Source organism: Phodopus roborovskii, unplaced genomic scaffold (genome assembly GCF_943737965.1).
Source record: "Phodopus roborovskii unplaced genomic scaffold, PHOROB, whole genome shotgun sequence".
Taxonomy (NCBI): domain Eukaryota; kingdom Metazoa; phylum Chordata; class Mammalia; order Rodentia; family Cricetidae; genus Phodopus; species Phodopus roborovskii.
In genome coordinates, this window is record NW_026125059.1 from 172,853 (window position 1) to 241,681 (window position 68,829).

A 68,829-nucleotide genomic window follows, 5' to 3' on the forward strand; every position below is an offset into this window, starting at 1 on the left:
TGAAAAGGCTTTCCCGCATTGACTACATTCATAAGGATTCACTACAGGATGGGTTGTTTTATAACTTAAATGTTTACTATGATATCCAAAGGCTTTCTCACATTGAATAGAATCATAGGGATTCTATAAAGGGAGGGTTATTTTATAACTTAAAAAGATTACTATGATAGGCATAGGTTTTCTCACATTGAATACATTCATAAATTTTCTATACAGGGTGGGTTATTTTATAACATAAAAAGATTATTATTAGATGCCAAGGCTTTACCACATAGATTACTTTCATCAGGCTTCACTCTAGTATTTTTTCTATTATGATTTAGGAGACTACTGTCCTGTGAAAAGGTTTTACCACATTGATTAAATATTTAGAGTTTGTCCCTGGAGTGGGTTCTTGTATGAATTTGGAGATGATTGTTCTAGAAACACTTTACCACACTATTTACATTCATAGGGTTTCTCTCTAATAAGAGTTTGGATATCAAGGCTCTGTATAAAGTTTTACCACATTGATTACATTCATGGGGCTTCAATCTACTATCGTTCTTATATGAATGTGGAGAACACTTGCAAATGGTTTTACAACGTAGATTTCGTTCATAGGGTTTCTCTCCAGCATGGGTTAGTTCTTCTACTGAAGAGTTGTATGCATAAGCTTTACCACACTGATTCCATTCATAGGATTTCCTCTCAGTTCGGGATATTTTATGAACTGGGAGAATTGTCTGCATAGGCTATACTAAAATGATTATACTCACAAGGTTTCTCTCCACCGAGGGCTTTTTTTTTTTTTTTTTTTTTTTTTTTTTTTTTTTTTGCATTAGAAGAATTACGTGATATGCATAAGATTTTAACAATAACAAAATTCACAAGACTTGCTCTAGTATGGGTTCTTTTATGGAATAGGTTGATTCTTGTGAAAAGGCTTTCCCACACTGATTATACCCATGGGAATTCTCTCCAGTGTGGGCTATTTTATGAATTTGGAGGTCAGTGTGATGGGCAATGGCTTTCTCACAATGATTTCATACATAGCGTTTCTTTCCAGTGGAGATTATTTTATAACATACAAAGATTACTATGATATGCAAAGGCTCTACCACTTTGATTCCATACATTAGGCTTCTTTCTACTGTGTGTTCTATTATGTTTTAGGAGCGGACTGTCCTGTGAAAACATTTTACCACATTGATTAGATTCTTAGGGTTGTTCCCTGGGGTGGGTTCTTGTGTAAATGTGGATATGAGTGTTGTGAAAACACTTTACCACATCATTACATTCATGGGGTTTCTTGCTAGTATGTGTTTGCAGAGCACTGCTATGTACCAAGTCGTTACTGCAATCACGACATTCATAGAGGTTCGGCCTAGAATGGGTTCTTTAGGAGTTTAGAGGATTCTTCTAAAATGGTTATCTCATGAAGATTTCATTCATATATTTTCTCTCCACTGTGGGCTATTTTAGAAATTGGGACATCAGTGTGTTCGAAATACCTGTGTCGCATTGAATACATTGACTGTGTTTCTCTGCAGTGTGGGTTATTTTGTACCTTCAAAGAATATTACGATATGCAAAGGCTTTCTCATATTGACAAATTCATTGGCTTGCTTTAAAGGGAGAATTATTTTATAACTTAAAAAAGATTACTGTGATAGGCAAAGGCTTAACAGCAGTGATTACATTCATAAGACGTCTCTCTAGTATTTGTTCTATTATGTTGTAGGACACTACTATCCTGTAAAACGTTTTTTTACCACATTGAGTCATTTTATAGCTTTTCTCTGGTGTGGTTTCTAAAATGAATTTTGAAAAGCCTATTCTGAAAGCACTTACTACACTGATTACATTCATTGGATATCTCTCTATTATGTGTTTGTTCACCACTGCTCTGTACACAGACTTTACCATATTGACTACATTCCTATGGCTTCTCTCTATGATGAGTTCTTTTAGGAGTTAGGAAAACCCTTGTAAAAAGATTTTCCCATTTAGATTCCATCCCTAGGATTTTTCTCCACCATGGGTTATTTTTGCACTGGAGACTTATATGCCTAGGCATTACCACATTGATTACATTCATAGGGTTCTCTTCAGTATGGCTTATTGTATGCACTGGTAGACTTGTATGCCTAGGCTATACCTCATGATTATACTCATAGGGTTTATCTACAATGTGAGTTATGTTAGGGATTAGAAGACTTGCATTAAATGCATAGGCACCATTCCAATGACAAAATTCATTAAACTCATACTTAGTTTGTTTTTTTTTTCTTTTTTTTATGGAACTGGTTGAGTCTTTTGACAAGGACACTGATTATATTAATAGGGTTTCTCTCCAGTGTTGGCTATTTAAATGAACTTGGAGAACAGTGTGTTGGTACATGGCTTTAAAAGTGATTACATCCATAGGGTTTCTCTCTACTATGAGTTTGGATAACACTTCTCTGTATAAAGTTTTACAACATTGATTACATTCATGAGGCTTCAATCTAGTATCATTCTTATATGTATTTGGAGGACTCTTGCTAAATGGTTTTACAACGTAGATTTCGTTCATAGGGTTTCTCTCCAGAATGGGTTACTTTTGCACTGAAGAGTTGTATGCATAGGCTTTACCACACTGATTCCATTCATAGGATTTGCTCTCAGTTTGGGATATTTTAAAAACTGGTAGACTTGTATGCATAGGCTATTCCACAATGATTATACCAATACGGTTTCTCTCCACTGAGTGTTTTTTTTTTTTTCTTTGCATAAGAAGAATTACATGATATGCATAAGTTTTCCTACAATAACAAAATTCACAAGACTTCGCTCTAGTATGGGTTCTTTTATGAAATAGGTTGATTCTTGTGAAAAGGCTTTCACATACTGATTATACCCATGGGATTTCTCTCCAGTGTGGGCTATTTTATGAATTTGGAGATCAGTGTGTTGGGTAATGGCTTTCTCACAAGGATTACATACATAGCATTTCTTTCCAGTGTGGGTTATTTTATAACATAAAAAGATTACTATGATATGCAAAGGCTCTACCACTTTGATTCCATACATTAGGCTTCTTTCTACTCTGTGTTCTATTATGTTTTAGGAGCGGACTGTCCTGTGAGAAGATTTTACCACATTGATTAGATTCTTAGGGTTGTTCCCTGGGGTGGGTTCTTGTGTAAATGTGGATATGAGTGTTGTGAAAACACTTTACCACATCATTACATTCATGGGGTTTCTTGCTAGTATGTGTTTGCAGAGCACTGCTATGTATGAAGTCGTTACTGCAATCACGACATTCATAGAGGTTCTGCCTAGTATGGGTTCTTTTAGGAGTTTAGAGGGGTCTTGTAAAACGGTTGTCTCAGGAAGGTTTCATTCATAGGTTTTCTCACCACGTTGACCTATTTTAGAAATTGGGAGATCAGTGTGTTCGAAATAGCTGTCTCGCATTGAATACATTGACTGTTTTTCTCTGCAGTGTGGGTTATTTTGTACCTTATTAGAATACTACCACATGCAAAGGCTTTCTCATATTGACACATCCATTGGCTTGCTCTAAAGGGAGAATTATTTTATAACTTAAAAAGATTACTGTGATAGGCAAAGGCTTAACAGCAGTGATTACATTCATAAGACTTCTCTCTAGTATTTGTTCTGTTATGTTTTAGGACACTACTATCCTGTAAAACGTTTTTTACCACATTGAGTTATTTTATAGCTTTTCTCTGGTGTGGTTTCTAAAATGAATTTTGAAAAGCCTATTCTGAAAGCACTTTACTACACTGATTACATCCATTGGATATCTCTCTATTATGTGTTTGTTCACCACTGCTCTGTACACAGACTTTACCATATTGACTACATTCCTATGGCTTCTCTCTATGATGAGTTCTTTTAGGAGTTAGGAAAACCCTTGTAAAAAGATTTTCCCATTTAGATTTCATCCCTAGGTTTTCTCTCCACCATGGGTTATTTTTGCACTGGAAGACCTATATGCCTAGGCATTACCACATTGATTACATTCATAGGGCTCTCTTCAGTATGGCTTATTGTATGCACTGCTAGACTTGTATGCCTAGGCAATACCTCATGATTATACTCATAGGGTTGATCTACAGTGTGAGTTATTTTAGGGATTAGAAGACTTGCATTAAATGCATAGGCACCATTCCAATGACAAAATTCATTAAACTTATCCTTAATTTGTTTTTTTTTTTTAATGGAACTGGTTGATTCTTTTGACAAGGACACTGATTATATTCATAGGGTTTCTCTCCAGTGTTGGCTTTTTAAATGAACTAGGAGAACAGTGTGTTGGTACATGGCTTTCAAACTGATTACACTCATAGGGTTTCTCTCCAATGTGGGTTATTTTATACTTTAGGAGATTACTACATTGTGCAAAGGCCTTCTCAAATTATTTACATTAATAGGGTTTCTATATAGCGTGGGTAATTTTATAACTTATTAAATTACTATGATATGCTAACGCTATACTGTAAGGCGTATGGTTTTTCCTCCCGCCGCCTGGTATTGTCCTGCCGTCTCTGTCATTTCTAGCGTTTATACTATCCTTCTGTGGTCTTTGAGGGACTTGAAGACAAAGAGTTATGGTTATAGTTTTCCTTAGTTAGGTTTAAAGATAAATTACATATAGGACTTTAACTCACAAAGATAAAATAGATGATGATATATTTTCTTCAAATCTTGCTAAATGTTAATGAACTAAATATTGTTAACTGTAATTCTTATTGGATAAATGTTATGTGATATATTTTACTATGTTAAGGTTAATACCCTTCTTTTTAGACAGAAAAGAGGAGATGATGGGAGATGTCATTCTGTATATGTTTCTCATACTGGTTAATAATAAAGCACTGTTGGCCAATAGGAAAGGAAGATAGGAGGGACTAGGAGACAAGGAGAAAAAAGAAAGTAGGAAGGAGGAGTCAAGATGGAGAGTCTGAAGAAAGCAGTATGCCGCCGGCTCCCTGGTAAAAGAAATACATAGATCAACAGAAATGGGTTAATAATTAAAACAGAGCTAGCCAATAAAAAACAAGTAACCGGGCCAACAGTATTGTATCAAATACAGAGTCTCTGTGTATTATTCGGCGGCATGGCGGCGAGACAAGACCGGGAGGCGGCAGGCGGAAAAACCCATACACGTTACACTATACCTCATTAATTACATTCATAATGATTCCCTCTACTATGTGTTCTATTATGTTTTAGGAGACTACTGTCCTGTGGAAAGGTTTTTCCACATTGTTTACATTTTGAGGGGGTTTGTCCTGTATGATTTTGGAGGTGACTGTTGTGAACACACTTTACCACACTGCTTACATTCATAGCATTTCTTGGTAGTACGTGCTTGCAGAGCATGGCTATGTATACAGTATTTTCTGCAATGTATCCGTTCATAAGGATTCTGCCTAGAGTAGGTTCTATTATGAATTTGGAAGACTCATGTAAAACAGTATTGCCACGTAGACGTCTTTCATAGGGTTTCTCTCGGGCATGGGTTATGGTTTTCACTGAAGACTTATATGCATAGGCTTTACCACATTGATTACATTCAAAGGATTTGTCTTCAGTACGGTTCTTTTATGCACTGGGAGTCTTGTATGCCTACGCATTACCACTATGATTATACTCACATGTTTTCTCTCCCGTGTGGGTTATTTTATGCCTAAGAACTAATATATTACTTGCATAGGCTTTATTACTATGATAAAATTCACAAGATTTCACTCCACCATGGGTTCTTTTGCAAAATAGGTTGTTTCTTGTGAAAAAGTATTCTAACACTGATTATACTCATAGGATTTCTCTCCAGTGCAGGCTACTTTATGAATTTGGAGATCAGTGTCTTGGGGAATGGCTATCTCACACTGATTACATTCATAGGTTTTTCTCTCCAGGGTGGCTTATTTTATTCCATAGGAGAGTACTACGCTGTGCAAAGGCTTTCTCACATTGATAACATCCATAGGGTTTGTCTAAAGGGTGGGTTATTATATGAATTAAAAAGATTATTATGATATGCAAAGGCTTTCCCACATTCACTATATTCATAGGGTTTCTCTACAGGGTGGGTTATTTTATAACTTAAATGTTTACTATGATATGCAAAGGCTTTCCCACATTCAATAGATTCATAGGGATTCTCTAAAGAGAGGGTTATTTTATAACTTAAAAAGATTACTAAGATAGCCATAGGCTTTCTCCCATTGAATACATTCATAAGGTTTCTATACAGGGTGGGTTATTTTATAACATAAAAAGATTATTATTAGATGCCAAGGCTTTACCTCATAGATTACATTCATAAGGCTTCACTCTAGTATTTTTTCTATTATGATTTAGGAGACTCCTGTCCTGTGAAAAGGTTTTACCACATTGATTAAATATTTATGGTTTGTCCCTGGAGTGGGTTCTTGTATGAATTTGGAGATGATTGTTCTAAAAAGACTTTACCACATGGATTACATCCATAGGGTTTCTAATATGAGTTTGGATAACACTGCTATGTATAAAGTTTTACAACATTGATTACATTCATGAGGCTTCAATCTAGTATCATTCTTATATGAATGTGGAGAACACTTGCAAAATGGTTTTACAAGGTAGATTTCATTCATAGGGTCTCTCTCCAGAACGGTTTAGTGTTTGTACTGAAGAGTTGTATGCATAAGCTTTACCACACTGATTCCATTTATAGGATTTGCTTTCACTATGGGTTATTTTATGAACTGGTACACTTGTATGCATAGGCTATTCCACAATGATTATACTCATAAGGTTTCTCTCCACCGAGCGTTTTTTTTTTTTTTTCTTTTTTGCTTAAGAAGAATTACATGATATGCATAAGTTTTCCTACAATAACAAAATTCACAAGACTTCGCTCTAGTATGGGTTCTTTTATGAAATAGGTTGATTCTTGTGAAAAGGCTTTCCCACACTGATTATACCCATAGGATTTCTCTCCAGTGTGGGCTATTTTATGAATTTGGAGATCAGTGTGTTGGGTAATGGCTTTCTCACAATGATTACATACATCGCATTTCTTTGCAGTGTGGGTTATTTTATAACATAAGAAGATTACCATCATATGAAAAGGCTATAACACACTGATTACATACAGAAGGCTGCTCTCTTCTGTGTGTTCTATTATGTTTTTGGAGAGGACTATCCTGTGAAAAGGTTTTACCCCATTGATTAGATTCTTAGGGTTGTTCCCTGGGGTGGGTTCATGTTTGAATTTGGAGATGAGTGTTGTGAAAACACTTTAACACATGATTACCTTCAAAGGCTTTCTGGCTACTATGTATTTGCAGAGCACTGCTATGTATGAAGTCGTTACTGCCATCACGACATTCATAGGGGTTCTGCCAAGAATGGCTTCTTTTATGAATTTAGAGGAGTCTTTCAAAACCGTTTAATCATGAAAATTTCATTCATAGGTTTTCTCACCACGTTGACCTATTTTAGAATTTGGGAGATCATTGTGTGCGAAATAGCTGTCTCACATTGAATACATTGATTGTGTTTCTCTCCAGTGTGGGTCATTTTATTCCTTAGGAGAGTACTACGATGTGCCAAAGCTTTCTCACATTGAAAATATTCATTGGGTTTCTCTAAAGGGAGGGTTATATTATAACTTAAATGATTACAATGATATGCAAAGGCTTTACCACGTTGATTACATTTATATAGCTTCCCTCTACTATGTGTTCTATTATAGGTTAGGAGACTGCTTTGAGAAGGTTTTACCATGTTGTTACATTGATATGGTACCTCTTCAGCATGGGATTTTTTTTGCACTGGAAGAAATACCTTATATGCATATAAGTTTTTACAATGATGATTTTGAAACAAATTCGCTCTAGTATGGGTTCCTCTGGGAAATATGTTGATTCTTGTGAAAAGGCTTTCCACACTGATTATACTAAGAGGATTTCTCTGCAGTGTAGTCTATGTTATGAATTTGGAGATCAGTGTGTTGGGTAATGGCTTTTCCACCCTGAGTACGTTAATAACCTTTCCCTCCAATGTGGGTTATTTTATACCTTAGAAAATTACTACAATATGCAAAGGATTTCCCACATTAACTACATTCATAGGGTTTCTCTACAGGATGGGTTGTTTTATAACTTTGAATAGGGTTTCTCTAAAGGGATGGTTATTTTGTAACTTAAAAAGATTACTATGATAGACATAGGCTTTCTCCAATTGACTACATTCATAAGGTTTCTATACAGGGTGGGTTATTTTATAACATAAAATGGTTATTATTATATGCCAAGGCTTTACTGCATAGTTTACATTCATAAGGCTTCACGCTAGTATTTCTTCTATTATGTTTTAGGAGACTACGGTCCTGTGAGAAGGTTTTACCACATTGATTAAATATTTAGGGTTTGTCCCAGGACTCGGTTATTGTATGAATTTGGAGATGATTGTTCTAGAAACACTTTACCACACTATTTACATTCATAGTGTTTCCCTCCAGTGTTGGCTATTTAATTGAGCTTGGAGAACAGTGTATTGCTACAAGGCTTTAAAACTTATTACACTTATTAAGCTTCTCTCCATTGTGGGTTATTTTAAACCTTAGGAGATTACTACGATGTGCAAAGGTTTTCTCAAATTAGTTACGTTCATAGGGTTTCTCTAAAGGGTGGGTTGATTTACAACTCATAATGATTACTATGATATGCTAAGGCCTTACATCTTTAATTCCATTCATAATGCTTCCCTCTACTATGTGTTCTATTATGTTTTGTGAGACTACGTTCCTGTGGAAAGGTTTTACCACACTGATTACATTTTGAGGGGGTTTGTCCTGTATGATTTTGGAGGTGACTGTTGTGAAAACACTTTATCACACTGATTACATTCATAGCGTTTCTCTCCACCCTGGGTTATTTTATACATTGGAGTCTTATATGCATCGGCTTTACCACGTTGACTATTCTCAAATGGTTTTTAAACTCTGTGGATTATTTTATGCATTAGAAGACTGCCATTACATGCATAGGCTTTTACAATGTTTAAATTCATAAGTCTTCTCTCTGCAAAGGGTTCTTTTATGAAACTGGTCGATTCCAGTGAAAAGTCTTTCCCACATTGGTTATGTTCAAGGGATTTCTATCCTTTGGGGGCTATTTTATGAATTTGAGGAGCAGTGTCTTGGGAAATAGCTTTCTCACACTGAATACATTCGTAGGGTTTCTCTCCTGTGTGGGTTATTTTTTACCTTAGAAGATGACTAAGATATGCACACACTTTCTCACATGGATTACATTCATAAGGTTTCTCTCCATTGTGGGTTATTTATAATTTAAATAGATTACTATGATTCGCAAATGCTTTACCACATTGATTACACTCATAAGGCTACTCCTTAGAATGTGTTGTGTTATGGCTTAGGTGACTACAGTACTGTTAAAAGGTTTTAGCAAATTGATTACATTGATAGGGTTTCTCTCCAATAAGTCTTAAACTTTACACTGGAAGAATTATATGCATAGGCTTTACCACATTGACTATATTTTTAGGATTTCTCTCTGATGTAAGTTCCAAAATGAATTTGGAGATGAGTGTTGTGAAAACACTTTGCCATACTGATTACATTCACAGGGTTTCTCTCCCGTATGTGTTTGGACACCACTGTTCTGTATAAAGTCCTTACCACATTGATTCCCTTCATAGGGTTTCTCTCCAGTTTGGATTCTTTCATGCCTGTAATGATAATTTGCACAGCTAAAACTTTTAACACATTGCTGCCTATCTGCGCAGGACCACCAGTAATTTCCACCTGCCCGGTCTCTGACCCCCACTGCTGGTCCTCTACTGGAGCACCGGGCCCCTCCCAGAGATATGCCTATCCCAGCAGGGCCACTCTGAGTTCTTGTAGGCTGGATCCTTGACCTCCAGCACAGGGCCTCTGCTAAAGTGGCCTCAGCTAAAGAGTGCAAGGCCCAAGCTAGATCTGCCTATTGGTGTGGAAACATGCTGAGTACCAGCCCAGTCTTTGACCCCCAACTGTCTTTGACCCCCCCATTGCCATGTCTTGGCTAGAGGTGAGTCTGGGACCAATTCAGGTGGAATCTCCCCTACACTCTTCCCCAGGAACTCCCTGGGTTAGCCCCAGATCTCACTGCCTCTGTGTCCTGTCCCTATGGAGAGTGCTCTTGGAGCTCTGATACACACCACCCCACCACACCCCATCCCCACCAAGACCCTGCCCCTCCCCCTACCCTGTATTCCACCCTGCCCACTGTCCCACAGCTCTGGTTGAGCACTGGGAAAGAGGGTGGAGCCAACAATCCAGCCACCATTGGGGAACTTTCTGGAGCTGCTCTGAGCACACTAGGCCTGCCTACCCATGCAGGACCACCCCTAATTTCCACCTGCCTGGTCTCTGATCCCCATCTCCGGCCCTCTACTGGAGTACTGGGCCCCTCCCAGAGATTCGCCTATCGCCACAGGGCCATTCTGAGTTCTGAAGGCTGGATCCTTGACCCCCATTGCAGGGCCTCTGCCAAAGAGGCCTCAGCTGGAGATGCAAGGCCCAGGCTAGCTCTGCCTATCAGCGTAAGGAACATCCTGAGTCCCAGCGTTCGAGATCTTTGACTCCTATGGCCACTCTTCTGCTGGAGCCTGATCTTTGACCCCCATCACCAGGACCCTGCCTGTGCAGAGACCTCCTAAAGTGCTTGGATCACCCAGAGCTACAGACATCCAACCTCTGACCCACCCAAGCCCACCTGGAAAGCACCATAGAGAGAGGGAGAGACCCCCCACCAACACTTACTGGAAGAAGCTATGGGAAGATGGCAATACAGGAAAACACCTAACAACAGAAAGACAAGCATGACGCCACCAGAATCTAGGGAATCTATATCAACTACACTGGAACACAACAAAGCAGATGAAGCAGAAGAGAATGACTTAAAAATTATCATTATAAACATGATAGAGGCCCTCAAAGAAGATGTGAGAAAATACCTTAAAGAAATGGAAGAAAAGCCAAACAAAAAGTTTAGGAGAAATGAACAAATTTCTTAAAGGAAGTACAGAAAGCCAAGAAAAAAACAATTAAACAGGTGAAGGAAATGGTACAAGACTTGAAAACTGAAATAGAGACAATAAAGAAAACAGAAACAGAAGAATGCTGGAAATAGAAAAACTGGGCAAACAATCGGGAAATACAGATGCAAGCATAACCAACAGAATTCAAGAGACGGAAGAAAGAATCTCAGCCGCAAAAGATAAACTAGAGGAAATAGATTCATCCACCAAAGAAAATTGTAAATCCAACACATCCCTAACACCAACCATACAGGAAAATATGGCACACCGTGAAAATGCCAAACCTAAGAATAATAGGCATAGAGGAAGGTGAGGAAGCCCAGCTCAAAAATGCCGAAAACACATTCAACAAAATCATTGAGGAGAACTTTCCCAATCTGAAGAAGGACATGCCCATGAAAGTACAAGAAGCACACAGAACACCAAATAGACTGGACCAAAGAAAAAAAGACCCATCAACACATAATAATCAAAACACATGACATACAGAATAAAGAAAGAATATTAAGAGCAGAGAAGGAAAAAGGATAGGTAACACATAAAGGCAGACCTACTAAAATTACACCTGACTTCTCCATGGAAACCCTCAAGGCCAGAAGGTCCTGGATGGAGGATGTTCTGCATGTACTAAGAGTCCACGGATGCCAGCCCAGGCTACTATACACAGCAAAACTCTCAATCATTATAGACGGGGAAAACAAGATATTTAATGACAAAGCCAGATTTTCCCGATACGTATCTACAAATCCAGCCCTACGGAAAGTTTTGGAAGGAAAACTCCAACCCAAGGAAGTTAACTATGCTCACAAAGATGTAGGCAACAGATAATCACACTTCACCAGAAACCAAGGGTAAAGCAGGACAAATATATTCACAATACCACTGCCAACAACAAATCAAAAAAAAAAAAAAAAAAAAAAAAAACAAGTATTAATAATCAGTGGTCCTTACTCTCCCTCAACATTAATGGTCTTAACTCACCTATAAAAAGACACAGGCTAACAGAATGGATACGAAGACAGAATCCATCCTTCTGCTGCATACAAGAAACACATCTAAGCTTCAAAAATAGATATTACCTCAGGGTAAAAGGCTGGGGAAAGATCTTCCAATCAAATGGGCCCAAAAAGCAAGCAGGTGTGGCTATCCTAATACCTAACAAGCTAGACTTCAAACCAAAATTAATCTGAACATCTATGCCCCAAATGCAAAGGCACCCACATCCCTAAAAGAAATGCTACTAAAGCTCAAACCTCACACACTTATAGCGGGAGACTTCAACATGCCACTCTCACCACTAGACAGGACCATCAGTCAGAACCTTAACAAAGAAACAAAAGAACTGACAGAAGTTATGTCTCAATTGGGTTTAACAGACATCTATAGAACATTCCATCCTAAAACAAAAGAATATACTTTCTTCGTTGCTCCACATAGAACCTTCTCTAAAATCGAACACATACTAGGTGGCATATCAAACCTCACCAGATACAAAAGAATTGGAATAGTTCCCTATATCTTATCAGACCACCATGCTTTAAAATTGGAATTCAGCAACAACACAAATTGCAGAAAACCTCATGGAAACTGAACAATGCGCAACTGCACCATACCTGGGTCAAAGAAGAAATAAAGAAATTAAAGACTTCCTAAAATTCAACGAGAATGAGAAAACAACATACCCGAACTTGTGGGACAGCTTGAAAGCAGTGTCACGAGGATAGTCATATTAGAGAATTAATAGCACAACTGAAAGCCTTAGAACGAAAAGAAGCAAACTCACCCCGGAGGAGTAGACGCCAGTAAGTAATCAATTTGAGGGCTGAAATCAATAAAATAGAAACCAGGAAAACAAAACAAACCAAAACAAAACAAAACAAAATCAATGCAACACAGAGTTGGTTTTTCAAGATAATCAACAAGATAGACAAAACTTTATTGGATAACGAAAAAGCAGAGAGAGAGACAGAGCAGGCAAAATAACAAAATCAGAAACAAAAACTGGAACATAACAATGGACACAGAGGAAATCCAGACAAATTTCAGGTCATACTTTGAAAACCTGTACTCCATAACATTTGAAAATTCAAAGGAAATGGAAAAATTTCTGGATAACTATCCCTTACCAAAATTAAATCAAGAACAGAAAACAAATTAAATGGACCTAAAAATAGACCTAACCTGCAATGAAATAGAAGCAGTCATTGAAAGATTGCCAACCAAAAAAGCCCAGGGCCAGATAGCTTCAGTACAGAATTCTAACAGAAATTCAAGGGAAGCGCTAATGCCCATACTCCTCAAATTGTTCCACACAAGAGAAACAGAAGGTTCATTACCAAACTCTTTTTACGAGGCCACAATCACCTCGGAACCCAAGACACACAAAGACACAACTAAGAAAGAAAACTACAGGCCAATATACCTGATGAACATTGATGCAAAAATACTCAATAAAATATTGGCAAGCCGAATCCAAGAATATATCAGGACAATCATCCACCATGTCCAAGTAGGCTTCATCCCTGGGTTGCAGGCATGGTTTAACATATGAAAACCTATCCACATGGTCTACCATATAAACAAACTGAAAAAGAAAAATCATGTGATCATCTCCCTAGATGCTGAAAAAATCCTTTGACAAAATTCAACACCCTTTCCTGATAAAGGTCTTGGAGAGATCAGGAATAACAGGAACATACCTAAACATAATAAAAGCAATATACCGTAAACCAACAGGCAACAGCCAACGGAATGGAGAGAAGCTGAAGACGATTCCCTCGAAAAATCAGGAACAAGACAAGGCTGCTCTCTCCCTCCATATATCTCTTCAATCTTGTACTTGAAGTTCTAGCTAAAGCCATAAGACAACAAAGGGAGATCAAGGGGATACAATTGGAAAGGAAGAAGTCAAACTGTCTCTATTTGCAGAGGATATGGTAGTTTACATAAGCAACACAATAAATTCTACCAAGGAACATAAAAGATGGAGTCATTATTGGTTTGAAGAGAAAACTGAACCTAAAGAAATGTCTAGAGACCTACAAGATTTACTCCAACTAACAATTTGAGCAACAGTTGGGAAAGCTACCATAAATGCCTTTCCCTCATAATGAGATCAACAGCTAACTTATCCACCATCATGGAGCCCTCACCTAGTACCTGTTGGAAACAGAAGCAAACACTCATAACTAAACACTGAGTCAAACTAGAATCCAGATGCAGAGAGAGGATGAGACCTCGTGGCAGAAACACATAGAGACAGCTGACCCAAACAAGGAGGACCTAACGAGACCCCAGACTGATAACTGAGAATCCAGCATGGGACTGACTCAGACCCCCTGAACATGGGTCTCAGCTAGAAGGACTCGGGATACTAAGGGACCTCAGACATTGGAACCAGCATGTATTCCTGATGCACAAAAGGACCTTGCGAACACATCCACCATGGAGGGGTATTCCCTTAACATAGAGATAGAAGACAAGTCCTACTCCCTACTTCAAATGACTTGACAGATTTACATGACCCCACCTGGATGGCATAGCCCTACATGTGGAGTAGGGGGCTGGGGGTGTGAGGGTACATGTGAGAAGGGACAGAGGGTAAGTAGGGCAGAGGGAAGAAGGGAAGGAAGGAGAGAAAGGGAACTGGGATCGACATGTAAAATGAAAAAAAAGTTAATTAACTAAAAAATTTTTAACGCATCCACAACACCATTGAATATATCTGTATGAATTAATTTTACAATTTGGTCTAATTGTAAAGAAGAATCAGATCTTAAGATTTTTATCACTATTTACTCTCATATTGTTTCCCTTCACTATGGGTGGTTTTGGATATATGAATACAACTGTGATGATTAACATTTATAGCATCTGTTTCTCTATATGAGATTTTTCTCACATTTGTAGAGAACTAGAAAAACTCATGAATTTTTCTATAGTCTGAGTCATATAATACGTTTTTAAATTGAACCAGGACAAACAGAAGTACTATACATTTCAGGTATGCATAAGACTTTTCTGAAGTGTGAATTGGTTGCTGGAAAAGCAATTACTGGTAAACTTGCATCACATTCAACAAATCTATTCAAAGTGGGTGCTGTTTCACATATTCTAATTGTTCTGAGAGATGGAGGGGTATGTTGCTTCTTTTGATACCCTTATGTTCATATGGCTTATATCAAGAGTGATATATGATATACCTAATAAAGGAAGAATAACAGATAAAAGGTATCCACATTGCATAACCATGATTTAACTTTCTGTTCCTCGTAGACATATGACAAAGAGAATAAAGTTTCTTGACAACAGTTGCCCTTTGCTCTTGACGCTAACTACCCCCTCCTCTTACTAAACTTAGCAAAGACACAAGTATATGAATAACACAAGCTTTACTATAGATTACATGCTTATTAGAAAGTTTTGAACAGGTAATATAAGTGGTATAAACTAAATGGATTACCAGATCTGCAGCAGAGCTATCATGGTGCTGTGATTGAAATGGTGATATCTCTTAAGGCATTGTTTCCTTGTCTACTCTCTTAAAATAATGCCTTGCAAACAAAATTCACCTAATTGACACTGAGGTATATGGTTTTGTGAGAATTTATTAATCATCAATGCACTTTAAGCACTTTAATTACATCCTGGCTGCCTTTAAAACTTACAGACACCTTAAAATTTATTGAGGCATATTTGGATTAGCATGCACATCAAAATTACCTTCTGTGTGGCTTAAAACATAGTACCAGAAAATGTCTGATACATGATTGGAAATTGTGCACAATTTAAGTTATTATCTTCAGTGAACCTTAGAACCATGCCTGATTTATTCGCATCATCCTTCCTCAGTTTCAGATGTAATCACAGAGGAGCATTAATAACCAAGAAACAGTTGCCCCCTTATTTTAAATTGTGAAGAAAAATTCAGTCTTACCTTTAGCAGTGAGACTCGTAGTCTCCAGCATCACACCTTATAGAGATTCTCCTGGGAAGGATCCAGCAGAGCCTACTCTTACACAGTTAAGTCAACATGCACATCTTCATAGACCACTACATTCTAAAATGTAACATAAATAGATGAAAATAGAAGTGATACGAACAACACTGTAATGTATACTTCCTTAAAAATGTAATTATCATGCTTCCCACATTAAATGACATAAAAGTTCTAATGTAAGCACCAAGTCACTTAAGAAGAAAACTGAATAGGAGGGTCACCTCTGTCATTTCTGAAATGCCTATTAACAAACATACAAAGAGAAGCAAACAGATCAATGGTACTCAGTGCATATCAGAGACATCACATGAACAATTATTAACTACAAGAAAGATGAGCAAACTGGGTATAGTAGCTCATGTCTTTAACTGGTTCAGAAAACAGGGAAAAAATCTGGTATCTGATGATTCAAGAATTTACAGTTGGCAACAGGAAATAATCAAACTCCAGGCTGAAGTCAGCAAAATGCAAACGAAGAACAGTAACAAGAATCAGTGATATCAACAAGCTATCCAAGCCAAATAAAAGGCAGAGAGAATTTCTAAGTTATCAAAATCAGAAATAAAAAGGGGAACCTAACAATAGACACTGAGGAAATTCAGGCAACCTTTAGGTCATACTTCAAAAAAACCTATACTCTACAAAATTAGAGAATATAGAAGAAATGGACAATTATCTTGGTCGGTAACATACACCGAAATTAAATCAAGACCAGATAAACAATTTAAATAGACCTATAATCCCTAAGGAAATAGAAGTCAATAAAACTCTCCCAAACAAGAAAAGCCTAGAACCAAATGGTTTCAGTGTGGATTCTACCAGAATTTCAAAGAAGAGCTAGTACCAATGATCCTCAGATTGTCACACAGAACAGAACAGGAACAGAAGGAACATTGCCAAATTCTTCTTTTGGGGCTGAAGTTACCTCGATGCCCAAACCACACAAAGACTCAATTGAGAAAGAGAATTACAAACCAATCTCCCTATGAACATTGATGAAAAAATACTCAATAAAAAATCTAGCAAGCCAGCTAGGCAGTGGTGTCGTGTGCCTTTAATCCCAGCACTCGAGAGGCACAGGCAGGAGGATCTCTGAGTTTGAGACCACCCTGGTCTACAAGAGCTAGTTCCAGGACAGCCTCCAAAACCACAGAGAAAACCTATCTCAAAAAAGAAAAAAAAGAAAAAAAAATTGGCAATCCAAATCCAAAAACACATGAAAAATAAAAATTATCCAACAAGCAGGGTTCATCCCAGAGACACAGAGACACAGAGACACAGGAATGGTACAACAAAGGCAAATCCGTCAATGCAATCCACCATATAAACAAACTGAAAGAGAAAACACATGGTCATCTCATTAGATGTTAAAAAAAAACAGCTTTTAGACGTGTAAAAACAGCTCCGTCATGAACCCTACTAAACCCAAAGCTGTATCTGATAACCAGAACTCAGGGATACCACTCAAGACATAAAACCAGACACGGTCCTAGAACAGTATCACATCCACTGGACAGTACATAAACAGAGACCAAAAACAATGTTCTACTCTTGACATATGAAGAGACATGACCTTGATCAGCCCTGGGTATATTATCTCCCACAGGATCATGATCCCAGAATCAGAAACCTCTGTTAGAGAATGGACCTGATCATCAGCTAAGATACATTGCACAATTGAGCAGCCCTGATAGGACTACAATTGGGAATTCAGAGTTTGAATGTTCTGTGATGACCCTTGGCATACTAAAATGCTTTACAATGAATATCTACCTTCTTGCTCACAAACGTTAGGATCACTTTCCTATACCTGATTATTGCCTTAAATCTACATCATGATAAGGAAAGGAAAACTTTTCCAAACCAGGTGCAAAGAACAGATTCTTAAAGAAATAATGTTTGATTTCTATCATACACCTAACACAACTTGTTTTGCTATGATTGATTTATGAGTCAAAAAAATTGAAACTAAGTTTATCCCTGTTTTGTTTGGGTTTTTTTGTTTTGTTTTGTTTTGATTTTGTGTGTGTGTGTGTGTGTGTGTGTGTGTGTGTGTGTGTGTATGTGTGTGTGTGTGTATTTATGTGTACATTTAAGAGAATGTCTCCCATTTGTGTATAAGTGACACACCAGAAAAAAGAGCCGATCAGATCCACTGAAACTGGAGAAGCAGGTAGTTCTGAGCCTCCTAATTTGGATGCTGGGATCTCTAATCAAGTCATCACAAAGAAGAGTATGTGCTGAGCGACCTGCCAAGCCCAATAATACTTTTTATTAAATAATCTAAATGTCTAGCACAGATTAAAAACAATCCACATGTGAACAAATAATAAATATAAATGATCCCAGGGAACATGATACATCAATAGGCAAAGACAATGCCCAACAATTTAATTTATAAGAAGAAACTTGATTGCAAAATTTCATTCAAAGTGGAAGCACTCAGAATGAACAATGCAATTATGAAAGAAAAAAGTATACTCATTGATACAGTATGATTTCTATATTTACCATGAAAGCTACAATAATGAAGAATGTGTACAATATTTGTAAAATAGAGCATGGAAAGAAAAAAGCCAAGAACAAAAGCAGGAAAATAAACTTTTAACCAAAAGCCCAAAGGAAACTCAGCCAAACACAGCTACCTATGATTCCATGTGTACTGAAAGGAAAGAAACACAGATTTCAAAACTCAAAATAATAATAATAATAATAATAATAATAATAATAATAATAATAACTAAAAGTGACTTTAAACTGTTAATTTTCTGACCCTCCAGCAACAGATGTTTCTTGCAGAGAGGTGCCATACTCTAGAACCTGCCCAGCAAATGTAAGTCATCTCCTGCAGAGCCTACTATGGCTCTAAAGTCCGTCGTGCCCCTTGTAGTTTCAGGCAAACCCAGCCAAAGTCCAACCGAAAAAAAAATGTGAAGAACAATATAATGTCTGCTTCCTGCCACAATGATTATGTCACAAGTTGTGGCATCTTCCATATTCACCTGCAAAATACTTTGCTAACCTGAAGTACCTCTACAGCTCAGAAACTCCTTTTGTGGCCTGGAACTGAACTCCACTGAATCACCTGATGGTGGCTGTCAGAAGCAGAAAGTTGGAAAGCTTTCTAATAATGTATTGCTGAAGCATGATGCCCATCACCTCCTTTCTATGTAAAGTATCTATAACATTTGAAAGAAAAAGCTCAAAGTGGAATGTAATGTTCTGAACTTGTGGAACAAGACTTTCAGTTTTCCAATCTGTCTTCTCATTGCACAACAAAAGCAATGCAAGCAATGCCTGTGTGTGCACACTGGACAGTGATAGTACAAGCCCACAGACTCGCATGCCAGGATGGCAGAGCCTCCCCTACCCCAGGGAATCCACACTCAACAAAGCTCGGAGGCCAAGGGCCACTGCACAGGTCAACACGGGAGCCAACAGAACCTCAATCTGGCTCACGGTCCATCCCAGCCCAAGCAGTTCAGATTCTGAGAGCTCAGCCAACATGTTCTTTCTGGTCTGGGGACATTGGCCCCAAACTCAACATGGCACGGCTTATGGTCTTTCTTATAGCTTCCCACAGCAGAACAGGAGGAGACTCCGGAACGAATCTGTAAGCTACCTCCCACTGGTGCTCCTAATGACTCATCTTTCCCAAAGCCATCATTGCTGGTCTTCGGGACATCAGCAATTACCCTACTGGGTGAGCAGAGATCAAATGACTCAGCCCACACAGGCTCTCCCAGCTTTGTCCATCTACACTAAAGCCAGACAGGGTCCTAATCTGGGGAAATTCACAGTTTAGTAAAATCCTCCAATCTCACAGAGCATTTCCTGTTTCTCTTCCAAGGCACAGGGTCCTCCTATGTGTGCACATTCAATTACACACTCAATGTACAGCACAGCCTTCCCTTTGCTTCACACCTGGAAGGTCCTGTAACCAAACGGAAGGTCAAATCCAAACAGTCTCTGTTGTTAAATGAAGAGAACACAAGGAAGGGCCTATGGGAGGCCTTAGGGCCTGAAAGAGACAGTGGAAATAATGTAATTATAATTATAAACGTTATGTTAAAAAGTTGAAACAGGCTTTATGGTCATGTGCTCCAGAGACTAGGAATTTGTATTAGAGCATAAGAAATACTACTCACACTATTTCTCTCAGGGCTACCATCTTAAGCCTGGAAAAAACAGTCATGTTAGGGCATAGCAACACCATTTCATCCAGTCCTCCTGTATATGTAGAAATGGTGTAACTACAGTAATTTTGTTTCATGGTAAGGTCTCTTCTTTATCTAGATTCTTGATTGCCTGATCCGCTCATCTAAGAAATAGCCAGTCAGGACATTTATGGAACATCTAAAATTGATTACCTGACTCCACGTGGCTAATGTGAAGCAGTGTCACGGCAGCAAAGCTTTCTTACTTCTTCTTGCCCCTCACTTTCTGTGCTGTGTCTACACCTGCTTTACAGTTGGTGGATGAAATTCTTACAGGTTCCCACTTCATTTGAAAATTCACAATAAAAATCTAGAAAACTTGGAGGATATTTGTTTACTGGTTAGTTTTTCCTTCCCAGAGACTAGTCAAGGCCCAGCCTGGACAGCAGAAGCAGAATCAGGTATTAAAAGCAATTCTCAATTACATAGTTCTTAAACCAGGAAACAATGGAAAACAGAGACAAAGGGATGACGGCAGTGATGCATTGAAAGAAAATGAAATTTTAAAATTGATATCAATAACTGATTTTTTAAAGGAGACAAAAATAACTGAAAGAACACTTAGCTACACTGACATTGAAACAGAGTAGACACTTCCTGGTAGGAAGAATACCAATAATAAAACACTGTGAGAAATGTTAGCTTCTGAGTGCTGAAAGCTGACACATGGTATTGCGTTACAGCCAATGGCCTGTGTCTCAAACCTCTGCGCTGACTTAACTGTGTAAACCAAGATTGCACATATCAGCATAGGACAGTTGGCGAATTGGAAAATGAATATTTAGTAGTTTAAGCTATCCTCCCTAAACTCTTCACCCACCAATTCTGTCTGTCTTCATACCCATAGAAGGAATTAATTCATGCAGGAAAATTACAGTCACCAACCCTACCCCATCAGGCCCTTCTTTATGATGGAGACCCCTCTGCAGCTCACTGCCTTAGACTTCTTCACTCTGTGATCTACCCATTGTCTACTGTTTCCTCCTGCAGTGTACACAGGACACTGTATTGTCTACTCTGTTTCCCCTGCAGTGTACCCAGTACACTGTTCCTCCCTCTTATGGTCTGAAGAGAGAAGCCATGCTCCACACACAAATCCTTTTCCGGTTAGTGCAATAGACAGCCCACTATGTGACTCCAAACTGGAAGCTGTAGAACTCTGCGGTGCTGCAGACCTGTAATGCAAGAATTTAGGGTGTTTAGTCAGGAGGAAAACAAAGGCAATGCACTGTGGGACTACAGACAGGGTTCAAGTCCACCTCAATTAATATAGGAGACTTTTCTCAAAACCACATTTCAAAAAGACGGGAGAAGCCACTGTTCTAGAATTAATATAACTTTAGGGCACACCGGGACTTAATGTTGGTTGTCACCCTGCAATGTTCCCTTGAGCAGCACATTAGAGGCCTTTGATGGGGAGGTAGAACTTATGGGTGTTTGTAAATCCGGGTTGTCTCTTTTGTTATGGTAATGTAAAGGCAGATTAATCCTGGTGAACAAACATTTACATCCTGTCACAGTTATCATTGCTTATCATTGGGGAATTGGCCTCGAACTCACAGAGATCCACGAGCTTCTGCCTCCCAAGGGTTGGGATTGAAGGTGTGCAACACCACACCTTTATCTTCAGATAAACTACTTCCTAGCTCCACACTGTGATCTTCAGACAACTTTTATTTTTGTTTTTGCTATGTTCTTGGTAGTTTGAATTTTTTGTGACAGGGCTTTTTCTCTGTGTAGCTTTGGAGCCTGACCTAGACCTGGATCCAAGTCACAGAGATCCACCCGCCTCTGCCTCTCAAGTGCTGTGATTAAAGGCATGTGCCACCTTTAAAGCACAAAATACCACCACACTTGGATATTTCTAAACACAGCCCTGAGGAGTGAAGTTCTTCAGAGGCTACCAACCTGGCCTATGGAGTTGCTCTCATCACACAGAACCAAGCTGGACAAGGCTGGACCAGGCAGGTGAACTCTGTCTGGCCATTGGCTCCCACTCAGCCAAGGGAGAACTAAACACACTGGCTTCTGAGCCTCAGCCGGACACTCCACCTAGTCTGGGAACAGCGCCCTCCCTCACCATGACCAGCCACTCGCCCCCAAATGGGGAGTGCAGCCCCATGGTCAGTGTGACAGGACACACCGCCAAGCATGGAGACAGCAGTCCTCACCCATCGCCAGCCACACTCCCCCGAATGGGGCAGCGCCACTCAGACACCTCGGCCCACAGCTCCTTTCCTGTGAAGAGAGGCCTAGGCCCACAGCTCCTCCCTCTGTCTTCTTTCCCACAGCTCCTCCTCCTCTGTGAAGAGCAGCCTCAGCCCACCGCACCTCTGCCTCTGTGTGGAGAGGCCTCGGGCCACAGCTCCCTCTCCCCTGTGAAGAGAGGCCACAGCCCACCGCTGCTCCTCCTCCTCCTCTGTGAAGAGCCCTCCGCTGCTCTCCAGTAAAGAGTGGTCCCTCGCTCACCTTGTCCCACTGCTCCTCCCGGTCTGTGAAGGGCAGGCCCTCGCTCAGCATGGTGAGAGCACTGGAAGCAAAGGCACAACTGACTTCCTCAGGTGAAGAGTTGAGGTGAAAGCCTGGCTCCAGGAAGAACCCTCCCATCTGACTGGCAGGTCAGAGAGGGGCTCTGATTGGCTAGTGAAGCATGAGAGACAGGACCAGGTGAAAAGAAGGGGCGGGCCCCCTCCCCTGGATTCACCTCAATCCAGACTCCACCCTTAAAAAGCCCGCCACTTAAGGCTCCGCCCCCAGGGGCGCTAAATCCCTGCTTCTGACATGCCTTCTGTTCCCTAATTTCCTGTTCTCATTGGGACACCCGGAATGCTTTACTCAGATTAAATATGGATTTGTTAATTCAGTCTAATTAAATTGCTGCATCACCAACCATGGGTTTCCATTATCCTTTCCACTAACTGGTATTTTTAAACATAATAGGGAGACTTTGCTGTTGGTTTTCTACAGCCACTTTCGGCACCTGCTCATCATCTCCGTGGCTATGGTACCGAGAGGACATGAACAGGGCCAGGACAAGCAAGGGCCTGGAAAAAAGGAAAAGGACATATGGCACCTCGCGGCTCTCACGAACCCACACACACCCGCACTGGCTGCGGCTGCACAGGCCCACAAGGTGCTGCAACCCCAGCCCTGGTCCTGCACACGGGGAGCGAGTACCATCTGGCAAATATAAAGCCAGATTTATCTTTATATTTGAAAAACCCAAAATAAATAAATTCATAAAATAAATGGAAGACAGCCCATGGTTTTACAAAGTACTGAATACTAGGTAGTCCAATACAATAAGTGCTGAAACAAGGAAACCAGTACAGAAACCCTCCATTGTTCAAGGCCTGAAATTAAGCATGTTTTGAGCTACTTGGAGGGGGAGTGTCTATACGCAGACCTAATGATACAAGATTTGTGTTGGAGAGTTCTCACTTATTTATCGCTTGTTACAACACCTTGCGATGGGGGACTTGATCTCACTATTTAGCTGAATTCCTCATCCTTCTGCCTCCACCTCCAAAGTTTTGGAACTGCAATTGTGTACCAGCTATCCCAGCATATAATCAAATTCAAATTTCATTTCTTAGTACAAATAAAATTTGAAAGTTTTTATAGCACAAAAAACTGAGTCTTTCACCATAATAGAAACATGACAATCATGTTACCTATTGACACAAACGCACTTTAAAGGACCTTGTCTCAAAACAACAACAAACACAAATAAAACACATACTTAAAAAAAAAAAACCACACCAGTTTTGAAGAAGATTTTAATGGACATGTTAATAATGCCTAATCCATTTTTCTCTTCTTAGATACTCTGAATTTACCTGAAGGAACCAGTTGGGTGAATTTCAATATGGAATCACATGGCTACTACCTTGTTAATTACTCAGGATAAGGATGGGGCCAGTCCATAGGACAGCTAAACCAGAACCACTTATAATACCTAAGACAGAATAGCTCTGATTCATGAAACCTTCCAGCTGACATTGCAAAGTGTCATCTGTTGTCATAAGAAACTCCTATCTCATAATATGCTAGACTCCAAAATCAAATTTTCTACTTGGATCTTTCTTGTAAAGGCAAATCCTACTTACTTAACCATGACATATTTTTAGCAAACATACTGTTTATATAGACTTAACATTTTCAAATTTGTAACCCAATATGTAAACCATAAGTTCTGGAGTATATCAAAAACAACTACATTGGACAACTCTTGGTGTTTATTCTCACCGCCCAACACAGACAAACATGTACTCGGCTAGCAGCCCTTCAGGCCAGGCCTGCAGCCTCCTAGTCACAGAAGTCACACTGCACAATGACCTGTCTCACTCACCTTGTAGTCATCTGACTTTGACCGAAACTTGAAGGAAAAAAAAATTGAATAAAATCATGCTAGCAACCTTTGTATCAAATAACCATCCAATCTGAGAGGAAAAAGATACAGTACTGTCATTTCTGAGTTTAAATAAGGTGTTTGCTTAGAGCATAAACCATTTGTTGCTTTAGTTAGAGTGGTAGAAAGTGGAGCAAGAACTGGTTGCTCGTATTTATTACTCTTCAGATTTTCTGGGAAAGAAAATGTTTTCTTCCATTTTTGCTTATCATGAATAGAATAATATATGGAATAAATCAGGTTTTAATGGGGGGAAAATTGAAGCTGTAGTTGCACATCGAACACTATAAATGTTTCCATCTGAGAAGTACTGTAATGTACTCATTTTATTCAGAGTGTTGCTTTGTTTCCTTTTAATGCTTATTTAGATCAAACGGAAAGAAGCTGGTAGGACATCTTTCAACTGACGTTACTCAGTGCAATAGGATTTCTTAGACAGAAATGAGAGAGGAGTGAATCTTCAGTTCCACAGGTCTCAAAACATTATGGTGTCACATGGAGCCTGGGATAAGGAACAAAAACCATCTTACTTAACAGCAAATGGTTTGGTCAGCTGAGTGGGTAATCGGCTTGGTAGATTTAAATATTAAAACTTGGAAAAAAGGGAAGAATATTGATAACTCTATCAATGGAATCCAATTCCTGAAACAGTAGGAACGTTCCTTCTGTATTTTTATTTTAAAAGTATGTACAGTCTAAAATTATCAGAAAGAAGATTATAGTTTTGAATGTTTTGTGAACAAATAGTCTGTCCTTTATGAGGCAAATAGATTAAAATAATAAAAGTTTGGGATTAAAACAGAGTTGAATGCACTACCTTTTCTCTTATTGACTGAGCTTGGGAAAGTTATTGAACTATTTCATCTAAAAATCCAGTAATAATAATGCCTATCTGATAAAGTTGCTTGAAAGACAGCAAAGTGTTAGATAAAAGGGAACTTTTCTCTAACCTGTCCCATAAACATCAGATGATATTCTTATATGCATTAACTAATACAGAGTGTTGGAAGCATCATGTGCTGAAGAGAGTGGTAACAACATAGGAACGTTCACTGTAGGTATTCAACTCCAATTAAATTCTGTTTGATATAGAAATAGATCCCAGACCACACAATGTCATGTCATTTCTGCATTGAACTGGTAAAATCTTAAGGTGTTGTCAAGAAGAGAGAATGGAAGCCAGAAAGAAGTAAGAGAAAAACATACTAAGTTGTATTGTGGCCTTACTGTTAAGATAAAGCATGAGGGGAACCTTGGCAGATTCCATGGCAAGCAAGGATGACTGGGGAGGGAGGGGCAAACATCCCAGCCAGAGAGAGCTTAAGTGAGTTTCTGGAGGGAAGGGGAAGGAAAGACAAAGAGGTAAAGAACACAGAGACACAGAGAGAGGACAGAAGAGAACTGGGAGACAGAAAAAGCCCTGTCTGCCCAGAAGGAACAGCGTGGTGTGTTGGGGACCATCCCAATTCTCACTACCTCAGGCCTCTGAGATAGAAAATTATTGCCTCTTAAGAAGTAAGCAAGCAGAATGTTTAACAGAGCATTCCTAGATACAGCTTGCAGTTTTACAACCAGTTAAAGAATAGCTTAGGATAGTCTTCTTGTTGCAGCTTTCCAGCCAGTTAAAGAATAGCTCAGGATATTTCTCCTGCTGCAGTTTTATAGCCAGTTAAAGATGAGTTCAGGGCATTTCTTCTACTGACCCTTTCACCCTGCCCACTTGCAAACCCCCATTCACATCCTGCCCATGGTCCTATATAAGCCTCCCCTGAGAAAATAAAGTTTGACAGCTTGATCAGAAGATGGACTTTCTGTTGTTCTTCTCATCCCTTAAGGCTCCATTCCCCTAGGTGTCTCCCAGTTACTCTTTACTGCCCCGCAGGTTGGGGCAGAAATGGCGCCCAATGACAGATGGCAGAGGACATCTAGGAGAATATGACCCTCACAGAAAAGAGAAGAATCCTTCCAGAGTGTCCCACAGGGGGATGGCCTCACTTTCTTTTTAGGTGACCCGCCCACAAAGAAACATCAATCACCATATTGGTGAGCAATGGCACAGATCTCAAGGCAAAGTAACTGATGGGGGAAGCAATATCTCAGAAACCTTTGTTTCCTTCCTGGCTTAAGGAAGCCCTGCAATTGAGAAGAATTCGGGTAAAAAAAAAAAAAAAAAGACCTTCCAAACTTCGTTGATTTTATGGTTATTGTAAGGCCCTGTTTTCCAGAAGAAGGAACTATTGATGAAAGGACCTGACACAGGGTCAGAGAATGATTTCAGGACTATTATAGGGGTTTTCACCAGAAAAGATCCCTGCTACTGCCTTCAGCTATTGGAGTCTAATGCATGATGTCCTTAAGACAACCTCACAAAGGCCAGACCTCTAGAAATTGGTCTCTGAAGGAGGATGATCCCCTTCTGTGGCTGAAAGGAAGCCTTCCCTCAAAGAGGGGCCTCTTCAGTACAGCCTTGATCAAAGAAAAAAAAAACAAAAAAAAAAATAAATAAATAAATAAATAAAAGGAAGAAGGAAGGAAAGGAAAAGAGAGACCCAAGCACCAGGCAACCTCTGCAGGGAAAGAGGCTGACCATGAGGAAGAGGTGGCCAAATATGAGCAGGACACTTATTATGACTCCCCTAACATTGCTCATTCCTCTTCTGGGCAAATGTAGCAGGTCATCCTGCCTGAGCAGCAGCTCCTCAAGGAGAATTCCCAACCTCACAAATCCACTGCCCTACTGCCCTCCCCCCATGCTGCTCCAGGGTATAGGGAAGCAAAGATTAGGCCCTGCATAGGCACTAGGTCAGCAGGACTTGTGGGTGCCAATGGTGGTTATTTTCTTTTCAAGCAGCTAAAGTCACAGGTAAACTGCAGGGGCAAGCCCAAGCCCAGAGAGCAAAGGCAGGACAGGACCTAGAGGCCCTAAGTCTTAGGAGCTCCTGCTGTGGCTAATGCCCAGTCAAGTGTATGGAAAAAAAGTATGCAGCCTGTCAGAATGTCAAAAACTGTTTTAAGACCTTATTTTAAAAAAAAAGTGACATAGATGAATTTATTGGGATTTGTTCAGATTTTAGATGCTCATAATTTAAGGGTTAACAGCCGCAAGAGATTTCAATTAAGGATGTTTCATTTCAACAAACTAATCTTGGCCTAGAAAAAAAGGAGGGCCAAAAGATGTATGTGTATGTATGTATGCTCTGTATTATGGTGTGGCCACACAAATGCATATATAAAGTGTTATTATGAATGTGTGAATCCTAAAAAAATATTCTATTTGGATTGCTCGAGATATGGTAAAAAGCTACATCAAATTCACAGTGGTCCACAGGAAATGGCCACAGTCAACATGGCCTGAGAGCCATAGGAGCTTCAATGGATGGATCAATAGAGTTGAGCAAAGGAGAAAAAACAGAAATTCTCTTATTTTTGTGGTTAAAAAATAAATTTAAGGAATGGAGGTTAATGTAAGATTTGAGAAAAACTATTGAGAAAAAGCCTCAGAAAACAGCAGCCCTGTTTGCCCCTGCCTAGATAGGTATTAGTAAAAATTAAAATGAGACCATGTCACCTAAGGAAGACTTTACAGGTCAAATTAGAAAAAAGAATTTTCAGATAGCACTCAGTCATATTTTGAGTTTTCTGTGGATTTCATTTCAGTAACTATTTACATTGATGTTATGAATTGTAATTTGAGCGGTATTTTGTCTTTCTAGGTTTATATGAAAATGCATTGACATCCTAAAAAATTTAGGCCTCAAATATTAAAACTTAAAATGGCTTGTGATCATTAAATGATTTTTAGAAATCATTGAAAAATATTCAGTGGCTATGTCCTTTAAAAAAAAAAAAAAAAAAACCATCTACTGGCAATATAAAACCTTTAAACAATCTCCTTAAAGGAGATAGTGATCCCAGTTCACCTCAACAGTGACCTAAAGAGGATAGACAAGTTCTTCTACAATTGGAGGATATCATCCAACATCAACAGATCAAGCATAATACATGTTCCCTATACAAATACTAAGTTAATGGTTATTTCAAAACCTCTACAACCAGCAACTTACAGGCAAAGGAATGTTTACTTAGATGGTGAGAGGTTACCTCCCCTTTTCTGAGAGTGGGCTCAGGCGCCAGCCATGGCACTCCTGACTTAAGGAGTTAATTTTCTTTTATCATTAGAAGTTTCCTTTCTCTGTATAGATTTAGGGCCCAAGTTTTCAAGCTTTTATTAATTAGAATTTTTGGTCCATCAGCTTTTGCTCAGTTTTTCGAAAAAATTGATAATCGGTTTATACACATTACAATTTGTACTAATACATCCTTTTGTATTCCCCAAAATTGTAAGGGGTGATCCTATAAAAGATGCTGTTACTTTCTCCTGATGGTTCTTCTAATGTAAAAGCAGCTTATGTTATTGATGGAAAAGCATTTGCAATATAGACAGATTCATCTTCAGCTCAGATAGTTAAGTTACAAGCTGTTGCAATAGTTTTTCAGCTTCTAATAAATGATTCATTTAACTTATATACTGATAGTCATTATGTTTTCAGAGCTCTTCAAGTTTTAGAGATAGTTCCATACATTGGAGCTAGTAATAATCAGGTTAAAATGCTGTTTGAGCAAATTCAGAGAGACATTCATTATAAAGAGAGTCACTGTGCTCTGTGGGTCATATAAGAGCACATTCATACTTTCCCGGCCCTGCAGTGTGGGTTATTTTAAACCTTAGAGGACTACTATGATATGCAAAGGCTTTCTCTCATTGATAACATTCATAGGGTTTCTCCAAAGGGTGGGTTATTTTATAACTTAAAAGTATTACTATACTATGCAAAGGCTTTGCAAAATTTATTATATTCATAAGGCTTCCCCTATTATGTTTTGGAACTACAGTTCTGTGAAAAGGTTTTGCCACATTGATTACATGTTTAGGGTTTGTCTTTGGGGTGGGTTCTTGTATGAATGTGGAGATGACTGTTGTGAAAACACTTTACCACACTGAACCTTCATATGGTTTCTTGCCATTATTTGTTTGGAGAGCACTGCTATTCATAAAGTCTTTACTGCAATGAGCACATTCATAGGAGTTCTGCCTAGTGCAGGTTCCTTTATGAATTTGGAGGAGTCTTGTAAAACCGTTTACCCATGAAGATTTAATTCATAGGGTTTTTCTCCAGCATGGATTATTTTTTTGCACTGATATACATAGGCTTTACCACGTTGGTTACATTCATAGGATTTGTCTTCGGTATGCATGTATTATTAACTGGAATGCTTGTATGGATAGGCTATACCACAATGATTATACTCAAATGGTTTCTCTCCAGTGTGGGTAATTTTTTGCACAGGAAGAAATGCCTTCTATGCATAGGCTTTTTTACAATGACAAATTTCAAACGAATTCGCTCTCGTAGGGTTCCTCTATGAAATATGTTGATTCTTGGGAAAAGGCTTTCCACACTGATTATACTAAGAGGGTTTCTCTCCAGTGTAGTCTATGTTATGAATTTGGAGATCCGTGTGTTGGGTAATGGCTTTTTCACCCTAAGTACATTAATAACCTTTCCCTCCAGTGTGGGTTATTTTATAGCTTAGAAAATTACTATGATATGTAAAGGCTTTCCCACATTGACTACATTCATATAGTTTCTCTATAGGATGGGTTATTTTATAACTTAAATGTTTACTATGATATGCAAAGGCTTTCTCACATTGAATAGATTCATAGGTTTTCTCTAAAAGGAGGGTTATTTTATAACTTAAAAAGATTACTATGATAGGCATAGGCTTTCTCACATTGAATACATTCATAAGGTTTCTACACAGGGTGGGTTATTTTATAACATAAAACGATTATTATTATATGCCAAGGCTTTACCGCATAGTTTACATTCATAAGGCTTCACTCTAGTATTTGTTCTATTATGTTTTTAGGGAGACTACTGTCCTGTGAAAAGGTTTTACCACATTGAGTAAATATTTAAGGTTTGTCCCAGGACTCGGTTATTGTATGAATTTGGAGATGATAGTTCTAGAAACACTTTACCACACTATTTACATTCATAGTGTTTCCCTCCAGTGTTGGCTACTTAAATGAGCTTGGAGTGTGCTACATGGCTTACATGGATTACACTTATTGGGCTTCTCTCCATTGTGGTTTATTTTAAACCTTAGGAGATTACTACAATGTGCAAAGGTTTTCTCAAATTAGTTACGTTGATAGGGTTTCTCTAAAGGGTGGGTTAATTTACAACTCATAAAGTTACTATGATATGCTAAGGCCTTACATCTTTAATTACATTCATAATGCTTCCCTCTATTATGTGTTCTATTATGTTTTAGGAGACTACTTTCCTGTGGAAAGGTTTCACCACATTGATTACATTTTGAGAGGTTTGTCCTGTATGATTTTGGAGGTGACTGTTGTGAACACACTTTACCACATTGATTACATTCATAGTGTTTCTTGCTAGTATGTGCCTGGAGAGCACTGCTATGTATAATTTTTACTGCAATGACTCCATTCATAACGATTCTGCCTACAATGGGTTCTATTATGAATTTGGAAGACTCATGTAAAACAGTATTCCCACGTAGACTTCTTTCATAGGGTTTCTCTCGGGCATGGGTTATGGTTTTTACTGGGAACTTATATGCATAGGCTTTACCACATTGATTACATTCATAGGATTTGTCTTCAGTATGGTTATTTTATGCAATGGGAGACTTGTATGCGTAGGGCGTTACCACTATGATTATAGTCATGTTTTCTCTCCAGTGTGGGTTATTTTATGCATAAGAATTAATATATTACACACATAGGCTTTATTACTGTGATAAAATTCACAAGATTTCTCTCTACTATGGGTTCTTTTGCGAAAAAGATTGTTTCTTGTGAAAAGTCTTTCTCACACTGATTATATTCATAGGATTTCCCTCCAGTGTGGGCTACTCTATGAATTTGGAGATCAGTGTCTTTGGGAATGGCTTTCTCACGCTGATTACATTCATAGGTTTTCTCTCCAGCGTGGGTTATTTTATTCCTTAGGAGGGTACTACGATGTGTAAAGGCTTTCTCACATTGATAATATTCATAGGGGTTCTCTAAAGGGTGGGTTATTATATAACTTAAAATGATTATTATGATATGCAAAGGTTTTACCACATTATTTACATTTATACAAGTTCTCTCTGATATGAGTTCTAAAATGAATTTGGAAATGAGTGTTGTCAAACACTTTACAACGCCGATTACATTCATAGGGCATCTATGTAGTATGTGTTTGGAGAACAGTGCTATGTATAAATTGTTTAACACAGTGACTACATGAATAGGAGTTCTGCCTAGAATGGCTTCTTTAATGATTTTGGAGGACTCTGTTAAAAAAGGTTTTCCCACATAGATTTCATTCATAAGGTTTCTGTCCATTATGGGTTGTTTTATGTATTAAGAGACTAAATTATGTGCATAGGTTTACTACATTGATTAAATTCTTAGGACTTCTGTTTAGTATGTGTTCTTTTAGGAAATTGGTTGTTTGTTCTGAAAAAGGCATTCCCACATTGATTACATCCATAGTGTTTCTCTGCAGTGTGGGTTATTTTATACCTTAGAAGAAGGTATCTATGATATGCAAAGGCAAGACATTTGGGAAGATTTATGAACTTGTATCCTGTTGGAAATGTGATATACCAATAGACCAATTAACACCCTTTCTTGAGCCATTATTTTTTCCAGATTATTTGTCCCTTTTCTTCAGATGTCTCAATTGTCCAGTGGTCTCCTGATTCCTTAGATGGATATCTTTATTCTCCTGAAAAGACAAAAATAAAACCCTTCCCCAGTCCTAAATTTTTGGGGAGGTTCTCCTTTGGCAAGTTATATCTGATCAAATGAAAAACATTTGTTAATTTTATGGATTACTTTAGATTAAATGCCATATTGCTTGATGAACTATCATCTCTTTCTAATTAAGAGGTATCTTGTTCAAATCAAATTTCTATCAATTTTGATGGTATCCATAACTTTTCTTCACCTGTGGAAGCAAAAGCAAAATGTCTTCCCCAATATAACATATATCCTGATTTCCATTCGGAGGTCAAGACATTTTAAAAGTATATCGGCTGGTTTAATTCTGTAGTTTTTCTATTATCCAATGTCTCTCTGCAGCTGTTGTTCCTTTCTCATTAGCATTCAGAAAATTCAAATTTAATAAAGCATTATCTAATCTATTTTTTAGGTTCTTTATCATCTCTTTCTGTTTATTTAGCATTTCCTTTGGAGTTCAATTTTCTCTACAGTCATAATGCAAATGGTTCTTTTACAGTCCCAGTCTAATCAAAGATTAAAGCTAGCTTTGGAGTGTGGCTCTCTCCAAGCAAGCTTGTTAAAGAAAAATAAAAAACCTATCTCATGTCAGGAGAGCCACCTGATATGGAACAGAAGTAAAATAAGTTTAAGGACTACTGTATTGCCACTGGAATATCTCGAGGGACCTATCAAAAGCCCTTATGCCAAAACCGGTTTATTCGTTTCCTGCCACTGTGGATGTAATTCATTCCCAGAACAATTAAACAATCTAATGTTTATTGAAAGAAAACATTGTGTAGTGATATATTATTTATGATTTATTAAAGCTTGCCTGAGGATTCAGAAAGCAAAGACAACCACAAGCCATAGAATCTGGGCACACACCTTTAACCCTAACCCCCTAACCCTATAACCTAACCCATCTAGACCCAATACTAACCCTAGCCTTATCCCATCTAACTCTAACCTAGCCCTAATCCTAACAAACTCTAGACCTAACTTTAACTCTAGCTTTAATCATAACCCTAAACCTAAAAATAATTCTAGCGTAATTGTAATTATTACCTAAGCCTAACTGTAACCCTAACTCATCTAAACCCAATCTTACACTTAACCCTAATCCACTCTAACCAAAACCCGAAAGCCAATCTAACCCTAACCTCCTAAACACCTAACACTAACCCTGTAAGTGTAATGCCAACCCTAAATCTAACCCCCAATACTAAATTCCTAACCCTAACTCCAACCCTAAACCCCTAACCTAACCCTGAGTTACCCCCTCTTTTATTGTCCAAAGTTCTTCTATTAAATCTATTGGTAGTCTTTATTATGGATCCTTGTATGATAAAGATCTTTTTTTCTTTTCTGCTTCCAATATTCTTTCTTTGGTGGTAATTTGATTTATAGACAAAATTCTTGCTTAATTTTTATTTTTGAGACAAAAATCTCATTATATAATCAAGGTTTAATGGTAGGATAAAAAGTCAGGGGAGCGATGAGAAAATGAAGTAAGTGGGTAAGAATCAACGTAAAGCCATACAGTGATAACTAACTCCACAAAATTGCCTTCTGACCTCCACATGAGTGTTGTGACATGTATCCACCACCACCCCTGACCACATACATACACAATAATATATATTTTTAAAACAGAACAAATTAAATCTGGTTGTGAAAAGTCAAACTTAAGAGTTGTAAATTGCAAAGCAATGGAAGTTGCCTACACAATCAACAGTTATTCTATATGGAGATTTCAATTGAGAATGTTAACACTGATGAACCCCACTAACCAGATGACCTTGAGTTTGACTTTTCCCAGTTTTAAGCCTAAAACTCACAGATTTAGTAATGTTTCTTTGTCAACAGTCAAAAGGTATGTCTTAACCACTTGTAACCTGGTATATTAGGAACTGCTTGAACCCTTGCTACTTAAGAAAGTATCCTATGATCTCATTTAACAAATACAAAAAAAAGGAGGAATAGGGTGGAGGTTTACTGAACAATCCTGTTAAAAAGCCACCCAAATCATGGCTATCATTAAGACACTTGACTTACTTCATACCTAGTTGTCCTGAAATTCTTTTCTGTGGCATAGTCCAGAATCCCAGCATCACTGACAAAAATTCACTAAAAGAACTGGAGCTGAGACAGGCAGCAGTATGGAGCTCTATACCCTCTTCTACCTCCTGCTGCCACTGACGGGATAGCCTGAACCTTCCAATACCCCTGCTTCTGCATGTCTGTGTCAGCCTTGGGTAGCATTTTAAAATACTCATAGCCACTGCCTTACTGCCCTGAGAAACTATTGTACTGACTTCTACTCTCACCAGTAATGTGACAATGCCCCAACCCTTACCAACAGTAAAAATTATGATTCTCCCCAACACCTGTCATCCAGTACCAAGGATTGAGCCCACAACTTGTCATATTCTAGGCAAGTGATCTAATACTCACATACATTCTCATTCAAAGGCGAATGTGTGGCTCTCCTTTGTAATAGAGTTACCGAAAGGAGATATCAGTGAAGTTCCAAAGGCTTGAAAACAACCATAGATCAAAGATTTCAAAGTCAGCTTTTGTGAATTACTCATCCATTTCTCTCCACTTGAGGACTTTGAAAATGTCAAAGGTGCTATGTTCATAGAAGAACACTGTTGTTTTAGATCTCCTTACTATGTGCACTTTTTTTATTTTTTCCTCCTTTTAAAATTTAAATTAGAAACAAGCTTTTTCTATATGTCAATCTCAGTTCTCCCTCCCTCCCCCCTTCCCCTGTCCCTCACTAACCCCCTATCCCATCCCCTTTCTGCTCCCCAGGGAGGGTGAGGCCTTCCATGGGGGAACTCCAAAGTCTGTCACATAATTTGGGACAGGGCCCAGCCCCTGTCCCCCTCCCCCATGTTTCTAGGCTGAGAGAGTATCCCTCTATGGGGAATGGGCTCCCAAAGTCCATTTGTATACTAGGGATAAATACTGATCCATTACTGGAGGCCCCATAGATTGCCCAGGCCTCCTGATACCCACATTCAGGGGGTCTGCGTTGGTCCTATGCTGGTTTTCCAGCTATCAGTTTGGGGTTCATGAGCTCCCCCTTGTTCAGATCAGCTATTTCTGTGGGTTTCTCCAGCCTGGCCTTGACCCCTTTACTCATCACTCCTCCCTCTCTGCAACTAGAGTTCAGCTCAGTGTTAGCTGTGGGTGTCTGCTTCTGCTTCCATTAGCTACTGGGTGAAAGCTCTAGGATGGCATCAATCTCATTATCAAGGAAGGTCATTTAAGGAAGCCTCTCCACCATTGCTTAGATTGTTAGCTGGAGTCATCTTTGTAGGTCTCTGGACATTTCCTTAGTTCCAGATTTCTCTTTAAACCTATAATGGCTCCCTCTATTCAGGTATCTTTTTTCTTGCTCTCCTATATTCTTCCCCCAACTCAATTTTCCTGCTCCCTCATGCCTTACTATCTGTAGTCTTTATCACATATATGACTGTCCAATTGCATGGAAGGGATCAGAACTTCAAATGTAGAAAAATATGTTCACTATAAAGAGTAATCTTACTAGTGGTATCAATAAATATGTAACTTTTCTAAATTTATTGAAGTTTTAATAGATTTTTGAATGGGGTTCAAACACAGGCCTTTGAACATGGTAGGCACAGGCTTTATTGTGGATCATTCCCCCTAGATGGAAATATAAAATATTTTTGGTTACTTTTAAATCCCTATCAACATCATGCAGACAATCCAAATCATAAAACAGTTTGTTTAGTTGTTAATCATAAGATATATCATGTCAGTCTCCTGAATTTTAAAGTGCTTTTCAAAAATTTTATGGGTATTTTTATAATTTCTCTAGAGAGAAAAAATAGAATTTTAAAAATTAAATGGCTAGAGATATAGCTCACTTGGCAGAGTACTTGTCTAGTAATGCCTGAGGCTCAGATTTCAATCCCCTGCAATGTATAAAATGAAGATGGTTCAAATGCCTATCATCCTAACATTTTTGAGACAGAAGCAGGAAGAATAGGAGGTTCAAGTTTCTAGGACTAATGACAGTAAGGAACTATCACCTACCTACTAAACACAAAGGAAGAATGAACAGGACCTGAAGCCAAGTGAATATCTTCATGTGTATTTCCCAAGGACCTGAGGTCCCTGTACATTAAGGACTTTTATCTGCTGACTTACAGATGGCCTGTTTCACCCTGGTCCTCCACCACAGAGTTAGCTTCCTATCATACAGCAAAGACCTTCAACACACAAAATTTATGCTTGCAAGCTGGGTAAGTCCTGCCCTTAGTCTCTCCATCGATGTCCACACTGAGCATTGCAGCACTTGTAGAAGGTGGTCATTGGCTCATCTGCAGAACGGGTCTGAAGCTGCATGAAGTAGGCACGGGGATGTTCACATTTTGGACATGGTTCTGACAAAGAGAAAAACAAGTAAGTGTGGGTAAACATCTCATCTCCATGCTAATTCTGACTTCTTTGCTAATAGCAACCTCCTACCTACAGCACACCAATACTAAGGGGACCAGGGAGAACTGTGCTTTGAAAGTACTTCCCTGGTCCCACTTCCTTTCCCAAATTTTGTTGAAGATTGGCTGGAAGCATAGCATGGGAAGGGTCTACTATAGTCTGTTTTGTAAGACTATAACAAAAATACCTGCCTAGTATGCTATAATACTAGCACTTACGAAACTAAGCAAAAACTTTTTATGAGACTACAATTACCTTGTACAAACCATACAAAGACACAACTAAGAAAGAGAACTACAGACCAATCCCCCTCATGAACATTGATGCAAAAATACTAAATAAAATACTGGCAAATCAAATCTAATAACACATCAGAAAAATCATCCACCATGATCAAGTAATGCTTCAGCCCAGGGATGGTTCAACATATGAAAATCTATCAATGTAATCCACCACATAAACAAACTGAAAAAGAAAAAACCACATGATAATTTCACTAGATGCTGAAAAAGCCTTTGACAAAATCCAACACCCCTTCATGACAAAGGTCCCGGAGAGATCAGGGATAACAGGAACATAGCTAAACATAATAAAAGCAATATACAGTAAACCTACAGCCAATCAAACTAAGTGGCGAGAAACTCAATGTGATTGCTCTAAAATCAGGAACAAGATGAGACTGTCCACTCTCTCTGTATCTCTTCAATATGGTACTTGACATTCTATCTAGAGCAGTAAGACAACAAAAGGAGATCAAGGGGATACAAATTGAAAAGGAAGAAGTAAAACTTTCACTATTTGCAGATGATATGATAGTTTACATGAGTGACCCTGAATTCTACCAGGGAACTCCTAAGGCTGATAAACACCTTCAGCAAAGTGGCAGGATGCAAGGTAAACTAAAAAAAACAAAAACAAAAAAACAGAAGCCCTACTATATACAGACAATAAATGGACTGAGAAAGAAATCAGAGAAATATCACCCTTTACCAAACAAGTGAAAGACCTGTATGACAAGAACTTTGAGTCTTTAAAGAAAGAAATTAAAGAAGATAAATGGAAAGATCTCCCATGCTCTTGGATAGATAGGATCAACACAGTAAAAATGGTAATCTTGCCAAAAGCAATCTACAGATTCAATGCAATCCCCATCAAAATACCAGCACATTTCTTCACAGACCTGGAAAGCACAATACTCAACTTTATATAGAAAACAAACCAAGGATAGCCAAAACCATCTTGTACAATAAAGGAACTTCCACAGGCATTACCATCCTTGACTTCAAGCTCTATTACAGAGCTATAGTACTGAAAACAACTTGGTATTGGCATAAAAATAGACAGGTAGACCAATAGAATTAAATTGAAAACCCTGATATTAACCCATACACCTAGGAACACTTGATTTTTGAAAGAAAAAAAACTAAGGGGAAAAAAAAAAAAAAAACTGAGGCATGAGGCTTTGCTACAAGGCCAGCTTAGGCTACACAGCAAGATTCTATATCAAAATTAAACAAAAGCCTTGAAAGTGGAAAATGAGTAGAGGCTTCTGTTTTATTTTGAGATAGGAGGTGGGATGAGGAGATAGTGGGGGGAATGGGAGAATATGTAAAATAAGATTTTCAAAAAGAGAATATGTATCACATTTTTAATTATACTTATCCATATCTGACCTGGAGAATCTAAATGAAACAACAGAGCAGTATCAATACGGTGATTTTCCTTTCATTATATTTAATCCTTGAAAAAAAGATATGCTTTAAAAATTTTTAATATGGCCAGTCAGTGCACATGCCTTTAAACCTAGCACATCCCCATGGCAGGCAGACACGTGGATCTCTGAGTTCGAGGCCAGCATGGTCTACAGAGAGAGTTCCAGGACACCCAGGGCTACACAGAGAAACCCTCAAAACACAAAATCAAACAAACAAAAAAGTCTTAATGCCTTGCTTAGAGTTTAAAGAATGACTATTGTGACTATAATATATCAAATATTTCCTGTATTGGCAAACATAAGCTATTTATCATTATTTTATTATTTATATTTTCTTTAATTCCTTTATACCTATGGGGGATGGGGAGTTGGAAGACAACTTTTCATGAGTCAGCTGTCTCTTATACTATCTGGACACCAAGGATCAAACTCAGGTTAACAGGTTTGGCAACAAGTGTTTTTTTTTTTTTTTTTTTTTTTTTTTTAACCTGCTGAGCCATCTCACTGGTCCTAACAATATACAGGGTTGCATTATAACAAATATAATACATTCATTAAGTATAATAATAAGTAATAATAAACAGGGTTGAGTCATTGGCTCTGTAATGGGAAAATTCTCACCTGCAGTGGAGTCTACATTCTCCCAGGCAGCTGCTCCACCAAGCACATCATCCACTTCTTTCAGCTTTGGATACTTTCTGTTTGTTACCTAACAAAAACAAGCCATCAGATTTCAAGTAATCATATAGTTTTAAAAGTGGGCCACCAAACCATAACTTCCCTCCAGTATTTCCTCAATTCAGTAAATGTATACAAAATTTATCTTCTTCAAAGTGAGGCAAGAGCCATTAAAACATAAGGGTTCGGGATATTCCCAAAACAGCACAGAATTTCAATGTCAGAGACCCCTAGAACCTGGAGGACACACCATACAGAGCAGGAAGAAAAGACAGCTGAGTTAAACCCTGCTCTTCTCTTATACCCCTAAGATATCTAATAATCCAACATGAAAGACAGTAAAAAAGACTAATAGCACCATTTATCTGGGTATCCCAGCATTCCCCAGGCCACATTTCATTGTTCTCTCATCCTTCAAATTTCAAAAATTATGTCACCATTCAACCTTACCACATATCCAGATTCCAAACTCCTACCATACAGTTCTAAAGTGCAAACATTGAAAATGAGGTACCACCAAGGCCTGGTGATGCACATCTGAAATCACACAACTCAGGACACCGAGGTAAGGAGGAACAAGAACTGAAAGATAGACAAAACACCAAGGGCTGAAAAAGCAGCTCTCTGGGTTCCAACACAAGCACCACACACACAAAGCAGCAACAATGGCATATATTAGAAGACAATGAGTCCTGGAAAAAGAGGAAAGGAATGAGGATGAACTAGAAAAGCTGGGTTTTGATAATATATATATATATATTATATATGCCCAGGTGAGCCTTTATCTTAATCTGCCGCAGCCTCTCCAAACGATCGAATTATAGGCATGTACCAATAGTCAAAAGGGCTGGAATTTAAATAGGATAATCATTATTTTAAAAGAGGAGAGATAAAGTAAAAGGAAGAGAGAGAGAACTACAGAGAGCACCAAATGGGTCGTTCGGAAAGACAGACTCAGGCGAAAGGAACGTGAAGGACTTAACAGCACCGCGTGCACGGTAAGATCCTCAATAGCTACAAAAACAATATTAAGATTTGAGATCAGAGAAGGTGATAAGCCGCCGACTGGAGGACAGCATGGGGGTTTTAAAGGCGTGGTTCAGCCTAGAGGTATGAACGGACATTCTTGCAACTTTTTGGGTGTCACAAAACTGGCTGCAGAAAGCCAGAGGCAGAAATCTCTTTAGTGACCAAAGGAGTGGCTTCGATTTGGCCGGAGCAACGCCACTGGATTACCAACAGCTGGACTTGAGGTACCGCCGCAGCCAGAGCAGAAAAAAAAAAAAAAAACTACTGCCGGCAGGAAGTCTGAGCGCGCGGACAACCGAGGCGGCACTTGCCTCTGGAACTCACCTTGCGTGTGATATTATGCACATAGGGGCAAGTGTTGCAGGCGAAGCGATGGCAACGCTGTCCCTCCTCCACAATTAGTCCGTTTCCGCAGCTCGGACAGAACAGCAGCATTGCCGCAGCTTCAACCGCGTAGGTTCTTTCTGTCTGAAGCTTCCGCGACCGCAGACGCCCAATCGAAGCGGCAATTGATACGTTCCCAGAAGGGACTGCGGCGTGCAGCTCTCACATGCCATTGGTCAACGCAGACAGTCCTTCCCCGTCCCGCCAATAGCGCGCTGTCTGCACTCCCCCTTTCCGTGCAGTGCCTGCGCGTGCGCACGGGCAAAAATGGCAGTATAGATAAGGCTGGCACCTGGCAGGCCTAAAGTACCCGGGACTAAGGGTCGGAGGGAGGTGCCGGGCGATGGACGTGTTTCAGGAGGGTCTCGTCACTGGTGCAGGAACGGCTGCTTCGCAATCTTCTGAGCCGGGACTGACAGGCAGACTAACCTAATGTTCCGGGGACTTTAGTTCAGTCACTAGTGTTGATTCTACCTCTCAGCTGCTGTCTGCCTAAGGTATGGATACCTGTCTATCTGTACTTACCATCTCTCCAACCTGACATGTCCCAGTTCTGCCATTTCACTTATACAGCTAGATTCAACTCTACAGATCAACTCTGACCTACAATTACCAGCAGCTTCTCTCCACAGACCTCCATCTGGTTCTTTTAATCTCATTCCTATACTCCTTTACATTTCCCAGCTCTGCCTTCTCAGACATCTTTTAAATGCCTTTCCTCTGTAATCCTCTGCAGGCATTCCAAAACCTACACAGGGAGCGGGTGGGATGAGTCCTGTGGGTTTTTTGTTAACTGTAACAAGTTATCTAGAAAGAGGAATCCCAATTGGGAAACTGTCTATCAGATTGACAAGTAGGTAACTCAATGAGGCATTTTCTTGAATGCAAATTGTTAGAAGAGGACCCAGCCCATTGGGGGCGGTGCCACCACTAAGCCAATGGTCATGTGTGAAACAGGAAAGCAGTACGACGGGGCACTTGTTCTTGGCCTTCTCCTGTAATCATATTGGTGACTGCCTAATTGTAATCAGAGAGCTTTCATTCAGTAACTGATGGAAGCAGATGCAGAGATCCAGTCAAGCACCGGGCCAAGCTCGGAGTTCAGTTGAAGTGAGGGAAGAGGGGATTTTACGAGTAAGAGGGGGTCAGGATCATAAAGGGGGAACCCACAGAGACAGCTGACCTGAGATGGTGGGAGCTCACGGACTCTAGATCGACTGCTAGGGAGCCTGCATGGGACCGACTTAGGGCCTCTGCATGCGGATGAGTTATCTAGGCCCTAGCAGTGGGATCAGGACTGTCCCTGGTGCATGAGCTTTTAGGAACCTGTTCCCGATGGTGGGATGCTTCACCCAGCCTTGATGCAGGGAGAGGAGCTTGGTCCCACTCAACTTGATGTGTCTTGCTTTGTTGACTCCCATGGGAAGTCCGCCCCTTTCTGAAGGGAGGGATGGTGGATGGGAGGTGGGAGGAGGGAGCAGGAAGAGAAAAGGGAGAGGAACTGTGGTTGGTATGCATTGGCTTCAATAAACAATGGGCTGTGATCCCTAAGCCAGACAAACCTTCTTCCACAAGTTGCTTTTGTCCGTGGTGTTTTATCACAGCAATAGAAACCTAACCAAGATATATTTACTGTGGCTTATAATGTGTGATTTGAGAATTAATAAAGTTCTCAAAAATAAGAAAAACTTCGTGTCAGCCAAGAGTACTAAGGAAAAACAGGAATACTTCAGATGCTTTCATTGAAACTGCTATGTCTTGTGAATTTACTGTTATTAAATAAATTCTGACATTAATATGTTTGACAGTGTTTCTGACATGGCACAATCATGGCAACTGTAAAAATCATTTTACTAGGTGTGTATGAATTGTCAGTCTTAAATATAAACAATAAAAGTTAAATTTTATAACTAATTTATTATTTTAATTTTTGAGGTTTTATTTTTATTTTGCCTGCATGTGTATCTGTGTACCTTGTGCACACTGAATGCAGAGGCCAGACAAGAACTAGAGTAACAATCAGTTGTGAACTACCATGCAGGTGCTGGAAATGGAACACAGTTCCTCTAATTATAAAAGCAGATAGAGCTCTTATTTTATTACTTTTATTATTTATTATTTTAATAAAGATGGAATCCAAATGTTAAAAAATTGCATAGTTTAAAAAGGGTCTCTGTGCCTACTCCTAACATTATCCTCTGATTGCCTTCCATTTTCATGCATGTTGGAGCTAGGAAACAATGTTTCACCAGATATGACTGCATGTGTTCTCTCATCAGCCCAATGGTGAGCTTCAAGTCACATTCTCTAGGACACAACAAGAATGACCCTAAGATTCTTTGACAAGTTGGAAACTGACATGGGCATGGACTTCCATAAAGACTGAGTGAGGAGCTGTCATGAACCTGAAGTTCTGCCATCTAGCTTCCAACCTTAGTATAAAGAACTGACCTACAATACAGCCAGATGGTGGAGATTCAGACACAGTGATAACCTGGGCAGCATCAGGTGAAATATACCATGTAGATACTGGAGGCCAGTGCTCAGCATCTGCACAAGTATCCTGGTCATTTTGTGTGCCTACTTACATCCAAGTATTTGCAAGTGGAGCTTCCAGCTAAGGACTCTACTGATAAATGTAGAGACTGAGCCTGTTTCTTTGAGGGATTCCTGATAAGATGATGAATTTGGGGGCTCTGATGAAGTCTGCATGTGGAAAACTGTAGGCTATGATATGAGTTCATAGTGGGATGACTAGCTTGTTCCCAATAATAGCTTGGAAATCAAGTACTAGTTGTGGTTCAGTGAAGACAGAGTCCAAAACAAAAATAGACCCCCCTCCTTCTAGTGATACCACTTCCTGTTCTTTATGTTACTAGGAACTGAGACACTAGCAGCTCAATCAGACCCATCATCTCATGCAAAGATTCTTGATACACAATAGAAGTGTGAAAACAGGGTTGAGAAGAAATCTCTCTGGATCAGTAGACAGGATCAATAGACAGATCAGCCTGCTAAGATGCTTTAAAAGAATCACCACATGAGTGATAAGATTTTCTTTGAATCAAGTGAAAATAACAATTATCCACATAAAAAGACAAATTAATTGTTAAAACTATTATAAATATTATGAAGTCAGTGTCAATTTTCCCATCAGTCTGGAAATTTTAAAGGTTCTTAATATTGTTTCTTGTCAATTAAGTGAAAACAGCTCTTTCACAGATTTTTAGAATTATGTACTGTTTTGAAGGTAATCTGATGGGTGATGGATTTTGATGGCCAACTTGAGATAACATACTCTTGTACACAAGATTCTACCTTTGGGGTAGCACCTAATAAACTCACTTCTACATATGTTGGATATGCCAACACTAGAGTGTTTTCGGGAGTGAAATAATCACACAGCACAAAACAAAAACTGACAATTAAAAAGTATACAAACTGCAGGTTGAAATTTTAACAAGATGTAAATGTAATCAGGAGCCCATATTCATCAAAGAAGCAATGCTGAGAATAAAATATCTTAACTACTTTTTTATTGATTCATTTGAGTCCCCATGTGTTTCATCTCATCAAAAAAAAAAAAATCAGTATTTCTAATTTCTTGGATTTTCGACTTTAAGTTGCACATTGGCAAATCTATTTTTATGCATACCTTTGATTCTTACATTAAGACAGAAGTCACATGTTTTAAAATACCCACTCCTTAAAACATAAGCAATTTTCAGTATTGTTCACAATATAGATGCTGAAGACATTTGACTATATTAAGATTTACTAGTCTGAACACAGAATGTGGTACATTATACTGAATTCTGGAAGCAAAGTATGTTTACACACAAGAAAATTCCAATTTTCTCCTGTTTTTATAAAGACCAATCTATTTCTCACATGTTATAACTATATTTAACTGAATTATGGTTTAAAATCACAAAGTGATAACATATAAATACAAAATGCTAAGAAAAGTTTAACATATAAAGGAAAAAATATCTTATGCATTGTAATTTTAAAAAATCCAGCATAAAGGCGAATGTGGCTTTTCAAAAATGCAGCCTATGTTCAATCACAGGAAAAAAATTCAGTCAAGCCACCTAATATACAGACTTCACAAATTTATTTAAATTTATGTCCAAAATTTTCCAGGTAACATAAAAGTCTACCTAACAATTAGAGTTAACATCAACAAAGACCTGCAAACTACAAACATTTGCAAGTCAAATTAGAGCATGCATTTCTCTCTGAAAGAAAAGAAGCCTGACTTGGAGTTAAAAGGTAGGTAAAAACAACTATGAACTTTCTTTAAATAGCTTATATTTAAAGTAATGTAAGTGTACATTATATTTATAATGTAGGGTAATATATGGTTTGCCAGCTATACATGCAGACTATACTGTGTGGTAAAATGATTCAACTAATTTTAAAAAAGACAAAGAAAAAAGAAAAGATCCAAAATGTCCATTTAAACTAGAGAAGTCACAGATCAAGCCTCTCCCTGCAAGTCATGTGAGGCTAAGCAGAAAATAAATCATAAAATTTCAGTACTTAATCCTAAATTAACACTCTAATTTGAGTTTATTAACAATTTACACTATTCTTTTCTTTGGGTTAAAAAAAAAAAAATTAAGAGTCAGCTTTTGGAATCAGCAATGTAACTTCAAGTCCTGCCCTCTGACAGTCAGAAAGGTTGCTTTAAAAAAAAAAAAACAAACAAACAAACAAAAAAAAGCTGATAGTTCTGAACACCAATAGCCTGGAGATAATAAATTTCACAAGTCACTGAGTTAAACTGCTCTAATGCAATGGAGCTAGTAAAATACATACATCTGTTCTTAAGAAAATTTACAAAACTAACAATTTTTCTCCAGAATTATAAAAGATAAAAATCTATGAATTGGTACTCTAATATGATCACAGAAAGATAGCAAACCGAAGCCGAGAAGCATGGGCTGTCTGTAACACCCTGTAGTCTCTCCACCAGCTTTGAAAATTCCCATTTAAATACCTTAGAAACCTGTTCTAGTCGTTGCAATTCAGTGACTAGCTTATCACTCACACATTTTTTCTTAAGTAAGGAAAACTTATTTTCCTTTTAGAATGTTCTGCAAGAAATTACTTGTTCCTATAAAGTAACAGATAGGGGTCAACTGCTTAGAAGTCTTTGGAAACTCCAGAAAGACATCTGGCAGTTTTATATTTTATTCTCTCTCCTGCATCTCATTTTCTTTTCCTTTTAAAAATTACAGTTGCTATTTCACATAAGATTTGATTAACTGATTAAAATAAGAAAGGCTTTCCTACATTTCCCAACCTAGAAAATGACAAAAGTCAGATGAACCCAGTGCCAGCAATAGAATCATGACATAAAATTCAAACTGAGTAGTGGTTATGTCACACCCAAAGAAGATGTCACACCTTTAGAGAAAGTGCCCCTTGCTTCAACAGGATCCAATACAATTCAGTTCCAGCCTCAATGTATAAGTTTGCCTGCACAAGGAGCAGACATCATGCAGTTCCCAATGAGTTCAAATTAAAGTAGAGCCAGCAAGATGTGCACCCCACTCCACCCCCACCACTGAGGAAAATAATTCTATGAAGTTTCTTGTTAGATTGTGCTTAAATAAATCACACCATTGCATGAAAGTTTTAGAGAATAGTCAGGAACCAATACAGGGAAACGAGACGTGTACCTGGCCAGCAGTTTGCTCTGGGTATCCTGGTCCCACTCTCCCACTGCTCACTTTTCCCTGTAATACAGCAGGTAGTACTTCAGGGGGTCGGGCAACGGGAGGCGCAATACCCTCTGGCGAAGGAAGTTTACTGGTGGCTCAGGCTTGGCCTCCCGTAAGGTCCTCTCTGCCACTTCCCGCCGATCCTCCTCTGCATCCTCATAGCTGGTGTCATCAGAGGGGTTGGAAATTCGACTGGCAAAGACCTCTTTGTCCAAAAAGACAATGGTCTCCATTCGCCGGCGACGAAGTCGCCTTCTTTTAAACATAGGTGTGCTCTTGAGTCCCCCTCCTCTGGTGGCTTCCTGGTGCATAGCCCTCTTGATGCTGCCTCGGATAGCAAGCCGGGCCAGGTCCTGCAGGCTGCGCACGGCCAGTGGTGCTGTGGACAGGGGCAGAGCCTGTGGGCACGGGCAGGGCCAACCCCACACCTAACTTGCTGGAAGAACTTCACAGAAGGGGAGCATTCTAACAAAATATGGAACCAGTGGTCTACTCTGCACCACACGTGTTTCTCAAAGCATATCCACACACACTAATTCTTACCACTGAAAAGGAAAGAAATACTGTCTAGCCAATCAGTCGCGGCAGAATTTGAAACCTTAGGGTTTGTTTTTGAAGACTAGCTTATAACTCAATTTACTCTGCTCAATGAAATAACATTCATTCAACAATACAGTAATCTACATTCCTAAAATCCTTTTATCTATCTTAATAGTTTCCCAGTAATTTATAAATTAAATATTTTTCTGTTAAAGTAGTCAAGTGCAAATCTAAAACCATTTTAAGAAAAACAAAGCTTCCAAAGCACACCAAGGGAAAAAAACCTGGAAACCAAACACTCACAACTTTAAGCTAACAATAAGCAACATAGCAGTAATAAGGTTTTTTGTTTTTTGTTTTTTCTCAAAGTAAAAGGAATTAGAGACCATGGGTTTAAATACATTAAACAGAAAATCTAAATCCCTTTTCCCCTCCAGTACACATAACCTTCTCCAAACAAGAGGCCACCCTACAGAGAGGGCTATCATGTTATCTGCAGCTTTTGCTACCTAAATCATAACCCTGCCTAGAAATCACCAATATCCTCTGCCCTTTTGTAGACCAGGTTCTAACAACAAACAGTACCTCCTCCCTCTTTCAGAGGCACCAACCTTTCCCTCTTGTCCTCTGTCTATGAGAACATTGTACCCTACCCAGCCAATCAATCACTTTAGTAATGCTAACCAAATCACATGAATGTTTATTACTCAACATTCACAGTGAGCATCTCAGCAGGCAATACATACCCAGGCTTGAAAAGCCCTCATACAGAAACACTCATTTTTAGCCAGATCTTCAAAGTCTTCCAAATGCTCTCAGGGGTCCTTGTCTTCCCAACCCAGCCATTGTGCCAGAGAATAGTACACTTCCTTATTAGAGGCCATATGTGTTTACAGAACAAAATTTCAGAGCACCAGTCTGACAAATTCACCCTCCAAATGACTGGCATGCACAGCATCTTCAATAACACCTGAAGCTCTCCACAGCCATACAATGAATTAAAACCCAAACTACATATATTTTCCAACACACCCAACAATGACTATATCATGGTGTATGTTCTCTAACTTTCCCCTGGTTCTCCTAATATCTTTCTACTACTTCTCTCTTAAGAAATCTTGAGGATTTCTCACCCTCAAATCAAGCACAACATAACCTCATCTTCTACATACCTTGCCTAGTCCCTCTAAACTCCTTTGTATGTTTCACTGTTGTTACTGAATTTCATGACACATAAAGTAAGCCAATTGTTAAACGACTATCACAAATTGTAATGTTTTGTAAACAAAAAAAATTCACCAAAAATGTATTTGGTTTAAAACTATACATGATAATTCACAATCCTATTCTATTTTTCTCCCTCTCTTCACCCCCTTTTCCCCCTTCACATACACATTTTCCAAATGTTTTAAGTGATCAGAAAATATGATGAATGGCCTTACTTGGAAATCTTAAATCTTCATCAATTTGAAATGCTATTTCTGTGAGCTGTTTAAAATATAAAACATCAGGATAAACGTCACCCTACGTTAGCTCCATGCTTAGTCTGCATCTTGGAGATATAAACACAAAGGTTTAGAGGATGTGAAGCAACACAGCAAAACGGGCTCCTCACCCGTCTTGCTTAAAGCAGCATGAGACAGGTACTGTGAGGGAAAAGGACTGTGTATAGGTACTACTATACATCCCCAGTGGGCAAGGCAAACTGCCTGAGATTCCCACATGGCAAAATTAGCTCTTTTATGAATGTACTACTTTCAAAAGCATGATCAGCAACACTTTATAGATTTAAAAGAAGATTAAAATCATCTAAGATGGGCTAACTAGAGAAACTTCTTAAATGTCTAAAGTACCTTGTATAATTTGAGGGCTGCAATATCAAAGGTTTTCTTGTACATTTTGTTTCTTTTCTAATAGAGATAAGACATAGGTAGATGCTTATACTCACGTAGCTGGACAAGTCTGGGCTGTCCTGATTCCGAACGGCAGGGTTGGACCAGAGGGGCAAAGGAAACAGCCAGAATCTTTTTGGTTTCCCAAGCAGAAGGGCCTATGCGTGTTATCTTGGTCAACTATCTCAAAGACAAAACAAGAATATCCAAAGGATTTGGCTACTAGAAAACATATTTAAGTATAATTGTTTCAATATATGAAATCTAAATATGGAATAGCCTGTCTATATAACACCTAATGTGATATGACTTACAACAGAAATCTTCTTTTTCTTTTACATAATTTTTTAACAGGAATATTCTTATGCAAATGCTTAGCATGAACATACTCAAGCTCTTTAACCTACCTTCTGTTTACAAGAATGTGGCAATATATTATTTATGATTTATTAAAGCTTGCCTGAGGATCAGAAAGGAGGACAGGGCAAGATAGAAACTTGCATCTACACAATACAAATGATAAGCCAGTTAAAGGACTAGAAGAGGAAATAATGAGATAAGGAAGAAAAATTCTTACCAAATAACTTTCTTTAAACAGTGGTCAGGGATAAGGGTCTGTCTTAAGTAAAAATAACCAAAGATGCACAATAGCTACAATATTTCAACCATAAAGAACTCCAAGTTCTGTGAGCTGCTTTCAGGATTATAGCTACAATGGCATCCGAGGTGCAAGCCATCTGCACCTGTAACAGCAAGGGAGCAGGAGAGGCCCAAATAGCAGATACTACCATCATGCTGCTGTGACCTTCAACATAATTGTGTCATTCTGAATACCTAAGCAGTTGTCCTTATTCACACTAACAGCACTTCAGGGGTGCAGTGGAATACGCTACCAGATATACAGCAATGTAGATCATCAAAGAACTTTATATTAAAGGCTAGGCTCACAACCAAAAATATATGAACTTCATATTACAGGATTAGTACCAAAGAATCCAATTTAACAACAAAGCCTCTGTGTGTTCAATGTGACTAGAGCAGTCTGTAAATGGCCTAATAGGTCATAGAATTGATAAGATTATATGCTTATCTTTTCTAAAAATATCTAACCCAGAAAAATCCAAAACTAAGATTCTCTAAAAGGATTAAACAGCACAATTACTAGGAAAATATCTAAACATTAATCATATTCAGAGATAACAGAAAAAAAAACACTTTTACAGAAAATGTTGAAAATTAGTGTGTGTGTGTGTGTGTGTGTGTGTGTGTGTATGTATGTATGTATGTAAATGTCTATGCACAAGTGCCAGTGCTCTCAAGAATCCAGTACAGACCAGTAGAACCCCTAAAGTTGGAGTTACAGACCTTCGTGAGTTGTCTGAACTCAGTTCCTCTGTAAGGACAGAAATGTTCCTAACTGCTGAGCCATCTCTTCATCACCTAGAAACTTTTTTGTTTGGTTTGGTTTTTAATACAGAGTTTGTCTGTGCTGCCCTAACTGTCCTGGAAGTTGCTCTATAGACCAAGCTGGCCTTGAACTCAAGAGTTTCACCTGATAAAAGGTGTGCACCACCACCATCCAGCCACCTAGAAAATTGTTCTTTTTAAAGGATAGTTTCTAGCTAGACTGAACATCAAGCATTTAAATAAAATACTTAAGTGATATGTAAGACCGTAAATAAAACCATAAACCTATATTTCATAATTTAGATGAACAGATGAAAATAGTATGAGGATGCCTATTCTCTTCAAGTTAATCTAGAGCTAAAATGATCTCAATCAAAATTAGTGATAATAAAAAACAAAGCCTTATTAGTTACCTCCCTTTGAGAAAAAGCCCAATTACTTAGAAAATTAATAAGCAAACATTAATAACCAAAATTTATCCTGTATGTCTTACATAATGTATACTTTAGGGGGACCAAATCAGTAATAAGCAGTTTTCTCCTTATCAAAGCTAACCAGCAACTAAATACAGAAAAAATGAAGGAATTTAAATGTATTATTCTACAGTTCTTAATGAAACAATGGATCAGGCTACTATAATTCTACAAGGGTAAGTCAACAGAGAAGCTGCCTGTGCCTACATACTTAAGTAGAATATGTCCCCTAAATCCAAGATTTTTACATCCAAGCAACTGTATACCAAAAATATTCAGAAAGTAAATTGTGTACTACTGAACATGCATAGATTTTCTGCTTGTAATTACTCCCTAAAGAATCTGAGACATCTCCATATTTTGTCATCATGAATGGAAGAAAGTGGTCTTAGAATAAATCCTTTGTATCCTGAGAGCAAATGTCTATTTTTAATCATGGCTTATATTCTTGTGTTCTCCTCCATCAAAATATGACAAAGGTAAACTCTACCAAGCCTCTAGATCTGATTACCAATAGGTAGAAAACATAAAGGACAGAAGAACACACATCTATGGACTGAAAACCCAGGGTGTAAAAAAAACACTATGGGACCAATAACCTACTCTCCTGAAAAAATCAGTTGCAAAAAGAATATGAAAAAGAAAACTAACATATTACAAAATAAGAAGGTCTCGGAAAATAGCTCAGTTGGTAAAGTGCTTGCCATGCAAACAGGAGAACCAGAGTTCCAATCTCCAGCACTCAATTAAACATTAGGCAGAAGGTGTGGTTCACCTGTAATTCCAACACTAAGAAGTTTGGGGAACAATTCCCTGAGACAGGGAATCCCCAGAGAAAACTGGCTAGTTAGATTAGCCGGATTGGTGAGGTCTGGGTTCAAGTGAGAAATCCCATCTCAATACATACAGTAGAAAGCAATCAAAGAAGATACCAGATGTCAGTTCTCTGGCCTCCACATACACATGCATACATGCACACTGGCAGATATGTGCACCCACATACATGTGAATACCCATACATAAACACACATATCTAAGAAAGATATCAATCAAATGCAACTTTTAAATATCAAAATCGTGTAGATTCAAAATTAAATGACTTAAAATTACATTCATGAACTATTTTAAGTAAAGCACTGTGTGTAGACAAGCCAGTCTACACAAAAAAAATAATTTGAAAAGGGGGAAATGTGTAAAATACTTTCCATCAAAGTATTGAACAAGTAAGTATACACGACGACAACAACAACAAAGGGAGCTGGGATGAAGATGAAGAGAACGAAGGAAGAAGAAAGAGAAGGGGAAAATGGGGAGAAGGAAATAAAAAAGCAGAAAGAACAACAAGTATAAGAGAGAAAGGAGGTAAGGGATAGTTCACACATAGCACCTAGGATATGGAAGATATAGGCATATCCATACCTGTCCTCTGATAATAAAGCAGCAGAAACTACTGCAAACTGACTTTGAAGGAAAGTATACACAACCTCAGCTGTGTAGAGAACCTGACCTTCTCTTCCAAGGGCATGACAAGGATCCCTCCAACTTTGAGAAGATTCTTCATGTACTCTTCATGTTCTTTCTGCACACCAGCTCCGCAATACACACGATCATACTGACAACAATCTGGAGCAATCTCCAGGCAATTGCCAGTTACAAAGGAAGGTTCACAGAAGTCAAATCTGCAAGGAAAAAAGTTTTCTGTAACTATATGGATCATTGCAATTAAGTACATAAAACAAATTTATGCTTACCATAAGTTATGTTTTAATTGCAAAATCAAATTACAAGGTAACACGTCCCAGATCCAGAAAGTAGAAGTTATACTACTATATAAATAGAATCTTAGAAATTATACACAAAATAGAATGAAAGTGAATGTTCCAACATTATCCAAATATAAAGTAACACCAGCCATCATTTTTCACTGTTTTTACAATGGGCAGCACCACATTCAGTCGTTTGATAAGTAATTGGAGATTTTATTAGAGTTTGATTTATTTATTCAGGGTGTGTGAGTGTGTGCAGGAGGTTCTCAGCAGCATGAAGACTTCAGAGGACAACTTGCAGAAGTCAGTCCTCTTTTCACCAGGTGGCTCTCAGAGATCAAACTCAGATCATCAACCTGGGCAGCAAGTGCCTTAACCTACTCTGAGCCATCTTGCAGGTCCCAGCAGGAGGTTTTAAAAAGTACCTTCTCTTTTTGGACAGGCTGTCTCTACTATTTAGCCTAGAAATTAACATGTAGACCAACCTGCTCAAACTCACAAAGATCTGCCTCCGTCCACCACTACCGGCTTAAAAAAAAAAAAAAGAAAAGAAACAAACAAACCAAAAAAAAAAAAAAAAAAAAAAAAAACACTTTTTATTCCCTGAAATTTCCATTTTTTAAGAACTTTAGTGACATACATAAAAAATTTTATTGTGGAAACAATTAGGTTTTGAAAGTTTTCTATATGGAACATGAAAACTGAATAAAATAAAGTTTTTGCTTTCTTCTCTTACTATACTGATAAAAAATTAATACAAAGTATCATAAATTATAAAACAAAAAGCTGGCCAGGAGATGGTTGTCCATACCTTTAATCCCAGCACTCAGGAGACAGAGGCTTTCTGTAAATCATGGCCAGCCTGGTCTACATAGTGAATTCCAAGGCTATGTGAGGATCCCTTGTCTCGAAAAACCAAAAAATAAAATAAAAACCATAAAGCCCTTTAGATCAGAGAATATTAGAATAGTACAGTAACTAGAGTAGGCACAAATATAACCTGGGATCACTAACCATACTTTAACTATGTTTACTGGCAAATGTATATTAAACAGGACTTTTCTATCTATAACTAACACCCTTAGTTTGAACAAATGGGTAGCATCTGACCATACTTGTCAAAACTGTCACTTGTTCTGATGAAAACATCCAGCTTCTGCTTCGCATACTCAGTTACATCTGAATGAAGCTCCACCCCATGGTTCACACCAAAAGGACCTGAAAGGGTTGAACATAACAAAGCTCTTAGAACGATGAAAAGAACCATTGCTCATTTGTTTTCTGTACTTTACTAATTACAACACAGATAATTATGTAATGTATAATTATAGAAACTCATGAGGTTTTAAGTCTCAGCACATTTGTGGTTCCAAACCACTCAAGGGAGTTTTTCAATGTATAGTGTAGTTTCCATTCATTAACACAGTATTTGTTTTAATGCCTGGGCTTCTCAAACATTAAAAGAATAATTTGCAAATTGAGAAAAAAAAAGCAAGAGTAGTAGTTTGTACCAACAAATTTAAGAAGAAACCTATATTTACAAATAAAACTTGAATCCGGCTTTATTTATATTTCACAGCACTTTCATTACCACTATTGGCAGTATCGAGTACCACAGTGTCTCCAGGCTTACTTTTTTCATAGGCACTAAGGCACACGCATGAGTGTCCATGGCAGATCAACATCAGGTATCTTCCACTCCCTGAGTTACTGTTTGAGACAGTCCCACTCGGCTAAATTGGCTGGCCAAACAAGCCCCTAGAATCCTATCTCTGTGTTGCAATGCTGAGATTACAGATACACACTGCTGCACCTGGTTTTTTACATGTGTTCTGGGGATTTAAATGCAGGTGTTCATGTCCACTGAGCCATTTCCTCGATCCTCATGCTCTTTTCATTAGCATTCCTAATGTAGGTGGCTTTATCTATTTCCCCCAGCCAAAAACCACTACCTTAACCAAGGTAGAATTTTTCAGGTAAAATCAAGCAAGTCACAGAAATGGTAAGTGATCAGTGATCTGGGCCTATGTCCTTTCCTCAAAGATTGGAAACTATGTCTCAATCAAAAACAAATTGAGATTAAAAAAAAAATCATTTCAATTGAAAAGAAAACTAAGCAACATTTGAAAAGTCTTTGCCCCAATATACAATTTACACAAGTCAGCAATTCAATAGATCTTTGGCTGATAATCCTGATAATATCAGAAATGGCCATATTGATACATGCATTCTTGCAACTTGTAAAGAAAATAGCCTAAATGATTTCAAATATGATAGCGTAAGAAATCCCATTATCTCTGAAAATTCCTTAAAAATACATAAATTTATTACTTTCAGTGGCAAACAATAAAACAAAAACTGTTACAAAGAACTTCAACTATTGAAGGATTTTAATGAGTCAGTGGATAAAAAGAGCAAAAGAGTGATTAGATTAAATTAAGAAATTACATAAACACAAGATTTAAACACCTTTGCTGTTTTCCATCATTCACAGCAGTACAGGAAGAGGAGACAAAGAAAATGAACCTTATAGCTCTGGGCTATATCCACAGGTGGATATCATCCAGTCATCCACCATCTAGTAGCTAAGTTTCAGGCAACTGATAGGTGGTCCATGATCTCCACCAGGGGATACAACCAGCCTACTACATTTACTATCTAAACTGATACCACACTGTACTAAGGTGGAGGGGACTCAAGTTCTATATCCACACTCACCTAGAATGAGGCCCACCATGGAGCTGAGGTAGCCAGTACCACTGCCCAAGTTGAGAAATGAGAGCCCAGGCTGAAGATCCAGAGCCTCCATGACCTCTGAGTAGATGCACGGGGCTGAGAGATGAATGTTTCCATGCTTCCATGCCAAGTCTTTGTATGCATTTTCTTTAAATTCTTCAAGATAATAATCTGCTCGATCAATAGCTCGGAAAGCCTGCTCTACTAAGTCCGTCCGGATGTACTGGGCTTCCTTCAAATTATCAATGAGCTCATCGTTGTCCTCACCAGCACTCACAGCACCGCCCATGTTCAAGATTACAATCAAGCAAGACTACAATTAAAATTTTAAAAACTATTTACATTAGAGGCAAGAGCAAAATGATAAAATCTTTAAACAAATGCTATTCTAAATTCTGAATTCTGAATGTAATAAAGACAGGAGTATCTTTTGTCAATAATTACTTCACTCTCCAAAGATGCTGGTATTAAGAGCAGGGATTACAGGGCCAAAAGAATGGTTCAGTGGGTAAAGAATTTGCCACATAAAGCTGATAACCTGTAAAGAATTTGCCACATAAAGCCGATAACTTTAGTTCATTCCAAAGAACCTACATAAATATGAGAGGAAAGAAACCAACACCAATGTGTGTCCTCTGATCTCATCCATACACACTTATTTTTTATTTATAAAAAAAACCCTAGTTCCACTATAAATTTAAGCCAACAACAAATAATAAGCAATAAACAAATAACTGATTCAATTTTTAAATTTTTTAATTTATTATTTGGAGTATATACATATTGGCCCATGTGCGCCACAAAATACAAGTATAGGCCAGAGGGCAATTTGCAGGAGTGATCCCTAGGGATCGAACTCAGATATCTAGGCTGGATTTCAGGTACCTTTACCCGATAAGCCATCCTGAAATTCAAATTTAATGGCATCCCAATGCTGACTAGAGCACTACATCTCAACATACACACAAACTCACCCATAGCAAACAATCCATCCAACCTACTGATTTGTTACTCCGATGTTTAAATTTTAGGTTTAAATATTCACAAAATGTTCTTCCCAAATAGAACACATTGTGAAAAACACTTTAATGTAACAAAGGTAAAATCAGTTTCAAGACTAAAGTTTAGCAGTAGAAGTGGTCACTGCCAGCACTTGGTGCTCTGCTTCCACAGAGTCTCCCCTTGCTCGATAAGAATGTACTCTTAACCTTTCCCATAGTATCTTGGGGAAGGAAACATCCCCTTTAGGTCCAATTACTAAAACATAATACGCCCTGATCAGTTCACAGAGATTATTTTTTTCCCTGGAGGCCTTTTTCTTCCTAGAAAAAGAAAAATATCCTCCCAAGTTTTATACTGACCTCGGGTGAGTTTTCCAAACTAACAGCGTTCTTTCTTATAAGGTGGTGATGCTGATAAAAACTGCTGAAGACTATGGAACCATAGGAAGATTTGTAGACTTTCTAAATCAAAACAGCCTCCTGTTCAGGAGTTCAAGGTCATCTTCAGTAAATTCCAGGCCAACATGGACTTATAAGAACCTGTCTCAGCCAGACATTGGTGCTCCACACCTTTAGTCCCAGCACTTGGGAAGCAGAGGCATGCAGATCTCTGTGAGTTCCGGGCCAGCCTGGTCTACAGAGTGAGTTCCAGGATGGCCAGGGCTACACAGAGAAACCCTGTCTTTAAAAAGGAAAAAAAGAAAAAAGATTCTGTCTCGAACAATAACAATCAAACTGTTATGGTCCCTCTCCCCTCACAGTCTTCTCTCTCAAACACAGAAGAAAGTGTGTACAGGAGACAGTCCCTGTACACACCCATGTGTACAACTAGTAACAGCACTGCTGGAGAACTCAGCCTAGGAATAATAAACAAAAAACAAAAAAAAAAACAAAAACCTACCACTCTGGCATCTTACAACAGGTGGAAAACTATGTCTTGATACACATTTGTTTCTATTTTATAATGAAATATTCCATCTTCATAATCAAGACAAATATTTTTCAAATCGTGGTTCAATTATTAAAACTTCATCTACTTTTAAAGTAGATTCAGAGCCCTTGTCCACAGCAGGAACAAGTCCTTAGAGCTAATAAGGTTGGACTTAATCTTGGATAAGCCACTTAGTTCTACTGCTACACTATCTAACAGAGTCATCTTAAAATATGGGACACCAGGTGAAAACAAAAGTAATGTATTTATATGCTTACAGACATATTTAGGAAAGGACCTTAAAACACACACACATGTATCCTACTGTATCAAGAAAGTCATCCTCTTCATCCTTAATATATTCTGTCCTTCTACCACACTTCCACTATTTAAGTCTCCAGCAGGTTCCACAAACCATATTAGATATATTTAAATTAGTACTAGATATTTATCTTATTGAACTTTTTCTCACATGAAAGCTTATTCCATATTTAAAAAAATAGAATTTCAGTAAAAAAACAGCAGCCATTTTTCTAACAGTTACCACCCACCAGTCAGCACTACATTAAACATCTATAGGTAAGGTGAGCTGGTCTTAGTTACTGAACTGCTCACAGTCACAGACAGCAAGAGGAGCTGTGGTGAAATCCAGCATTGTCTAGCTAAAGACTTTTGTTTTGGCACATCAATGATACAGGTGTTAAGGACTCACAAGAGAACAACTTTCTCTGTTAAATTCTTGTTAATGTTTTCATAACCAAGTATAATGTGCACTATATTGGTAAGCTATTGTGTGCTGTTTAAGCTTGTTGAAAGTGGATGAGCAAGGACTCTCTTGTACCAACTCTAGCATCTCCAAATGTGTTCCAAAATACCTTTTCCTGAGGCCGGGTATGCACCTAGTTCTATGATTGGGGAAAGGAATAGCAAAACAGCCCAGGAGTAAAATACTGTGTCCTTGAGAATGACTAAAAGGTTAACCATTTCCTAGACTGTTGTTTATCAGATGGTATAAAAAGACCTCAGTAGGAACAGGAAGCCAGAAATTCAGGCATGGGACTCTCATCCATGGAGAGAAAGTTGGATTGGGAATGCCTCAACTTCTTCACTCAATTTCTACTAGATGACTTTAAGTATCCAATTTGATGATGCTATCTCCTCTTGCTATTCTTAAAAAAAAAAAAAAAAAAAAAAAAAAAAACTAGGAAGCCTCACCTGGGGCTCTCAATCAGAAATCCCAAATGGCTGCCTCAAATAGGACTTTTCCAGATGATTTCTGATGTTACCTTTTGTTTGTTCCCTCAAGGCTACTCCAGTCATCTCTCTTGGATGTGAGTACTAAATCTGATTGTGTTTTTGCTATCTACCTGCTACTTCTATCACTACTCACTAGTTCTTTTACTTTTGCTTATTAAATTCACTTATTCAAAACAGAAAACTGTCTGGAACTATTGTAGATCATGCGCCAGATCAGATAATTCTCTAGACTACGCAGAACACCAAGGTAGCCCTATCTGTTGCTATTGTTGTGGAGGAGCTAAACAGAGATAGAGTCTGATACTTAATATTAGCTTTGTCTGACAATCTAAAGTTGAAAAGCATCAATGCTTAAAGCTGACCTGGATATGATTAGTCACCATGTCTAAATAAATAAATAAATAAATAAATAAATAAATAAATAAAAGCCCTGTAGCACACTTTGAAACACCCTCACCAAACCAAATAGCATTGCTGCAAAAGAATGCAATACATTCTATTTTCAGGAGGCTTTCCTTCACCACACTACATACTTTACTACTTGCTGTAATGCTGATTACACTGTCTACTAAAAAGTGATTAACACAGGCCAACAGAACAAGAGGGCACAGGAAAACATTGAGTAGCAGTATCACAGGACTTAAAAATGGACACCAACAACACAACTGAAGCTGGACTAGTTCTGTTTCTGATCTATGCTGCATTTGGAAAAACAAGCAGGCCCACAGTCAAATCTAGATGTCACTTTTTTTCTTCTTTTCTTTTCTTTGTTTTATTTTTGTTTATTTTGGTTTTGAAGACATAGTTTCTCAGTGTAGCCTTGGCTGGAACTCGCTCTGTAGACCAGGCTGGTCTCTTTTGAACTCACAGAGATCCACCTGCCTCTGCCTCTCAAGCACTGGGATTAAAGATGAACGCCACCACCCGGCTAGATGTCGCTTCTTAAGGGGTTAACTTGCTGGGGAAATGGGTCCCAAACCATCATCCTGCCAACTGAGGGCCCTTACCTTGAAAAACCACAACTCTTGGAGGGCGTACATTAAGTGCATACCATTTGTAGTATATGCTGACTGGGGACAATTCCTACTGTTTTGTGCATAGAAAAAAGATTTGGAAATACCAGAGTTGAAGAAAAAAAAAAAAAAGATATTAAGAAACGCATTTCTTCTCACAGCTCTCCCAGCAAGGTCTCAGTGAGAGTGGAGAAAAGCCAGGTCCAGGGGAGAGGCCAAACCCCACCACCTCAGTGGATACACTTCAATTCCCTCTACATATAATCCAGTGCTGAGCCTCTTAAAGACCTCCTAGAAAGACAGCTTACCAAACACTGGAATGGAGCCCACTTTAGCCATGTCTTCGCTGACAAGAACAGAGACCAACAGTGCAAGCACAAGAGATCAGAGGGGCAGCTACTCAGATGACTGAGCTGGTGGCTGAGGCACAGGCCTAATAAAAAAAAAAAAAAACCAAACAAAGGAACCAGGCCCCTGCAAATTCTCTCCAGCTATTTTACACCTTTCCCCCAGCCAGGTCCATTCTCTTCTCCTTTGTAGGATACGCTCCTTCTTTCAAATAACCATCCAAGGTGGAATTTGTTTCAAACCTTGTCAGTGCCCGACTTGCCCTTGAGCTAATTGCAAACGTTTTATACTTAAACAGAAATAAGCTGTGGATCTAGAGCAAGCATATCCCAGAGTTAGCAACAGGCAGCCAGGAGGGAGTTGGAGGGAGGGGAGGGGGGGTACGCTAGAGGGGAGGTGCTGGAGGGAGATTTAGTGTGGAGGGTGCTGGGCAGGGAGATGGGGGGGGCGCAGGCGCTGGGGCTAGAAACTCTCAAAAGATGCTAAGAGACACAGACGCTAGAGGACCGGTAACCAGAGCTGGAGAACCGATACAGAGGAAAGGGCCGAGGGGCAGCAACAGCTCTACCTCGGCGCTTAGCAGCCTCGGGGTTAGACTCCGACAGCAGTTCTTTGGACGCTTCGGTCGCTTCGCACCGACCTCGGCCGCTGTAAACATCCGCTGCTACCTCTGCGCCTGCGCGCGCTACAGCGGAACTGAGCATGTGCAGTTGGAGGAGCTCTTAAAGGGGCTACAGAGCTGCCCGGAGAACATGTCTTTCTTGCACACCTTGGTTTGAATGTCTTAGTGGGTCCCTGCGTCAGTGGCCACTACATAGTCCATGGCCTAGTAATATGAGGGGATGCAGACGTGTTGGCGGGAGAAAAGTCTTTTTTTGTCTGCAGGGTTCAGAGGACTCACGGAACCTGGAGGGCCCTCTGCTTATGGCCACTCAAGGACACCACCCCCACAGCAGAAAAGACAGGGTTGGGTCCCCACCCCTGCAGGAGTTACAGCACAAATGACTGCCGGCCCTGGTGCTGCCAGACCACCGGGCCCAGGGAATGGCCATCTGCATACTTGCGCTTTGCAATGCTTGAGCAGTTCTGGCCACTTCAGAAAAACCTATAAAATAGACCACAATCTAAGTGACCTTTAAGGACTACCTGTTAAGATTGTTCTGAGTCTTGTCCTTCCAGTTTTGAGTGAGAAGCAGAAACTTGTTTTGTATCGTTGTGATTGCACACCTCCTCTACACAGCTTGGAGGGTACATGTTGAAGAAAGGACCATGAATTTCTGAGTCAGCATCTGTAAGAGACTCAGCCTGCCATGGATTGTGGTATGAATGAAAAATAAATGGTTATACTATTTTTTAAGGTTTGTGTAGGAAGGCAAAAGATCCAAAATAGATAACAGTAACGATGGAAAAGAAAAGTATAAACCAGACATATCTGGTTTCAGGACTTAATATTAAAACTACAGTAATCAAGTGTCATATGGGGACCGGGATAAATTAATAGTATCAAATACAGAGCCCAGGATAGACCCATACAAATACAGTAAACTCACCTTTGATAAAAGAATAAACAATTCAGTGGAGGAAAGATGGTCTTTTCAACAAAAGATGCTGGAATTACTACACATTTACATGTAAAACTAATAGAGACAGATCTCACCCAAGTTTGGCTCCTACCACCCAAGTCTACTTGTAACACCACCTCCACAGGAATCTGATGAATCTGGTTTCTGCAGTCAGGTGTGTACACACTCATACACACACACACTTAAAAGTAAAATAAATAATTTAAAACATGGCATCATTTCTCTGTAAAATATACTGTTAAGAGAACAAAAAGATAAGACACAGGCTGAAAAGCAATAGTCTCAAAATACATATCTGATAAAAGATGTTTAAAAATCATTAAAACTCAACAATAAGAAAACAGCACAAATAGAAATTGGAAAACTTATGAACATATGTCTCAGCAAAGAAAATATACAGATGGCAAGTGAGCATTATGAATACTCAACATCATGTGTCATCAGATAATTGCAGATTTATAAAACAGTGAGATATCAATACACACCTGTTATAATAGCTAAAATATGTAAAACTTGTAATTTATCAAATGCTGGTGAAGACAAAGAACAACAGCACATCTCCTTCATTGCTGCTGGTAATGAACAATAATAAAACTACTTTGCAAAATAGTTTGACAGTTCCTTGCTGAACTAAACAAAGTCTTATAAGATATGATGGCGTACAACTGTAATTCCAGCACTTAGTGGTAGAGGAAAGAGGATCAGGAGTTCAAGGTCATACTTTGGCTATGTAATAAGCTGAAGACTAGCCAGGGCTATATAAGACTATTCAAGGCTACATAAGACTGTTAAAAAAAAAAATCAGCATTTGAGTTCCTAGATATTTACCACTATACACAAAAACCAGCACATAGGTAGTATAACAGCAACCAAATTTTTTTATATTTGGTGTGTGTGTGAATGCATGCGTGTACGCATGTGTGTGTGTGTTGTTTGCATGTATATGTGATTGTGTGTGCACACGTATGTAAATAGGCACACATGAATATATGTCTACATACATGTAGATGCCAGAGATTCAACATCTAATGTCTTTATTTATTCCTCTCTGCGTTATTTTTTGAGACAAGTGTCTCCCACTAAACCTGGAGCATGACCCAGCAAGCTCCAGGGATCCTCCTGTCTAGCTGTGTACAAGCCCCAACTTTCCATGTGAATGCTGGGAAACCTAACCTGAGGTTCTCGTGGTTACATGGCAGGCACTTTACCAACCAAACTCTCTGTCCAACTTCCAAGTGCTTACTGTTAAATGAAAGAAACCCTATGGAAAAGCTATGACGTATTGTGTGGTCCCAATTATATGACACTGTGGAAAAGTAAAAATTGTAGAAACACTAAAAAGCTCAATGATTGCAAGGGACAGGGTAGAGCACAAAAGACTATTAGGACTGTGAATGATGCTGTATGATACTGTAATAGTAGTAATGTAGAAATACTGTAATATAGAAACATGTAATTAACATTGGTCAAAACCCAAGAGGTTACAGATGTAGCACAATGGTAGAAAAAAAAATGCTTACCTAATTTGATCAAGGCCCCAGCACCACAAAAATACATAATGTTCAGTCTCAAGAGTGAAACTTAAGGTAAACTACACACTTTAGTTCATAGTGACATATATTAATGTCCATTTTAGCAACATATACTAATGTAAGCTATTAAGATCAGAGAGTCTGTGCAGAAGGTGGGGATCCATGGAACTATTTTCTGTTGATATTATCTATAAACATAAAACTCTCAAATTTGATTTTTTAAATTACAAAATGTCCAGACATCTAAAAACTCCTAAGATATCAATATACACCTGTAATAATAGAAAACTCATAAAAAGGCTTCAGTAGCAGACCTATAAAATGTGAAATAAGAAAGGATTTATTTTTAGCCATGAAACTCAGTGATGCAGATGGAACTAAAGGTGTATACAAAAGAAGGACAGGTACAATAACTCAGGTTAAATGTGAGAGACAGTTCTGTAACGAGTACAGTTTTTTCTGCCTGCTGCTTGATCTTGTCCCGCCACCAAGCCAGCCCCAAATAACACACAGAGACTCTGTATTAGATATTATACTGTTGGCCAGTTACTAGTTTCTTATCGGCTAGCTCTGTCTTAATTAACCCATTTCTGCTGATCTATGTTTTTCTCTTACCGGGGAGCCAGCGGCATACTGCTTTCTTCAGACTCTCCATCTTGACTCCTTCCTACTTCCTATTTCCTCCTTGTCTCCTAGTCCCTCCTATCTTCCTTTCCTATTGGCCAACAGTGCTTTATTATTAACCAGTATGAGAAACATACAGAATGACCTCTCCCATCATCTCCTCTTTTCTGTCTAAATAAAAAGAAGGGTTTTAACCTTAACATAGCAAAATATATTATACAACAGTTATCAAGTAACAATCACAGTTAACAACATTTAGTCCATTAACATTTAGCAAGATTTGAAGAAAATATTTCATCATCTATTCTATCTTTGTGTGTTTAAAGTCTAAGTAACTTATCTTTAATCCTAACTAATGAAAACTATAACCATAACTATCTGTCTTCAACTCCTTCAAAGACCACAGAAGGATAATATATAAACTCTAGAAATGACAGAGACATCTTGCCTTTTCAGTCACCCGAAGTTCTTCTGTAATCTTCCATCTTCAGCCCATAGGCCATAGTGTGTCTGACAGACTCTCCAGTAAAGCAGGAAACTTTAAACTGTCTTCTTGTATTGGCAGTTTGTCAGTCACTTTTCTCCGTGCCCTGCATACTGTCTCGCAGACTCTTCCATGAAGCAGGATCTCTGTAGCAATGTCCATCTTGAATCAGGAGTCACTTTCCTGTGGGTCCTGCATGTCCAGTTTATACATCACAAAGTCAAACAGTCCAAACAAGAGCAGTATCTTGTCCAAATGGCTAGTCTTGCCATATTGGAAGTAAACTCCATAACGAGTTTCTTCAATGTCCATCTTCTTTTCTGGTGCAGGTGATATTGCCAAGAGCAATTATGTCTCACTGTCACGAAAACCCTAATCCATTTTAAATGCCATATTCTGTAGGTCTTTGAAAGGTTTGAAGAATGCCTATCTATCTCAAATATATCTCTGTATATCTAGAAAACTTAACTAACTTAACTATATCTGACTATCATAGATACTATCTATAATCTGTATTGAATTATACATTACATTTCTAAACAATACTTAAACAAGAGGAGAAATATATATATATCACAAAATTGACCTTAAATTGTATCAATAAATGAAAATCCATTCCAAAACAAAGTATTCATATCTATACCATAATTCCCTTTATACCTTTAAAAAGAATTTGGCTGTGATCATTAACCATTTATAACCAAGTCCATTTAAATGAAAACAAACTTATAAACAATATTTGGGAATTTGGGCGTCGTTCTTTCCAAACTACTTCCTGCTGACAGGGGGCACTGTCATGGGGATCCTAAGAAGTTGCAGAAATCTTGGCTGTAGTCTGCAAGGCTGCTTTGTCCAAGCTGTTTTGAATGTTGGATCATCAGCGACTGTTTCAGGGGGCCTGGCTTGATCAAACCACATTAGTCTGGAAGGAATCCACAGATTTTTATTTTCTGTGGAAACAAAAATAGAAATCCTTTTCCCCAGTAACTTGTCCTTGAACTGAAATGTTTGAGTCAAAGCATTTTTAAAATATATAAATTGAATTAATCCAGCAGTATTTCCTTCAACAGTTGTTGTTTCCTCAGCAGTCAAATGATATAAAGACAATATAATGCCATACAGTAACCAGATTCTCTCTGAGCTTTTCATCTTTATGTGGCTTTATTATTACTCTGTTTATTTTACTTTTATTTTTTTATTTTTTGACATAGGGTTTCACTGTGTAACTCTTATCTGTCCTGGAATTTACTCTGCATACCAGGTTTACTTTGCAAATCACAGAGATCTGCTTGCCTCTGTCTCCTGAGTGCTGGGATTAAAGGCGTGTGCTACAACACCCAGTTCCTCTTTGTCTCTTTAAAACCATTATTTCATGTCTACATATATTTTAAAACACACTGTAAACCTTTAGAGGTTTTTCTTAATATGAATCTGTCTTTACTGTAAATCTTTATCTTCATCTGGCTACAAGTCTTTTATCTGGTAAACGACATTGTTAAAATGAAAGTCATAGCTGTGTCAGCTGCAGTTTACCAAAGATGGTGGCGGGTACTTTTACCCGCCAGCACAGAAAGCTGTGCTCACCGCCTTGGTCTGCGCTGCCACCCAGAAAGCATTCTGCAGGCTTGGAGATATGGTCACTGCCATTGCCATCTCTCATACACACCAATAAATTGTTAGCAGAGTTTCTTGAAAGCCTTGCGGTTTTTTGCCACATATGCTGAGTCAGGAATCTTCCCTTAAAGGAGCCACGTGAATATCTGCTTGTCTCTAGCAAAGCAGTGTTCAACTGAGAAAAATGCTGATACCAAGAAACCTTGCTTGTCTCTGTTCTGTTGCTTCTAAAACCCTTTTTTAAGCTTTTGTTAAATTTTAAGTGGAAGTTCTTATTAACCACGTGGGCGTCATTTGTAAGGAGTATGGGTTTTTCCGCCTGCTGCCGCCGCCGGCTCTTGTTCTGCCACCAAGCCAGCCCCAAATAACACACAGAGACTCTGTATTAGATATTATACTGTTGGCCAGTTACTAGTTTCTTATCGGCTAGCTCTGTCTTAATTAACCCATTTCTGCTGATCTATGTTTTTCTCTTACCGGGGAGCCAGCGGCATACTGCTTTCTTCAGACTCTCCATCTTGACTCCTTCCTACTTCCTATTTCCTCCTTGTCTCCTAGTCCCTCCTATCTTCCTTTCCTATTGGCCAACAGTGCTTTATTATTAACCAGTATGAGAAACATACAGAATGACCTCTCCCATCACAGTTCTTTTCTTGCATCTCAGCACTAGTTAGGGATACTACTTCTTACCTTATTTACCTCTGTTGTGGTTGTTTTTATAATGGTCTAGTATTGCTTTATCAATTACAGTATTATTAAACTATTTTGATACAATGGAATTTCACAGCCAGAAACCCTGATCTTGAGGTATTCTGTGTCTGAACACCAGGCAGTAGCTTTGCCCTGCTCAGGACTTGGTAATGAGGAGGCAATTTCAGTGCTGAGCACAGGAAACCCAATAGGCGATATTCCTCATACTGCCTAAATCTCATGCCTGTGGCAACCACTCTATCCTCAGCCTCTTCCTTATCCATCCTTCTGGTGTCTCTTCTGGATGCTTTTACCTTAGGCTTAGTGTTCTGTCCTCTGGATGCTTACCCACATGCATTCAATGCTGCTTGGCTTTATCAGTGCCACCGTGGAGGAGAATAGCAGAATCCTAAGGGCCTTACTAGGGAGAGTCAATGCTGGGCAGCTGGAACCAGAAATATGACAAGATACAAAATCTGCCACAAGGTGTCACCATTTCACAGCTGAATTGGAAGAAGAGGCCAAAATAGGTCATCCAAAGGAAGAAGGAAGGAATTTCTTCTGTGTTTTGTTTGGCTTTTTTAGAATGTAATTAACATCTTCAGACAGGTACTGTCTCTCTGCTATTCACTAAACAGCTACTACATGAAAATGCAGATCTAGAAACACATATGCAGAATAGTTAGGAAGGGAAGGTTCTTCAAAATAATTTCTCATCTTAAAACTATTTTTTCTTACATGGTCCCTGGGAAATGTCTGCACGTATCAATTTGGTGCCACCATGGCTGGGCCTATATAATTCATATCTGAAATCCTGCTGACACGGGATCCTTACAAAAGCCATCTACAAAAGTTCCTGGGGTATAACTGCTCTGACAAGGGACACTTTTAGGAGGTGGGATCCAAGTCTCTAGCATTTACTTTAAGCAGCTCAGGATCTCCTTCTCCTAACCATCCTATGCCAGTATTCATTCCTCATTGTCTCTTATGAACTATAAGAAAGAAACTCAAGAGGAGTTTCCCTGGAAGTAAAATGCTATGCTGGAAACAGCAGCTGATGTTAGCCCTAGCATAGTTAGGAGAAGATGGCATCAATAGATGAGTCCACATAGTGGACACCTATGGGTATCAGCCAGGTCTTACATATAAATAGGAGAGTTTTTGTGGTGGTTCCAATCCCACATGGTAGCTATAGTCAGATATCTGGTAGTCACAAAAAAAAAAAAAAAAAAAAAAAGAGTAGACGCTAGTCAAGCATGATAGCTAGCATAGATGGAAAGTGCAGATACAGTAAAACAAGCCTGGTATGTCCTTTCAATGTCAGATGTGGTGAGTGACCTGAGGCCACTGTCTACGAAAGGCAGGGTGCCAGGCACAAGGAGAGATACCTGGGTATCTGCCAGGTCTTGAGAGGCCAGCTCCAAGTTGGCTCTGGACAGACAGTCCAAGGATCGCATTTGTGTGATGAGTCACCATGTACACTTTCCCAATCCCTGTCCCAACACCCACTCAGATATTTTCAGTGACTTAAGGCTAGTACTGAAGTTCCCTCAGCTCTCTCTCCTTCCATTTACTTAGGGCTGTGTGCTATTTGCCTCTAATGGTAATCTGCTCTGAACCCAGGAAACAATGGCATCAGCCTGTCCATTCCTTCAGCACCTGAAGGGTATCTAGAAAGTGCATAGCTTTCCTGAGGCTAGTGAAAGTCACCTTTAACATCCATGTCTTTCCTGACCTGGGATCAATTGTAACCCCTTTCTCTGGCCTCTTGAACACCCTCTGTGTCTGATGACTCTGTGAAGATCAACTGATTGGGTAGCACACATTCTCTTCAATAAATGGTCTCTAGTGTCCATCACCATGTACCATCTAAAGCGCCAGGTCTACAGGCAAATTTTATCAACACAACAAGTCTCTATACAACTCAGAGAAGTTTACTGGGCCTTAGTTTTCCTATCTGTAAATGGGAGAATATCACAAGTAGTTGAGAGATGGCAGGAGCCTGTACAGGTAAAAGGGCTCAGTTCAGACTCAGTCTATAGTTCTCTCTACATCCTACTTAGGGCTGAGGTTTGGTGCCTGAGGGAGTCAAGGATTCCAAAGCAATGGGGCTGAGGATCCCACGTGGAATTTTCCAGCACTTCTGCTTGGTCTTTATCTCTTCTCACTATTTTAGGTCCTAAACATTATCATATTGTCTTCTGTTTGGACTTTTATAAAGAGAGCTATGGCTGTTAAAGATAAGGAAAAGATATTTGACAGGATATGAAATAAACAAGTAATAGTGTGTCCAGTTGTCAGAAAGTATTCTTGGTACAGAGATGAGTAGGTACAGCGAGGAACACTCACTTGCTGAGGATGTGGTAGCACTGTCCTGTTCAGTCTTTTCTCCTTGGA

General features: G+C 38.8%; 2 protein-coding genes across 3 annotated transcripts; both read right to left on the reverse strand.

Moving 5' to 3' along the window:
- Positions 1–36,164: 36,164 nt before the first annotated feature.
- On the reverse strand, positions 36,165–40,880 carry LOC127222137 (DNA-directed RNA polymerase III subunit RPC10). The gene is made up of 3 exons (XM_051184023.1): positions 40,750–40,880; positions 39,340–39,427; positions 36,165–36,949 (listed from the first exon to the last, which is right to left on the reverse strand). Exons 1-3 carry the CDS (start codon positions 40,858–40,860, stop codon positions 36,822–36,824), a joined length of 327 nt encoding a protein of 108 aa, XP_051039980.1. The 5' UTR covers positions 40,861–40,880; the 3' UTR covers positions 36,165–36,821.
- A 3,452-nt stretch (positions 40,881–44,332) lies between these two features.
- Pcmtd2 (protein-L-isoaspartate (D-aspartate) O-methyltransferase domain containing 2) lies at positions 44,333–60,609 on the reverse strand. 2 transcript variants are annotated; one of them, XM_051184030.1, is made up of 6 exons: positions 60,474–60,608; positions 55,338–55,668; positions 53,735–53,837; positions 52,361–52,532; positions 49,030–49,153; positions 44,333–46,920 (listed from the first exon to the last, which is right to left on the reverse strand). In XM_051184030.1, exons 1-6 carry the CDS (start codon positions 60,561–60,563, stop codon positions 46,547–46,549), a joined length of 1,194 nt encoding a protein of 397 aa, XP_051039987.1. In that variant the 5' UTR covers positions 60,564–60,608; the 3' UTR covers positions 44,333–46,546. The 2 variants fall into 2 exon arrangements, with proteins under 2 accessions (XP_051039987.1, XP_051039994.1); XM_051184037.1 differs by having other exon boundaries at positions 46,657–46,939; positions 60,474–60,609.
- Positions 60,610–68,829: the final 8,220 nt, after the last annotated feature.

What these genes read in the sequence shown, in the direction of transcription:
- LOC127222137 (XM_051184023.1), bottom strand. Translation starts at nt 40,860, where the DNA reads ATGCTGCTGTTCTGTCCGAGCTGCGGAAACGGACTAATTGTGGAGGAG. An exon ending in TGCATAATATCACACGCAAG is followed by an intron (nt 39,428 to 40,749) that starts GTGAGTTCCAGA and finishes TGTTTTTGTTAG; the next exon opens with GTAACAAACAGAAAGTATCC. An exon ending in GAATGTAGACTCCACTGCAG is followed by an intron (nt 36,950 to 39,339) that starts GTGAGAATTTTC and finishes TCTCTTTGTCAG; the next exon opens with AACCATGTCCAAAATGTGAA.
- Pcmtd2 (XM_051184030.1), bottom strand. Translation starts at nt 60,563, where the DNA reads ATGTTTACAGCGGCCGAGGTCGGTGCGAAGCGACCGAAGCGTCCAAAG. An exon ending in ACAAGTGACAGTTTTGACAA is followed by an intron (nt 52,533 to 53,734) that starts GTATGGTCAGAT and finishes TTTTCCTTGCAG; the next exon opens with ATTTGACTTCTGTGAACCTT. An exon ending in TCATGCCCTTGGAAGAGAAG is followed by an intron (nt 49,154 to 52,360) that starts GTCAGGTTCTCT and finishes TCTTTGAGATAG; the next exon opens with TTGACCAAGATAACACGCAT.